Source organism: Schistocerca americana, chromosome 10 (genome assembly GCF_021461395.2).
Source record: "Schistocerca americana isolate TAMUIC-IGC-003095 chromosome 10, iqSchAmer2.1, whole genome shotgun sequence".
Classification (NCBI taxonomy): Eukaryota; Metazoa; Arthropoda; class Insecta; order Orthoptera; family Acrididae; genus Schistocerca; species Schistocerca americana.
The window spans coordinates 136,205,401-136,277,489 of record NC_060128.1 but is presented as its reverse complement, the minus strand read 5'-3'; the positions used below and the strand labels follow the sequence as shown (position 1 = coordinate 136,277,489).

At 43.4% G+C, this 72,089-nt stretch overlaps 1 protein-coding gene across 1 annotated transcript; it reads right to left on the bottom strand.

The window, feature by feature from the left end:
• Window positions 1-27,063: 27,063 nt before the first annotated feature.
• On the bottom strand, window positions 27,064-51,862 carry LOC124552301 (homeobox protein abdominal-A-like). Its single transcript, XM_047126576.1, has 2 exons — window positions 50,809-51,862; window positions 27,064-27,413 (listed from the first exon to the last, which is right to left on the bottom strand). The coding sequence occupies exons 1-2, from the start codon at window positions 51,860-51,862 to the stop codon at window positions 27,064-27,066; spliced, it is 1,404 nt and encodes a 467-aa protein (XP_046982532.1).
• Window positions 51,863-72,089: the final 20,227 nt, after the last annotated feature.

The following is a 72,089-nucleotide window of genomic DNA, read 5'->3' as shown; positions in this document are numbered from 1 at the left end:
CGAACATGAGTAATACGAGGGTTGGAACTTTAATAGTTGCAACTACTTATTTATAGCTCGAACAAAATAGGTACGCGTTTCAAAGTTTTACTGACCTTCAAAGCAGTCACCAGCATCTCGTATAACCCGTTGCCAGCGATGTGGAAGTCGTAGGATACTCTTAGCAGTGCCAGTAGTGTTGACAGTTCGAGCGGCGCGGTCTATTGCCCGACGAATTTGTAGCGGTTCTGAGGCGAATGCCGTGAAGTGTCTCCTTCAGTTTAGAAATCGAGTTGATCTCACGAGGGCTTAAGTCAGAGGAGTGCAGTAGGTGGTATAGCACATAGCAGCCCCATCTGTCAAACAAATCAGTAACAGCTTGCACTGTACGTGCTTGAGCACTGTCCTGCAAAATGATTGTCAGGTCCTCCAGAAAGTGTTATCTCTTCTGTCTCTAAGCTGTTCATTTTTGGAACACAACCTACGACCAGACAGAAGTGATGACACTTTCTGCAGGACCTGACCATCATTTTGCAGGAAAATGCTCAAGCACGTACAGTGCAAGCTGTTACTGATTTGTTTGACTGATGGAGCTGCTAAGTGCTATACCACCTACTACGCTCCTCTGACTTAAGCCCTCATGAGATCAACTCGATTTCTAAACTGAAGGAGACACTTCACGACATTCGCTTCAGAACTGCTACAAATTCGTCGGGCAATAGACCGCGCCGCTCGAACTGCCAACACTACTGGCACTGCTAAGAGTATCCTGTGACTTCCACATCGCTGGCAACGGTTTATACAAAATGCGGGTGACTGCTTTGAAGGTCAGTAAAACTTTGAAACACGTATCTATTTTGTAAGAGCTGTAAATAAATAGTTTCAACTAAAAGAGTTCCAACCCTCGTCTATACTGTTACAAATAAAATGAAGGATAAAAACACGCAGAATGTTCTGGATGAACATTTTGTTGATCACCAAACGAATTTTGCTTTCGCCAGCCCAGCAGTGAACAACGATAAAACTGTTAGAGAAAAATCTGACCGATATCGTCTCCCCCTCTCCCCCCCCCCTTCCTACACTGCCGCCCATATATACCTCGATCCCGACTCTGCAATGTTCAATTAACATGACTGAATTCAGCAACGGCTGCTTAAAAATCCTTGGCTCCCTGTTATATTGTAGGTAGTGCCTAACTGTCACCGTGATATAACCATAGTCAGTATTTCTCCTACCACGCCATCAATACTTCGTGTAATTACTTAATTTCTTTGTTCTGTACTGGAAGATGTCAATATATTTGGAATACCACTTAACTCCTTTAGTGGCTATAGGGTTAATTGTTCAATAGTACGCAAAAAGATCTGAATAACGACTTTGAACGGCATGAGGTTTGAAAATGGACACTGAACTCGAACACTAAGTCGTGTGAAATACAAAGCTATGAAAGATAGACGAGATTCATATATATATATATATATATATATAAATATATATATATATATATATATATATATATATATAATACGCCACATGGGATGTTTCAAGGACAGAAGAGAGTATTGGAAATACTGCCTAATCTGAGCTGGCAGATGCATAAAGAAATACAGCTGATCTCTTTCGACAACACATCCGGGTAATTCCAAGACCCGCTTTTCGGGAAGGAAACTACGGGTGAACATGACGACAAAAAGTAACAGCCCGGGAAAAGGTGTGTAAGCGGCCGTTCCTCCCTCTCTCCGGCAGCTTTGGTGCAATGGAAAGTACCCCATGTCACGAAAGTAAGGAGTAAGACTTTGAGTTCGAACTCCTGTCGACCAGGAAGTCTTTAAAGTCGGAGATCTATCTCATACAGAACAATGATGGTTGAGGAAGTAAACAGGCCATGTCCTTTCTTAAACGAGCCTCGTAATAAATCGTCCTTAATGGAGAAATTATCAGGAAATTTTAGACCGCCAATAAAAGTTGAGAGAGCATTGGTACAAACGTCAGGGTTCAGTAATGACATTTGTGGTCGGAATTAAGAGAGTCGACTTTGCTATATTTTTAGAGACAGAAAAATGCGGATGCGATGTCCCGTTGTGATATATACACCATCCCCATCAATGAGAGTAGTTCTTCCGTTTTGTTTCGCAGCAGATTATGTTGCTCTGCTGCCGTTTTGTTCTTTTGTTTGATTATTCGTAGGCGCGAAAATTATCGAGCCATCAGCTTAATAAGTTATGGTTGCAACATACTAACACGAATTCCTTACAGAGGAATGGAAAAGCTCGTAGAAAACGACCTCGGGGAAGATCAGTTTGGATTCCGGAGAAATGTAGGACCACGCGAAGCTATACTGACCCTACGACTTCTCTTAGGAGATACGTTAATGAAGCCAAATCTCCTTTTGTAGCATTTGTAGACTTAGAGAAATCTTTCGACGATGTTGACTGGAATACTCTCTTTCAAATTCTGAAGGTAGTAGGGGTAAAACAGGGAGTGAATGGATATTTACAAATTGTACAGACACGAGACGGCAGTAATAAGAGTCTAGGGGCACGGAAGGGAAGCAGAGGTTGCGTCAGAGAGTTTTGTAGCCTATTTTCCACTTTATTCAGTTTGTACATTGAGCGAGTAGTGAAGGAAGTGAAAGAAAAATTTGAAGTACGAATTGAAGTCCAGGGAGAAGAAATAAAAGCTTTGAGGCTTGTCGACGACGTTGCAATTGTGTCCGAGACAGCAAAGGACTTGGAAAAGCAGTTGAACGGTAGGTTTGATCATAAATAAATCTTCTACGACCACTCAAGATTTTTCTTTACTTACTTTTCCCATGATGTTTCCCATTTTTAAGTGCGTTTTTTCGTGTGCATTAAGCCATTTCTACTGATGTTGTCAACGTGTGAGAGTCCGCTTCATTTCGTTGACTTTTACTGCAATATATAAGAAACACGCGATTTTTAAGTTGACTGTCGATTCTTTTGGTGAAGTTAGCGGCGAAATTTAGAAGAACTTTTTGTACTTACAGTTTTCTAATGGGCCATTTGTGCAGAGTCTCACACACATTAAACATCGCACACAACTCGTTGCACACTTTACACATCGAAAATTTAGAAAACTGTAAGTACAAAAAATATAGAAAACTGTAAGTACAAAAAATCCTTCTAAATTTCGCCACTAACTTCACCAAAAGAATCGATAACCAACTAAAAAATTGCGTGTTTCTTATATATTGCAGTAAAAGTCAACGAAATTAAGCAGACTCCCAAACACCGACAACATCAATAGAAATGGCTTAATGCACAGAAAAAAAGCACTTGAAAATGCGAATCATTTCCTAAAACGCGTCGTGGGAAAACTAGGTAAAGAAAAATCGTGAGTGGTATTAGAAGATATATTTATAAACAAACCCATTGCTTTCACAGTCACAGGCTTTCAAAAACCATTTAGAATTGATCAAATCAGTTGCACGAAATGGACAGTATCTTGAAAAAAGGATATAAGACAAACATCAACAAAATCAAAACGAGCATAATGGGGTGCAGCCGAATTAAATCAGGTGAATCTGAGGGAATTAGATTAGGAAATGAGACACTTACAGTATTAGATGAGTTTTGCTATTTGAACAGCATAATACATTATTATGTAAACATGTGAAAGATGGCATACCTCTGTTTCGCAATATGTAAAAAAATAATTAAAATTGAAGACTGCATTTTATTGTCGGGACAGAGGAAAGCTCCGTCTTTCCTACGAAAAGCAAAACATTTATGTGGCCCATACTTTAATACTGTTGAGCTGTGTGTGACCCATTCAAGGTTGCACTAATAGAAGACACAGGGTGTACACAAAGAAGGGTGTTGCGAATCGTTCTCATGCTAGTTTCACTGGCGAGAGAATGTACCCGCACAGAAATTTTTCGTTGACCCGCAGACATCTGCATAGAAACTTCGAGAACCTATGTCAGCGCGGAATCTACGAATACTGAAACTGCCTCGGGGAATAAAATTGTGTCCGGCATGAGCGAGCTATGCAAGAACGACTCAGTAGCAGACTTTGTAGCTTTACTTTCGCCAGTACCTCTAGTAAGGCTGTGAGCGTGGTTGTCAGTCGTGCTTGGATAGCTCAATCGGTAGAGCACTTGCACTATCCAGCACACAGTTTAACTTGATAGGTAGTTTCAGATCAGCGCACATTCCGCCTTAGAGGGAAAATTCATTCAGACCACGAATAATCTTCGGCGTCTTACGTTCCTATCCGGCAGAGGTCGCGAAGCGAAAATTAATCACATAGCAATTCACGAGAAGAGGAACGTGTAGAAAACATTGACAAGAAGAAGGGATAGGATAATACACGTGTTAAGACGTCAGTAACTTCCATGGTGCTAGAGGAAGTTGCAGAAGGTAAAACTTTTAGGGTAATCAGAGACTGCAGAGACTGAAGTTGCGTACAATGAGTGGGAAAAAAAGGAGAGATAGATTTAAAAGCGAGATACAGAGAGAGAAAAACAGAAACAGAGGGACGCGTTTAACTGCCACCCTTCCCACGTTCAGTCTGTGAATGGAACGGTTACAATGAAGAGTAACCTCTGGCAAACACATAGTGATTCAAAGGTTATAGATGTAAATGAAGAGGTAGACGTGGAACGACTCACTACAACAGTTGAAATGCGGAGGACAAACCTGCACACGACGTACAAGCGATAGGTGAAAAAAAAATGACATCCTAGTACGTGACGCAAATTTACCTTAGCTCGACACGCCATAGAGTGTGCCCGGTGTCCAGCAGATGAGGAGCGTCGTTTCTCCAGCAGATCTCCAGCCTGACTAGACGGAGCGGAGTCGGCTCTCAGGTCCACACAAGACGCCGGGAGAAAGTCAGCCCCGCCTACACACGCACACACACGCAGCTAACAATGCCCTTGCGCTGTGTACCTGCCGCGCCGTGAAATCGCAGCCACGTCCCATCCCCGGGGTCCAAGTCTCTCTCTACCCCTGCTGCCCGCCGACTCACTACCCGTCCCGTCTGTGCGAAACACTCGACATTCAGAGTCAGAAACGGCGAGCGGGTTAAACCCTCAATACTGACGGACTTCGACCATTCCCATACTCAGGTAATGAGCGTCAGGAGCAGATGTGGGAAATCTCCACCGCGATCGTAGACAGCGTCCTAGTAAGGAGTCAAACTGCAAATCGCCCCCGTAGCCGAGGATACGTTTCTTCATAGATTTCTCTGCTGTGGTCACCTGGCGACCTGGCTCTAGCTGTGTAATCAAATTGCTTTCCTCACCAGGACTTCCGTCACTGCTTACACCACTGACAGTTTCCTGCTGCCGAATTTCTCCTCCTTTCCAAAGCCTAATTCCGCGAGGTGGTTAGTTACTCATTTTGCACATTTTGTTGTTGCTGGTTTAAGGGCAAGAAGGAGTTTTTGACGTTTCAGCAATGCGTGCTTACTGCATTCCGATGCGAAAGAAGCACTCCGTCTTCAGGCCACGAGTGGCCCATCGGGACCATCCGACCGCCGTGTCACCCTCAGATGAGATTGCGGATAGGAGGTGTGTGTGGTCAGCACACCGCTCTCCCGGTCGTTAGAATGGTTTTCTTTGACGGGAGCCGCTACTATTCGGTCGAGTAGCTCCTCAATTGGCACCACGAGACTGAGTGCACCCCGAAAAATGGTAACAGCGCATGGTGGCCTGGATGGTCACCCATCCAAGTGCCGGCCACGCCCGACAGCGCTTAACTTCGGTGACCTATACGGGAACTGGTGTATCCACTGCGGCAAGGCCGTTGATACGAAAGAAGGTACACTAAAATTTTGTGGGCATCAAAGAAAAGAAAGAAGGAAGGAAGGAAGAATGCGGTTTAACGTCCAGTCGACATCGAGGTCATTAGAGACGGAGAACAAGCTCGGAATGATTCAAGCATTGGGTAGGAAATCGACCGTGCCCTTTCGAAGGAAGTGCCTCGGTATTTGCCTGGAGCGATACAGGGAAATCGCGGAAAATCTAAATCTGGATGGCTAGACGTGGATTTGAACCGTAGTCCTCCCGAATCTGAGAACAATGTGCTGTCCACTGCGACACCTCGCTTGCTATGTTAATGGAAACACAAAACCTAATTAACAAGACAGGTTGTGGAATCCCGCCAAAGTCGCAGAAAAGCAAAAACTGAAATAATAAAATGGATCTGAGAGAGGAGTCAAAGCATACCTCAACAAACACAGAAGCATCTCCCTCCTAGAAGAAGAGATTGATGAAATGAATGATGAGATAAAAGAAATCATTCAGATAGTGAAGGGTGACGAAAATTTAATAGTCATGGGTGACTGGAATTCGATAGTAGGAAAAGGAAGAGAAGGAAACTTAGTAGGTGAATATGGAATGGGGTTAAGGAATGAAAGAGGAAGCCGCCTGCTAGAATTTTGCACAGAGCATAACTTAATCATAGTTAACATTTGGTTCAAGAATCATGAAAGATGGTTGTATACGTGGAAGAAGCCTGGAGATACTGGAAGGAGTCAGATAGATTATATAATGGTAAGACAGAGATTTAGGAACCAGATTTTAAATTGTAAGACATTTCCAGGGGCAGATGTGGACTCTGACCACAATCTATTGGTTATGAACTGTAGATTAAAACTGAAAAAACTGCAAAAGGGTGGGAATTTAAGGAGATGGGACCTGGATAACTTGAAAGAACCAGAGGTTGTAGAGAGTTTCAGGGAGAGCACTAGGGAACTATTGACAAGAATCGGGGAAAGAAATCCAGTAGAAGAAGAATTGGTAGCTTTGAGGAATGAAATAGTGAAGGCAGCAGAGGATCAAGTAGGTAAAAAGACGAGGGCTAGTAGAAATCTTTGGGTAACAGAAGAGATACTGAATTTAATTGATGAAAGGAGAAACTACAAAAATGCAGTAAGTGAAGCAGGCAAAAAGGAATATAAAAGTCTCAAAAATGAGATCGACAGGAAGTGCAAAATGGCTAAGCTCCTAGAAATAACGTACAAGACATTCTCTGAATTCCTACTAAACAGGACAGAATTCCTATTAGATCTTCAACTTGGAAAATACCAAACGGGTTTCAGGGAAGAAAGATACTGCCCTGGACAAATCATAAACCTTAAAAACCTCATGGTCTACCAAAAATCAAGAGCAAAATGATATCACTTTCAATGACTTTCAGAAAGCATACGACTCAATAGACCGGGAATCATTCATCGATATACTAAAAGAATTAACCCTTGACAACAAAACCACAAACCTAACCAGAGAAAGCCTTTCGAACATGTATTCCAAAGTCAAATTCATGGGAGAAATATCTGGCCATTTTGAGATAAAAATGGTATATGGCAAGGAGATGGACTCTTCCCACTGCTATTTAACTGCGGCCTAGAAAGACTAACCAGAGAGGGGAACACGAAGAACCGTAGTGGAATCCAGCTAGGAACAAAAAACCAAGGCGTCAATGTCAATTGTCTGCAGACGATATGTCCCTACTAGCAGAGGTCTAGGAAGAAGCCAAAGAACAGACCCTCGAATTACGAAAACAAGCTACAAAAATAAATCTCAAAAGCTCCTTTGAAAAGACGAAGAAACTCACAAACATAAAAAACGCATCAAAATATTTTAAAGTGGGACAACAAAAAATAGAGACCGTCAAAGAATTCAATTATCTTGGAGAATAGATCAGTTGGAATGTTCTCAAGAGAAAGACAATGGAATCTAGAAAAAGTAAAGTTGAACTAGCCTTCCAGCTCACCAAAAAGACATATAAGAAAAAGCCCCTCCCGAGGAATGCAAAAATAAGATAATACAATAATCAAACCGAAAGCCCTGTATGCAGTCGAAACATTGACCGTCACCAAACATCGCCCAATTGAAAGGCTAGAGATCAAATTAATGAAGTTATTAAAAACAATCCTTGCCCCCAAATTCCACAACAACAAACTAATTCACATCAAAAATAAAATCCCTTACCGAACTACCAAAAAACTCCCAGACACAATGAGTAAAAGAAGAATTGACTTTTATGGGCACATCATCAGAATGAACCTAAATAGATTAACGATGAATGTTTTTGACTACTTTCGCAACCAAAACCCCCTATCAAACTGGTTTAAGGAAACAGGAAGCGGAGGAGGACTTAAGAGGACTCCAAATCACAGGACAGACAAGACAAGACAGAGATAGACAAGAAAGAGAGGCTGCAAATCAAAATGAAAACCGAACGATCAATCCAAAATCTTTGAGAAAGAAAGGAAATGAGGGTCAGAAAGAATGAAATTGTACTGGGCTAACAGAAATGCTCAGAAATCTAAAAACTGAGTGATTAGACGTACCCCAAAGTATGGTGCAACGAAAGAAGAAGAAAACAGATCGGTAGAATAAAAGAACACCTAAAGCTAGAGGAATGACAGCTGTTATACCCCTCAGAAATAAATTCAGCAAAAAATTCGTGACTGAATTATTTGCCTGGCAGAAAAACCCTGCTGTGGCCGAGCGGCTCTAGGCACTTCAGTCCGGAACCGTGCTGCTGCTACGGTCGCAGGTTCGAGTCTTGCCTCGGGCATTGCTGTGTGTGTGATGTCCTTAGGTTAGTTAGGTTTAAATACTTCTAAGACTAGGGGACTTAGAGCCATTTGAACAGTTTTTTGAGAAAACTCAAAAAGAGCACAACAACAGTGTGGACAGCGGAAAAGAGCCCATTCGGAGAGAACGAAAATACAATGGTGTGCAACACGTAACGACGAAAGTAACTTTCGCATTATGCGTCACTGCCAGCTAACAGATCGATCAAAGCTGTACCATAAATTGAAAGACCTGCAGTACAATACAAAGAGTAATTTAAAGAAATTCGCAAAGAGACGAACAGAAACGACACTTTTATTCGAAGAAAATAATTACAGGGGTGTTATTGCGATTTATGATGGTTCCCTGGACATTATAAAAGGTAGGACATGATTCTTAGAGGGTGGCTTCAGGTTCACCGTTTAATGCAAAACACTGTTTTTTCTAGTTACCCAGACATGTTTCAGCACCTGTGGGCCATCATCAGTGAATTCTGTTCATTGTAGCTGCGCGTTTAGTGGCCACGCGGTTTGAGGCGCCATGTCACGGATTGCACTGCCCCTCCCGCCGGCGGTTCGAGTCCTCCCTCCGACACGGGTGTGTGTGTTTTTCTTGGCATAAGTTAGTTTAAGTAGTGTGTAAGTATAGGGACCGATGACCTCAGAAATTTGGTCCTTTAGGAATTCACACACATTTGAGCATTTGTTCACTGTACGACTTGATTTTACATTACATGGTTTAACAGGACCGTCTGTATGGTGTCCTCCACTGATGGCTTGTCATTATTTCTGGTGACTGATCTCGTTCCAAGGGCACTCAACATACATATTAAATGTTCTTTGCAAATGTACTTTGCAATAGCATTTTCACTTCGCAAAACGCGAAGTACACGATGTTGTTACGTGGAGGGGGGGGGGGGGGTGGAGGCGGAAAGAGGAGGGGTTTAGGGTTTAGGACACACAACATCGGGTACACCGCGTTTTGCGAAGTGGAAAGGCTACTACAAAACCGAAAATACGCACGGTACATTTAATATGTATATGCAGTGGCCTCTGAACCAGAAAGAAGAAGAATGAGTCAGAACAAAACATGACAAGCTAACAGTGCAGGACACCATACAGATGGTCCTGCAAAACCATATAATGCAAACCTAAGTTGTCCATTAAACAAAACACAGTGATGTAAGATGTGGTCTCCTGACCATTGCTTACATATTCCGCCCTCACATCAAGACGCTTCATTCGAACCCAAACTTGATAAGATAAAGTCAATGTTGTATGAATTCATGTAAACGATATGCAAATAACAAGTAAATCGCAAATGCAACGCTGTCTGTAATTCCTTTGTGTCTTAAAACAAAAGTAGTTGGATAAATTTTATCCATAGTATTGCTGTCGATCTCCGTGACTGTTCCTTTATAGGGTGTAGAAAAATATCCGTTACCAGTCACAATAAAAGGTTATTTATTTGTCATACGGCCGGTTTCGGGCTTGCGCCCATCCTCAGGTGTTTATACATTCATGTACATGTTTATATTGTTGGAGATCACTGTATAAAAACAAAACAAAAAAATATTTGCTAGTGACTAAACAGCTGCAAGTGGGACAATTGTAAGTGGCAGCATTTGACGAAAATATCTGTACTTCCTTAAAGATTAAGCACCATTACTACAGTTACGCTGTGGTGACAGTATTGCTACTTAGTTACACACTATCAGTTTCACGTCCATATTTCAATTTTACCAAGTATAGCTTCATATTTCACTATTACGATGTGCACTCGTGAAACACACTATGTTTACATACAAACATGTGAACTGTGGTCAAAGAACTTAGATGTAGCAGATGGTGGTGGTGGTGGTGGTGGTTAGTGTTTAACGTCACGTCGACAACGAGGTCATTAGAGACGGAGCGCAAGCTCTGATTGGGGAAGGATTGGGAAGGAAATCGGCCGTGCCCTTTCAAAGGAACCATCCCGGCATTTGCCTGAAACGATTTAGGGAAATCACGGAAAACCTAAATCAGGATGGCCGGAGACGGGATTGAACCGTCGTCCTCCCGGGTAGCAGGTGTAAAGAGGTTGCTCATACAGAAGAAAATGAATCTGCTTGAAGAGCTAGAAATTTTTATCCGCAGCTCTAACTCACCAGACGAACAAGTGGAGCTTGCAAACAAATCGTGTCTTCACATATTTCATGAAATATTCAAAAATAGAAACTAATTATCCTCTGATATAATAACATTCTATGGAAATTCAATGTAGCAGTCATACAACAGTCCAAGTGTCATCATCGTAATTTGTAATAGTCATTTTAAGCACAAGCTGTAACTGTCATTGTATAATCTGTAATAGCTTTCAAAATTTGATGTGTGTAACATTACCTCCTAGATCAAAGTTCTCTGACAACAGAGAGGCTCAAAACAGGTCTAGATGCCATTCTTTAAATTTGTAATAGCTTTCAGTAATTTCATATATGTGTATATATATATATATATATATATATATATATATATATATATATATATATATGTGTGTGTGTGTGTGTGTGTGTGTGTGTGTGTGTACTTCATAGATTAAGTCCTCCAACAAAAATGTGAATCATAAAATTTCATAATATGTATAAAAAAACTATAGCTTTTTTAGTTTCTACATATGCAACGCCCTTGCACTTCCTATGGCTAATTGGACTCGCATTCGGGAGGAAGACGGTTCAATCCCGCGTCCGGCCATCCTGATTCAGGTTTTCTGTGATTTCCCTAAATCGCTCCAGGCAAATGCCGGGATGGTTCCTTTCAAAGGGCACGGCCGACTTCCTTCCCCGTCCTTCTCTAATCCAATGAGACCGATGACCTCGCTGTCTGGTCTCCTTCCCCAAACAACCCAACCTATGGCTAAGATCTTTGACCATAACCTACATGTTTCTGTATGAGATACGTCTTTACATGTGCTACGTTTAAGTTCTTTGACCACAGTTCACATATTTGTATGTAAACATAATGTATTTCACGAGTCCACATCGTAATAGTGAAATATGAAACTATACTTGGTAAAACTGAAATATGGACGTGAAAATGATAATAAGTGTGTAACTAAGTGGCAAAACTGTCATCACAGCGTAATTGTAATAATGGTGCTTCATCTTTATATAAGTACAGATATATTTTCGTCAAATGCTGCATTGCCACTTACAATTGTCCCACTTGCATCTGTTTAGTCACCAGAAAATATTTTTTTTTTGTATTTATACACTGATCTCCAAACAGATAAACATGTACATGAATGTATAACACCTGAGGATGGGCGCAATCCCGAAACCGGTCGTGTGACAAATAAATAACCTTTTATTGTGACTGGTAACGGATATTTTTCTACACCCTCAAAAGTAGTTGGCATCCTAACATTTCACAATGGTCATTATGTTTAGCATTTAAACATGCCACTTGCCACATTATTTATACGCTCTAGTTGTTGCACTAGCGCTAGAACATGTGACTGAAGAAGAAACAAATTGGGGAAACGACTACGAGATGCGAGGCTGTTAGCACGTTGGCTACAATTCAGTTACGAGAAGCGGGGAAGGGGGGGGGGGCGGGGGCGTTGCACTGGACTTTCTTACGTGAATCACATGGTGAATCACTGTGTGTCCGAGTGTACATTTTAGGTTCGTATGAGCAGTTGCCAGCGGGCTCGTGCGCATGCGCAGAGCTGAATCCGTGTACGAGCAGCGCCTTCCTCCCGCTTCTGGCTACTTGGAGCGTGGCTGTTTGGTGTATGAGCAGTAGCAGCAAGAAGCCAGAAGCTACCCGGAAAAATTTTTCTGGCGCGTCCAAGCTTCCAGATTCGCGCATGCGCAGAGCAAGCTGGGCTATAGTGAAGGGGTCCTTCCCCACGTGACCCGTGTTCCGTGTATATGTTTCGTGTCTTCGTTTACAGCTCCCACATCAAATGAAAACAAAACAGATTTCTGTGGCCGGGAGCCATCAAGTGATTTAATATACATTCTCATGAAAGACCAAAATATGTTAGTAGTTTCAATTTTCTGATTTTATATTATTTCCACGTTATTAGCAATCAACCATTAATGTCTTAATGAAGCTATTTCTGTCCGTTTTATAGAGAAATTTGCTTCAGTTATTTTTTTTTCCGCAGAGACAGTTTATTTGTAACGAAGTGTTTCATTCCGCACTGTTGGCTACTTTCAACCTTGTTCAAATGAAAGTGCAAATGTTCATTTTCTGGGACGAATGACGTTATACCACAATAAAGAACCAAACATGAGTACTGGACCTCCAAGAAAATTGGTATCACGATAACCACATTAAAAGCTGAATATCAGGTACTTCAGAGTGCATCTGGACATACAAATGTGCAATTAGAACGGAATGAAGCATTTTAGTATGGTTTATGAAATTACGATGCTGCTGGCGTAGTCTCTGATGTCCCGTTCCTTTTATGCCACTGTAAGATGGTTGGTTGGTTGGTTGTTTCGGGGAAGGAGACCAGACAGCGAGGTCATCGGTCTCATCGGATTAGGGAAGGACGGCGAAGGAAGTCGCCCGTGCCCTTTGAAAGGAACCATCCCGGCATTTGCCTGGAGCGATTTAGGGAAATCACGGAAAACCTAAATCAGGATGGCCGGACGCGGGATTGAACCGTCGTCCTCCCGAATGCGAGTTCAGTGTCTAACCACTGCGCCACCTCGCTCGGTTGCCATTGTAAGAGCTCTTAATGCTATATACGTACGAACATACGTAAACATTGACTTGAAGCTGACTACGTACGCAAATTTGGTCAGTAGTTTTGAACTAAATATTTTGTTTCAAATATAATGACAGCTGTAGCAGAATTTTACAAATCTGCCTTCTGTGAAACAGTGTTTTTCGATCACAAGGCACTTGTCTAGCACTTCCTCTAGGCCACAAGTTATTTCTTAATTTGTGTTTACGCCTTAAATTTGTAGAATGCCATTCTATTTTAGACTGGCAGCATACCGTGTTTTATCGTTTTAACTCCCCACATGGCTTCATATTTCTTCCTAGAGAAAAATATAAACTGTCAGTTGTACAGTTTCTTGGCCTCACAGACAACCATGTTGATTTTATTTCACATTTTGAAATAGTCATGAAATTTATTGTCCTTTATTCCGTGTAACCTACACAAGAAACTCGTCTTTTTTTTTTTTCTTTTTTTTTGCAAGAAATTTGTATTCCATCCGACTAGCTTATTGCAGTGCTGTGTAGATGCAAACCTGTTGGTAATGCTACATAACAATATTGCAGAGGACGAATTAACAAAAAAAAAAAAGAAAAATCTGTCAAAGTCACCCCTTAGCAAAATTTTATGGTTATTCGAGCAGTGGAGTGTAATTTTTAAGTGATATTTTGCCAAGAACTGCTTCCTTATTTGCATCCTTTATCTGTGTGGGATATGATGAAACAATTGCTCTAAGTACAACTCAGTATGTCCTCTCAACAACATGCCTCAGGGCTGCACATGACCCACCACGCACGAAATTTCACCAGAAATACGAGTATTTTTAGTATTTTCTGAGCACTACGCGACTTTTCTTCTGTGGACATCAGTCGCCTAGAACTTCGAACTAATTAAACCTAACTAACCTAAGGTCATCACACACACCTATGCCCGAGGCAGAATTCGAACCTGCGACCGGAGCGGTCGCTCGGCTCCAGACTATAGCGCCTAGAACCGCACGGCCACTCCGGCCGCCAGCAATACGACGAAAAGCGTATGAGCAGAGCAAGCACCAAGCACGGGCTGCCTACGTCATCGTAGTTGCGCATACGCAGTACAGCCGGTTTTCTGGCGCTTTCTGGTAACTGCTCAAACGAACCTTTTGTGTCAGACGACATTTCCAACATTCATTCCCCTGCCCGCTGTGATAGCGTTACGCTGTATTGAAGACTTTACAAACTAGGAGAAAATATAAAAATGCAGTAAATGAAGCAGGCAAAAAGGAATATAAACGTCTTAAAAATGGGATCGATAGGAAGTGCAATATGGCTAAGCAGGGATGGCTAGAGGTCAAATGCAAGGATGTAGAGGCTTATCTCACTAGGGGTAAGATAGATACTGTCTACAGGAAAATTAAAGAGGACCTTTGGAGAAAAGAGAGCCATTTATATGAATATCAAGAGCTCAGATGGAAACCCAGTTGTAAGCAAAGAAGGGAAAGCAGAAAGGTAGAAGGAGTATATAAAGGGTCTATACAAGGGCGATGCACTTGAGGACAATATTATGGAAATGGAAGAGGATTTAGATAAAGATAAAATGGGAGATACGATACTGTGAGAAGTTGGACAATGCACTGAAAGACCTAAGTCGAACCAAGGCCCCGGGAGTAGACAACATTCCATTAGAACTACTGACGGGAGAGACAGTCCTGACAAAACTCTACCATCTGGTGAGCAAGATGTATGAGACAGGCGAAATACCCTCAGACTTCAAGAAGAATATAATAATTCCAAACCCAAAGAAAGCAGGTGCTGACAGATGTGAAAATTACCGAACTATCAGTTTAATAAGTCATGGATGCAAAACACTAACGCGAATTCTTTAGAGACGAATGGAAAAACTGGTAGAAGCCGACCTCGGGGAAGATCAGTTTAGACTCCGTAGAAATGTTGGAACACGTGAGGCAATACTGACCTTAAGACTTATCTTAGAAGCTAGATTAAGGAAAGGCAAACCTCAGTTTCTGACATTTGTAGACTTAGAGAAAGCTTTTGACAATGTTAACTGGAATACTCTCTTTCATATTCTAAAGGTGGCAGGGGTAAAATACAGGGAGCGAAAGGCTATTTACCATTTGTACACAAACCAGATGGCAGTTATAAGAGTCGAGGGGCATGAAACGGAAGCAGCCGTTGGGAAGGGAGTGAGACAGGGTTGTAACCTCTCCCCCATGTTATTCAATCTGTATATTGAGCAAGCAGTAAAGGAAACAAAAGAAAAATTCGGAGTAGGTATTAAAATCCATGGAGAAGAAACAAAAACTTTGAGGTTCGCCGATGACATTGTAATTACGTCAGAGACAGCAAAGGACATGGAAGAGCAGTTGAACGGAATGGACAGTGTCTTGAAAGTAGGATATAATATGAATATCAACAAAAGCAAAACGAGGATAATGGAATGTAGACGAATTAAATCAGGTGATGCTGAGGGAATTAGATTAGGAAATGAGATACTTAAAGTAGTAAAGGAGTTTTGCTATTTGGGGAGCAAAATAACTGATGATGGTCGAAGTAGAGAAGATATAAAATGTAGACTGTCAATGGCAAGGAAAGCGTTTCTGAAGAAGAGAGATTTGTTAACATCGAGTATAGATTTAAGTGTCAGGAAGTCGTTTCTGAAAGTATTTGTATGGAGAGTAGCCGTGTATGGAAGTGAACCATGGACGATAACCAGTTTGGACAAGAAGAGAATAGAAGCTTTCGAAATGTGGTGCTACAGAAGAATGCTGAAGATAAGGTGGGTAGATCATATAACTAATGAGGAGGTGTTGAATAGGATTGGGGAGAAGAGTAGTTTGTGGCACTACTTGACTAGGAGAAGGGATCGGTTGGCAGGACTTTTTCTGAGGCATCAAGGGTTCACAAATGTGGCACTGGAGGGCAGCGTGTAGGGTAAAAATCGTAGAGGGAAACCAAGAGACGAACACACTAAGCGGATTGAGAAGGACGTAGGTTGCAGTAAGTACTGGGAGATGAAGAAGCTTGCACAGGATAGAGTAGCAATGAGAGCTGCATCAAACCAGTCTCAGGACTGAATACCACAACAACAACAACATTGTCAATAAATGTTGAACGTGAGCAGGCCCCTCTGTCGAGACACGTGGAGGTTGTCTTTGGAGAGGAGTTGGGTGAGTTGACAGGTGAGATCACAGATGACGGTATCAATAACCTCCGCCACTTGTCGGCTTGTCGCCACCGGCTAAACACCGGAAATCCTGTTTGGGGCCGCCGTCAGCGGCTTTTGTGCGGAGTGGGTTCCAGGAAGGCAACCGGCGCGGCCTCAGACCTCCGGTCAGAGAGTCCCACGCAGATTACCTGGCCCGGCTGGCCGACGGTCCGTTAGCTCCCTAGGGAGTCCTCTGCGGCCAGGACGGCTTCCCTCAGGACGCGCTGCGAGCGTTGTTCCAACATTCCGCTATGTTTTGACGCGAGTCGGTCCTTCCGAGAAAATCTCGTCTCGCAGGGACGTCTTCCCACGGGAGAGGCGGGCCGCACGTGACAGTCGACTGGAACTAGCAGGTTGCCAAAACTCTCTCGCACGCTCCGGCTAACGACTGCATTCTGCGAATCACTGTCAGCTGCGTGGTGAAGGGTATTTTTTATTATACCACATATTAAAGACTATAAAACTGGTAAGAGCCGACCCCCTGTCAGTTTGGATTCCGGAGGAATGTAAGAACAAGCGAGGCAAAACTCTACGACGTATCTTAGAAAATACACTACTGCCCATTAAATCTGCTACACCACGAAGATGACGTGCTACAGGCGCGAAATTTAACCGACAGAAAGAAGATGCTGTGATATGCAAATGATTAGCTTTTCAGAACATTCACACAAGGTTGGCGCCGGTGGCGACACCTACCACGTGCTGAGATGAGGAAAGTTTCCAACCGATTTCTCATACACAAACAGCAGGTGACCGGCGTTGCCAGGTGAAACGTTATTGTGATGCCTCGTGTTAGGAGGAGAAATGCGTACCATCACGTTTCCGGCTTTGATAAAGGTCTGATTGTAGCCTATCGCGATTGCGGTTTATCGTATCGCGACATTGCTGCTCGCGTTGGTCGAGATCCAATGACTGTTAGAAGAATATGGAATCGGTGGGTCCAGGAGGGTAATACGGAACGCCTTGCTGGATCCCAGCGGCCTCGTATCACTAGCAGTCGAGATGACAGGCATCTTACCCGCATGCTTGTAACTGATCGTGCAGCCACGTCTCGATCCCTGAGAAGACAGATGGGGACGTTTGCAAGACAACAACCATCTGCATGAACAGTTCGACGACGTTTGCAGCATCATGGACTATCAGCTCGGAGACCACGGCTGCGGTTACACTTGACGCTGCGTCACAGACAGGGGCGCCTGCAATAGTGTACTCGACGACGAACCTGGGTGCACGAATGGCAAAACGCCGTTTTTTCGGATGAATCCAGGTTCTGTTTACAGCATCATGATGGTCGCATCCGTGTTTGGCGACATCGCGGTGAAAGCACATTGGAAGCGTGTATTCGTCATCGCCATACTGGCGTATCACCTGGCTTGATGGTATGGGGTGCCATTGGTTACACGTCTCGGTCACCTCTTGTTCGCATTGACGGCACTTTGAACAGTGGACCTTACATTTAACACGTGTTACGACCCGTGGCTCTACCCTTCATTCGATCCCGGCGAAACCCTTCATTTCAGCAGGATAAAACAACACCACATGTTGCAGGTCCCGTACGGGCCTTTCTGGATACAGAAAATGTTCGACTGCTGCCCTGGCCAGCACATTCTCCAGATCTCTCACCAATTCAAAACGTCTTGTCAATGGTGGTCGAGCAACTGGCTCGTCACAATACGACAGTCACTACTCTTGATGAACTGTGGTATCGTGTTGAAGCTGCATGGTCAGCTCTACCTGTACGTGCCATCCAAGCTCTGTTTGACTCAATGCCCAGGCGGAGCAAGGCGGTTATCACGGCCAGAGTTGGTTGTTCTGGGTACTGGTTTCTCAGGATCTATGCACCCAAATTGCGTGAAAATGTAACCACATGTCAGTTCTAGTATAATATATTTGTCCAATGAATACCCGTTTATCATCTGTATTTTATCTTAGTGTAGCAATTTTATTGGCCAGTAGTGTAGGTTAAGGAAAGGAATCCTACTTTTATAGCATTTGTAGACCTAGAGAGGGTTTTTGACAACGTTGGCTGGAATGTTCTCTCTGAAATTCTGAAGGTACCCCTCACCACCCGTCGAAACGCGACCTGCGCAACGTAGCTGTATATTTACTGAACCAATTGCGTAACTCTAGATGTAGTCATTAGAATTTCAAGCAAAACCAGTCAAATCACATCACGAAAGACTCGATTTGTGTAATGGTACACAAATAATTAACCTTCCAAAGCAATCATCTTAACACAGAGTATCGTGCAAACCTCGTTTCCGTAATCGGACACACTCTAGCCTTTCCAAGGAAACGTCTTAGCACACGCAAGCTACCTTACCACCGGCGCGACGCTGTTTCCTGAGCACTCTATGTTTTTTTAACATACCCTCACAGAAGCCCGAACTGAAATGGTAACGGCGGGAATAATATTGTTATTAACGACGGGGCTGGTAAGAGATGAAGCCATTATACGGAGTGCACCGCCGAGGAAAGCATATAATTTGGAACGCATTAACTGATGACCGTTGAGCGTAGCGTAGCCCAGGTTTTGTCGTGAGGCGCCGCTGCCACGGCATTGCCTAGCGGGCGTGGTTTGTTTATCTCTCTCTGCTTCACGCACGTCACATATACTCACACATCGATAACACCACTGTACAAAAGTTTCCGACTGCACGAACTATTCCCGACATTCGATCTTTTTTTTTATCTCTATCGATCGGGCTATTACGTCACCTGCATAGTGGACTACTTCGTTAGCACCACAAATTTAAATGTGCCTGTGGGCATAATAGAAGAAGAACGACATTTATAAACGTTACGCTAAAACTAATTACGTTGACAGTTCGATCCAAACTTAAACCTCGCAGGCACAGTAGTTTCGTAGTCAGAGGGCCTTGCAAATGCTATGATCCAATTACTTGTTTTATTAGTTTCCTTTAATTAACGTCTGTGGTCACAAACTTTCTGTTAAAAGATTACCGGTTTCGGTCTATAATGACCATCATCAGATCTGTTTTATAAAAACAAAGTCCTGATGTGCTGTAGGCATAGTGGCATCGTCAAATGTTAAATGCAAAGTCAGCACCAGCATCATCAAATATATATATATATATATATATATATATATATATATATATATATATATATATATATATATGCGTGAGTCATGTTGTCAGTAGCTGTTAAAATTCACGAAACTCTTGGACAAACGTCAGTTTTACATTTGTAAGTGCTCGAATAAGACAGTGGTGCAATAAAGCGAGATAATGACGATAAAAAAGGTGGAATGTAGGAAATAATTCGTACGATCGAAAGGTTTTGTACAGTGGTAGGAAGGAGTGCCACGAACTACATAACGTCTACTGGAAACCCACACTAGTGGGGGATGAGTGTGGGAGTGAGGTTGCGTTTGAAGGTTTCTTTTGTATGTTTTTCTTCAATAACACGAAAACTACGGCCTCTGGCGAACACGTATACCGGTACAAAATGTAACCGCAGTAAATTTCCTACAAAACGACCTGTTCAAATTTACTGTGGGACTGACAGTTTGCGTGTAGCGAACAAGAGAATACGAAAAATCTCTTGCGCTGTTTTTGAAGCCCAGGTATAACACTGCGGATTGCATAAAACGACATCGCTAGGGACAGCGAAATAACCTTGTATAGTCTATTTCCTGCTGTCAAAAGGGTAACATGCCTTTAAGTAGTATCAGTGATTATTAATTTTGTGTAAAAATGCATTAAAAATTTTGTATATTATTTTGCTACAAGAACAGAATAAGGTAAAGCAAATTACAGAAATGTAAAGTACTGATTTTGGATAGTCTTTTATGAACAAAACAACGGTTTACTAACGGGATAAACGTTCAGAAGAAGGCCTTCAAGGCCCCCTGGACGCCCCAGAACATCATCAACCAATGAAAACGCTTGAAAGTGAAACAAATCATTATGTACGATACCCGAATCACACTCAGTCACGCTATAAATTCTCTTCGGCTGTTTCAGGCATGAAACGTGTGGCACCCAAAGTTTGATACAAAACTTGTTGAATTTCGAACGAAAACAGCAGCGAATGCATGTTGATGGGGAGTGACTAGATCAAGTTAACATCTGAAAAGTACTACTGAAATGTGTCATGGTAGGTGATGGAGCTCGGTCTACAAGTATGATGTCGAAACCCAGTCACTGCAGTGGAAGCATTCTGGAACGCCATGATCGAAGAAACCACGACAAGTGCGGTCAGATATGAAGGTTAAGCTCACTGTGTTCTTCGATTTTAACAGCAGAGAGTGCACTGTCAGTTATAATCACGGGGTCAAATGAGCAGTGAATACTAATTTACACGATAGTGAGGGAAGGCATTGGATTAGTGCAGTCTATGCAGCGACATCAGCTTCAGTGCTGGCCAACATGGTAGCTCAGCGTGTTCGGTCAAAGATCCGATCGTTCTCTGTAATAAAGAGACTGACTAAAGGAATCAACGATCAACTTCAACGGACGTGATGTCCGGCCAGACCAAACGAAACGAGCAATACTGAACAAAATTTTAAAAAATAAATTAAAAAATAAACAAAAAATGACGAAAAATGTGCTGTGGTGGCGTAATGGCTAGCTACCTGTCTAGTAAACAAGCAGACCTGGGTTCAAGCCCATAGTGTGGCGCAAATTTTAATTCATGTTTACAGCTTTCATCATTATTGTAGATAAAGATGACTCTCAAATGTCTCGACGAAAATTTAATTATATCAGAAATAGTTTACAAGTTCAATGCCTTCTGCGTTAAACATTTCGGAAAAGGCGCCCGGATTAGTCCCGAAAAAATTCGTAGCTTTCACACTGCGGTAATGCGTCTGCTGACACAACGTTGCTTTCTTGCCCAATTGTGCCCAAAAAACATAATCTAACCGTGTCCCAACCGCCATACTCCCCAGACGTGAAATTTTTCTGTTCCCAAAACAAAACCGTATAGGGTTTCTAAGGTAGAAATAAAGATAAGGACTAGCACAGCATGCAGAAAAGTCAAAACAACCTCTGATGAAATTAAAAAGCAAGATAAAATACTAATAAAACACCAAAATTTTTATTCAATTATCGAGACAAAATTCAGCCCTTGGCACAGAGTGGTGCACATAAAATCACTTGTAAGCGGTGTGAAAAAGTGTATACTGGTTAGTCAGGCAGATAACCACGAAAGAGGACAGTATACTTGGATGATCTGACAACAATAGATATCAAACTGATTACATAATGATACAACAAACATACCAAAACTGCTTAAAGAGTGTCAAAAGCTATCCAGGGGCAGATATTTATTCAGATCATATATTGGTAATAACTGAAGTCGTAGTTAAATTGAAAAGAACCTGGAAAGGACAGAAGAGAGAGCACATTAACTTTGAGAAACTGAAAGACAAAGGCAACTGCGAAAAATTTGAGGATGGATATTGTGAAATCATGATGAAAGGACAGGAAACAGAGTGCACAGAAGGAAGATGGGATCGTTTTAAAAATGGGACCAAAAAGGTAGCTAAGGAAAAGCTTGGAGCCAAGGAGAGGAAAAAAGTAAAGAAAGAATGGGTAACACCAGATATGATAACCAAGATGGATGCAGCAAATGTAAAACTGTAAACACAGAAGAAGGAGGTTAAATAATGAATTAAGAAGGGAGACAAAAAAAGCAATGGAGAAATTGCTGACAGAAAAATTTGACAAGAGAGAGAAGGAAAATATGGTTTGATGTACAAAGAAGCAATGGATTTGACATTCAGGGAACAGAGAAACAACAATGTACTAAAGGAAGTAGACGGTAAAATGGTGAATGGACCCCAAGAAATGGAAAGAATATATAGAATGGCTATACGCTGCAGTCAGCCGACCAAGTGAAGAAGACCTTGCAATAGAAGAAGAAGAAGATAAAGTTGCAGTGATGACAAAGGAAATGCTATACTAACTAGTGAGATTGAAGAATCTGTGAAGGTGATGGAAAGGCAATGGGAATTGTTGAGATTCCTGCAGAACTGTTAAAGTCATTGGAGAAAGAAGAGGAAAGGGAGTTGATTAAAGTGTGTAATCAAATAAACATGACAGGAAAATGGCCAAAAGACTTTACAGAAAGTATCTTAATGCCAAAAAAAAAAAAAAAAAAAAAAACAGAAAAAAATGTGAGGAGCATAGAACAGTGGGCCTGATATCACATGCAGCCAAAGTCTTGCTGAGGACACTCAACAGAAGGCTATATGGAAAGCAGAGGAGATGAACAATTTGGTTTCAGGCGAGGAGTGGGAACTAGAGATGCCATTGGGCTACTGAGAGTGATAGGGGAGAGGTACATGGAGAAGGAAAGGAAGGTGTATGTTGTGTTCATTGATCTTCAGAAGGCTTTTGACTGAGTCAGATGGGATAAACGGATGGAAATCCTATGGAAACATGCAGTTGACTGAAGGGATAGATGGCTAATTATAAATTTATATTTGAACCAGAGAACAAGAGTAAGAATAGGAGGTGTGATGAGTGAAGAAATTGAAGTGGGAAGAGGTGTAAGACAAGGTTGTTGTTTCTCACAAACACTTTCAATATATATCTGGAGGAAATAGTTAGTGAATGTTTGGATGTAAGGAGTGAAGTTTCAATAGGGGGTCAGAGAGTGAAGTGTATAAGATTTGCAGACGACATGATTGTGATGGCAGAGAGTGCAAGAGAGATGGAACAAATGTTAGATGATATGAACACAAAATTAGAAGAATATGGAATGAAGATTAACGAGAAGAAAACGAAAAGCATGATAATTGGAGGAAAGGGGAGAAAATGCTGTATGAAAATAGGGGGTGAGGAAATAGAGCATTTGAATAACTTCAATTACTTGGGAAGTGTAATTGCTCAGCAGAAATCAGGAAAAGAATTGCAATGGCAAAAGAAGGATTCAAGAGGAAACAGAAATTACTTTGTGGACCGCTAAACAAAGATGTAAGGAAAAGACTTGCCAAGTGTTACATCTGGAGCATTGCACTGAATAGTGCAGGGACCTGGACATTGAGGAAGGAGGATGAGAGAATATTGGAGGCACCAGAGATGTGGATATGGAGAAGAATGGAAAAATTGAATTGGGAAGACCGAGTAAGGAATGAAGAAGTATTAAGAAGAGTTGGAGAAGAAAGAAACATGCTGAAAGTCTTCAGAAAGAGAAAACGGAACTGGACTGGACATTGTTTGAGGAGGGACTGTTTACTGAAAGAAGGAATATCTGGAAGTCGAGGGAAAACGAGGAAGAGGAAAAAGACAATATCAAATGCTGGACAATATCGAAGGAGGCAAATATTCGGAAATGGAAAGACTGGCTATGGGCAGACAAAAGTGGAAGAGGCCTAACCCACAATAAGACCTGCCGTAAGGCAGGATACCATACTAATACTACAGGAAGAACTGTGGTAGTTACGTCATGTGAACATGAGAGAACCTGGCGATTAAGGATGAATGATTCTACCTTCGCTCATCATCTTTAAGCAGAAAACCGTTCAAGTGATGCAGAATGCGAAGTTTTACAGTCTGCCAAAAAAAGTAGAGGCTGACCCTGCTAGAAATAATGGAATTCAACTAACGCATGCCACAGCCTAGTACTAAATGATCAGACTTAATTTCCGTTTTCCCCTTTGTTAAATTACTGTTGCGTTAAAAATACTAGATTCAAACTGTAAATTCATCTTATTTCACATCAGTTGTTATAGCCTATGCCTCTGCATAAAAACTTCGTTTACCCCCTCTTTTAGTTAATTATCGTAATTTTCTGTCTAAACACTTCATTTTTGTATCTTGTGTAGAAATAATATCTGTGTAAGTCGCACAACATGTTTATCTGTGCTTGCGACATTCCTTTGTCTACTGAAGATGACCTGAGAAGCCGGAAGCCATTTCGTGACCAAATAAATATAATTTTGCAGAAAATTATGAAGTGTTATATTTTTTAATATTATTGTCATGTTCTGTCGAGCATCAACGGAAAATTCAGTCTTTTTTATTTTTTTAAACTGTTGTTAACCAAATAATTGTTATAACAATAATATTCACTGTACACTACAGAAGATGACCAAGACAAGTAGGTGAGACATGTCTGGTAAAGAAGAACAAAACTTCAGATCTAACACGAGCATGACTACTATTGTTCATTAAATCAAAAGTGCTGCTATGAAAAACTAACGTTATCTGTGCGTAGCAGTAAAAAAAACAAAATGTTCAAAATTAAGCAAATCATTTTTTTACTACTGTAACCACTGCAGGTGCCCAAAAAATTCAGCAAAACATTTTAGTTAAATACAAAACAGAGTTTCACTTGCATAAGACACATAAGAGTAGTAGCAATGAAGCAGCAACTGAGGAAAAATGGCTGAAAATATAACTATATAATATTGTGAATGCTGATCTATGGCAGTAAATGAACGTCTACTAATTTCATAATCCATTTCCAAGGTTATGTGACGATGTTCCCTCGAGAAGGAATCATAGGTGGATCACACTAAACTGTACCATCGTTCTAATCCTAATACTCAATGAGTTACCAAAAAACTGCAGTAAAAACGTTATACTACATATGGGATTAATTGTCGGAACTGCGATAATTTCAAATTGGACCAGTCAGTGTTACAGAAATTTCAATTTCTAGGCAGACCTATGAAAAAGTTTTCACTTCGAAATATGTATATTTCAGTCATATAACATCTATATACTACCTAAGTAATAAATACATTTTGATTTGCACTCAGTAAGGGCTTCACAGCCATGTAAGGACAAATGACCTTTCTTTTAACAGGTCGCGTAACATCATATGAAACATAAATTAAAGATATTATTATAAAAGCAACCGACATATGCCATAATTACGTGAGTACAAGTTACTATCTGCATATTAGCGAAGATACAGTTTTCATAAAATATGTACACTATATTTTAAATCAGGAACTCATATATCTATGTAGCTTAGCAAAAATATATTATCCGAGAAATATTATACTAATCACATTACGAAAACATCATGGAAATATCATGTTCTTAATACCTTGGAGGAGGAGGGGGGGGATGGTATTAAAAAAACTAGCGATCCTGTCCTGGTCATAAATTTTGTAATTCTCTAATTCCAGTGATGGCTTTACACATAGACTCCTCTGTCGCTTTATTGCCTGCTAAGGGGAGTCATATGCGAGATAAACAGCCGCGCACGTACTTTGTTCTTACGTGACAGACATAAAACGGACGAGTCTGGTATTCGGTCTCTAAGAGACTAGAATAGCAATTCTGCAACATAGACGACATTAAATGTTTACCACAGGGAGATAGGGAGGTTACCAACAGATCATTACTGGGCTGGTGGACGTGGGGAGTGGGGGTGGGGGGGAGGGGGACTGAAGCCCAAGGTGTTCTAGAATAATGTTAGAAACTACCTTCCATATACCCACTTATTCCTGAGACTCTTTGTAATCCCTTATGTTGTCTATGTCAGAATTTTGTAATGTTCAGTTTCGACAGTGGAAGTTATATCACGAAACATCTCTTTGTTTCATATGCTAAATGATCTCCTGAGATCAGTGCAGCAAGATGCAATCTGTCTACTCAAGTTGGAACAATTTTGGTATGCTTTATCTACAAGGGAGTCTTATCTTGAGGCAGAGGAGGGCAAAAGTTTGGTACCTCATACGCTGACAACTGTCTATGAAGAGAATCAAACAAGACAATCCATAAAGTGCAAATTTTATGTCATTGTTCCGTATTAGAAAAATATCGGCAGCGAAAACTACAATAATAAAAAACACTTTGTTTCGTAATAGATACGTGAGGAAACATAAATGAGTCTTATTAGAGAAATGATGGAGAATGCTGCCATCATTATAGACACTTGTTCCATACAGACTGATGTTGGGCAAGTGAACATCCCAGAGACATTTAGGAACAGAGAAACTTTCACTAAACATCTTATGCCTTAATGACTAACTCTATAGGTTTTGAGATGAATGAGATTTTGTACTCTTTATAGTAATTGGGTTCCTTAATAGAGATTTGTCCTGATGGGTTGAAGGCATTTGTTTTCTGCTGGTTGATACTGTCTGGCGACACTGGATTTCTTTGATAAGACCTGCTGTTACCTTGGCATCAGCCAAATTCATCGGAGGTCTCCAGTGACAATCACAGCAATGAATCAATGACAGCACTAGAGCCACCAGGTCAGGCATAGCTATCCTCCCAGCCAGGGACTTCCTGCGAGTGATAAGTCCACATCTTTGCAACTGGCGAGGACATTAGGAGTGAAGAAGATAACAACGTCAACGCGAGAGGGTTCTGCATTAGCATGGAGAGACTCCCAACTATGGCTCAGGACCATGGATGAGTACAGCTGGGAGCCAGTGAGGACCTCAGCAGTAAAGATGATGGCAAAGACGTCGACACCAGGGGTTCAGAGCACACTTAGATGCCTTGCCAGACAGGGCCTTCCTCAGGGTTCCGAGTAGTGTGGTCTTGCCAACAGTTCATACCATTGGAGATGATGGCTGACAAATATCTCAGTGGTGAAGACGATGGTGATGACCGCATTGCCAGAGGCCCCAAGGTGGGCACAGCGACCAGTGACTGGGGCAGACTGAAATCTTACCATCAGTCCACACCGTCAGAGCCAGCGTCTGGCGAGGACCTCAGTGGTGAAGACGATGGCGACGATCTCGGCAGCCCCATGGAGAGCATGGGGACGCTCCCAGCCAGGGACTGTCCTAGGCTCACGAGTGGGGCGGGTAGCGTGCCACCATTCTCTTTCTTCAGCTTCATGCGCCGATTCTGGAACCAGATCTTGATCTGGCGCTCTGTGAGGCCCAGCGCCTGCGAGATCTCCACTCGTCGTCGGCGAGTCAGGTAGCGGTTGTAGTGGAACTCCTTTTCCAGCTCCAGCGTCTGGAAGCGAGTGTACGTCTGGCGGGTGCGTTTGGCTGTCTCCCGTCCTGGAATCTCACCTGCAGACACATGAAGGCAAATCGGTTACTGCAGTCGTTAGAGTTAAGGGAATCCTTGATACAGCAACCACTTTACAAAATTGAAAGGAATGGTTTACTAGGTACAAAATGTCGATGACAGCCCAGATGCATACAGTAAACGTTTATCATGCCAAGCCCAACTCTCACTCTTAGCACATGATACCTTGTCATTATATAGTTTAACCAGGTGGGGTCTGTGTGTCTGGACATTTGTAGAGGTACTGGGCTATTACTGCTAATTGTAAGAGAAAATGGGTTGCCATTGGGTATCCAGTAGGACTGGCAACAGCGTTATGGACGGAGAGCTCAGAACATTTTACAAGATGAAGTCACTTTGTGATATTCGCTATTTATGGCTTCATTAAAACAGCAAATAGTTAATACTTTCAGCCAGATGGCAAATACTTGTTTATAAAGAATGATTAATGTATAATGTTTTTTCAAACATTCCCGCTTCGTCTCGTATAGTTTCATTGACTTCCGACAGGTGGCAGCGCTGTACGGAGCTGTTAAAATGGCGTCTGTAACGGATGTGCGTTGCAAACAACGGGCAGTGATCGAGTTTCTTTTGGCGGAAAACCAGGGCATCTCAGATATGCATAGGCGCTTGCAGAATGTCTACGGTGATCTGGCAGTGGACAAAAGCACGGTGAGTCGTTGGGCAAAGCGTGTGTCATCATCGCCGCAAGGTCAAGCAAGACTGTCTGATCTCCCGCGTGCGGGCCGGCCGTGCACAGCTGTGGCTCCTGCAATGGCGGAGCGTGCGAACACACTCGTTTGAGACGATCGACGGATCACCATCAAACAACTCAGTGCTCAACTTGACATCTCTGTTGGTAGTGCCGTCACAATTGTTCACCAGTTGGGATATTCAAAGGTTTGTTCCCGCTGGGTCCCTCGTTGTCTAACCGAACATCATAAAGAGCAAAGGAGAACCATCTGTGCGGAATTGCTTGCTCGTCATGCGGCTGAGGATGACAATTTCTTGTCAAAGATTGTTACAGGCGATGAAACATGGGTTCATCACTTCGAACCTGAAACAAAACGGCAATCAATGGAGTGGCGCCACACCCACTCCCCTACCAAGAAAAAGTTTAAAGCCATACCCTCAGCCGGTAAAGTCATGGTTACAGTCTTCTGGGACGCTGAAGGGGTTATTCTGTTCGATGTCCTTCCCCATGGTCAAACGATCAACTCTGAAGTGTATTGTGCTACTCTTCAGAAATTGAAGAAACGACTTCAGCGTGTTTGTAGGCACAAAAATCTGAACGAACTTCTCCTTCTTCATGACAACGCTAGACCTCAGACAAGTCTTCGCACCCGAGAGGAGCTCACAAAACTTCAGTGGACTGTTCTTCCTCATGCACCCTACAGCCCCGATCTCGCACCGTCGGATTTCCATATGTTTGGCCCAATGAAGGACGCAATCCGTGGGAGGCATTACGCGGATGATGAAGAAGTTATTGATGCAGTACGACGTTGGCTCCGACATCGACCAGTGGAATGGTACCGTGCAGGCATACAGGCCCTCATTTCAAGTTGGCGTAAGGCCGTAGCATTGAATGGAGATTACGTTGAAAAATAGTGTTGTGTAGCTAAAAGATTGGGGAATAACCTGGTGTATTTCAATGCTGAATAAAACAACCCCTGTTTCAGAAAAAAATTGTGTTGCATTACTTATTGAACTGCCCTCGTATAATGCGATGGTGTAATTTCCTAAATAATGTAATTCGTCGTCTTTGGGCGGCAACATAAACAGAAGAATACGGATAGATATGCGATCCTTCACTATTTTGTTCGCTGGAGAACAAATGAAGCCTTGAGCGCTAAACACTTGTACTGTTTTTCTTAAGTAAGACGGACGCAGATTTGTGGCGGTCTGATCTACTTTTTTACTAAATAAATCAAAACGCGTTCCGTCTAAGTTTGAGTGAAGTGTAAAAAGAAGAACTGTTACCACTTATCGTGACGACGCACAAGCGACTCAGGAGGACAATGGCTGTATAAAAGAGCGCTCAATGAACATGGAGGAGGAGGATATTGGTGTTTAACGTCCCGTCGACAAAGAGGTCATTAGAGACGGAGCACAAGCTCGGATTAGGGAAGGATTGGGAAGGAAGTCGGTCGTGCCCTTTCAAAGGAACCATCTCGGCATTTGCCTGGAGTGATCTAGGGAAATGACGGAAAAGCTAAATCAGGATGGCCGGACGCGGAATTGAACCGTCGTCCTCCCGAATGCGAGTCCAGTGTGCTAACCACTGCGCCACCTCGCTCGGTCAATGGACGTGAAACGGACATAAAAATCTACTGTCATTGTAGTACTAAGCTTAAGGTACGATATATGCTTTAGTTATAATAAATATTTGTTCTGGGAATACTGACTCATTTAGCAGTGCTCATTCCTCTCATCTCCTCAGTATTATTTTCATTTTAATTATGCATTTCGCTAAGATTACAGACACCAAGATCAGCAGTCCAATGTGCGTGTTACATTGACAAAAAGAAAACTGTTTTATCGTCTTCTTGCATCAGCTTCAATATTGAATTTCCCTTTTGTGTGATGTTACAGTTGTTTTTGCGCCCTTAAGAACTTTCTGGTCCCTTAGGAAATTGTTTTGTGATAACAATAACTTCACCGCCGGGTATGATCGTATCTACGATCATGAAGTAATTAGAAAGACGATAATCCAATTTCTTAATCAATAGCACGCTAGCTGTGACTGCTTCAAGCCACGCAAAACTGCAATTAAAGACTATTCACATTTCATAATGCAATATTTTATGACAATGGTCAATCCATGATTCTTACGTCAATTGTGATTGATAAAACAGTAAGCGAAATCTCAAATTCCAACTTTTACATCGAATAACAACATCACTTTTGTTTTGTTACATCACAACTTCCAGATGTAGAGTTGATTAGTCTGTGGTAAACGAAGAGGTAGATTTCTGGTTAGGTATTAATGACTTAGTGAGTAATGTTAATTCTAGGCTCTAACGTTTCACATGTGATGTAGCCACCTTTCAGGAATAGTTACACCGAATAAAAATAAACTCAAGTAGTTTTCAGTAGCCGGCCGCTGTGGCCGATTGGTTCTAGGCGCTTCAGTCCGGAACCACGCTGCTGCTACGGTCGCAGGTTCAATCCTGCCTCGAGCATGGATGTGTGTGATGTCCTTAGGTTAGTTAGCTTTAAGTAGTTCTAAGTCCAGGGGACTGATGACCTCAGATGTTAAGTCCCATAGTGATTAGAGCCATTTGAACCACTTTAGTTTTCAGTGACAGCTTGACGCCTAACATACCAAGCCTATGTCGTCAAATTTTGTTTACCAAACTGGGGTCTTTTAAAAAATGGCACAAATCGATTCCGTGTCACAGCAGCAGTAAAAACTGCACAACGAATATTTTTGTCTGTTATCCACATTTTGGAAATTGATTCCTTTCAGCAGCGAAAAGCTCCAGCAGTCAGTAGTTCACCAAAAAAAAGCTATCATTGTGGCAGAATCTTCATCTGTTCTAATTATCATTCTGTCCAAAGCAACAACATTTACATTGTAATGTTTCAGGATTGATGAAGGTGTATGCACGTAGTATTTACAATTTAGTCATCAAAGAACATGTTAGGAAACTTCGGAAATTGTGGTTGCAAGATCATTTGCATTCGTTGGTCTGAGGGATCCTTTGACAACGTTATACTGAAGATAGCGAGTCGGCAGGTACACTGGAGTGGTCCATTTTCGTTCGGACTTTGGAATATAATCATTTCCTTCACCGGGATGCCCATAAGAATTCTCACTGTCAATGTCACTTATTCCCGAATTCACGTCGAGGCTATCTTCCGATTCTGACGTACTTTGTTCTAGAATAAAGGTTCGCTCCAGACATTCACACATCACAGAGATCACATTCATCCAGTATCTGAAGAATGCACGAACAGTTCGGCTACGTTTGCAGCAGCATGGAACATAAGCTCTGAGACCATGGCTGCGGTTACCCTTGACGCTGCATCACAGACAGGAGCGCTTGCGATGGTGTACTCAACGACGAACCTGGGTGCACGAATGGCAAAACGTCATTTTTTCCGATGAATCCAGATTCTGTTTACAGCATCATGATGGTCGCATCCGTGTTTGGAGACATCTCGGTGAACGCACATTGGCAGCCAGTATTCGTCATCGCCATACTGGCGTATCACCCGGCGTGAAGGTATGGGGTGCCATTGGTTACACGTCTCTGTCACCTCTTGTTCGCATTGACGGCACTTTTATCAGTGGACGTTAACCTTGATTCCATCCCTGCGAAACCCTACATTTCAGCAGGACAATGCACGACCGCATGTTGCAGGTCCTGTACGGGCCTTTCTGGATACAGAAAATGTTCGACTGCTGCCCTGGCCAGCACATTCTCCAGATCTCTCATCAATTGAAAAAGTCTGGTCAGTGGTGGGCGAGCAACTGGCTCGTCGCAATACGCCAGTCACTACTCTTGAGGACCGCGCGAGGTGGCGCAGTGGTTAAACACTGGCCTCGCATTCGGGAGGACGACGGTTCAATTCCGCGTCCGGCCATCCTGATTTAGGTTTTCCGCGATTTCCCTAAATCGCTCCAGGCAAATGCCAGGGTGGTTCCTTTCAAAGGGTACGGGCGACTTCCCTCCCCGTCCTTCCCTAACCCGATGAGACCGATGACCTTGCTGTCTGGTCTCCTTCCCCAAAACAACCCAACCCAACTACTCTTGATGAACTGTGGTGTCGTGTTGAAGCTGCATGGGCAACTGTACCTGTACACGCCATCCAAGCTGTGTTTGACTCAATGCCCAGGCGTGTCAAAGCCGTTATTACGGCCAGAGGTGGTTGTTCTGGGTACTGATTTCTCAGATCTATGCACTCAAATTGCTTGAAAATGGAATCACGTGTCAGTTCTAGTATAATATATTTGTCCAATGATTACCCGATTATCATCTGCAATTCTTCTTGGTGTAGCAATTTTATTGGCCAGTAGTGTATGTAGGGTAGTCTCAAGGTTAGGTTCGGTCGGAATGCGACAGTGTAGTTGCGAGTTGACGGAAGCAACGATTGTGAGAGCAAAAAGTTTGGTTCTGGTGACAGATTCAGCCCAAGGTCTAGGTTAGGTTGGAGTGTGACAATGGCTCTGAGCACTATGGGACTCAACTGCTGAGGTCATTACTCCCCTAGAACTTAGAACTAGTTAAACCTAACTAACCTAAGGACATCACAAACATCCATGCCCGAGGCAGGATTCGAACCTGCGACCGTAGCGGTCTTGCGGTTCCAGACTGCAGCGCCTTTAACCGCACGGCCACTTCGGCCGGCTGGAGTGTGAGTTTGATTGTGAATTGGCGGAACCAATGAACGCGAAGCGAAAATACCTGGCTGCCGCACAAAAACTGTATTTTAGTCGGCTGTCATTAGACGATCCTGAAGTAACAGCTGCGATCTTTGAACCACTTTGAAAACTTAACAAGATCTGATAGAATACTTACGCAGATTTTTTTGGGTAGTGCCCCGCTATAATTAACTGCATCATCTGCAAAACCTCTGTGGTTAGTAGTAATATTATCTACCAGACCATCAATACATAATATGAACAGCAAGGATCCCAAGATACTTCCAGGGGTCACACCAATAGTTACCTGTACATCTTTCGTCTCTCTCCAACCAAGATAACCCAATGTGTCCTCCCTACCTACCAATACATTCTGTCGTCCGATCATTGGTGCCTTGTTACTGCCACCAAGATGTGGAATCCAGTTCATTTTGGCCCTGCTGCACACGACTCCACATGCTGGCGTCACATGTTTAATAAGTTATACTATTTCCATTTGAAGATTTTGTTGCTCTTTGTCAGTGTTGCCCGTGCGTTAGTGACAGATTACGCTTGGCGTCTGAAGATGTCGGTTTTTTGGCGTCGAAGCTGGTACCATGTTTTGGGTAAACGACGTTGGAATACAACACAGCTGTTGGTTTCAGTTATCCAAACACTTCATTTCCGGCTGTTGTTTCACTGTCCTCGATGAATTAACAGTGAATAAATCCTTATTCCAGTTACAAAATGGTTCAAATGGCTCTGAGCACTATGCGACTTAACTTCTGAGGTCATCAGTCGCCTAGAACTTAGAACTAATTAAACCTAACTAACCTAAGGACATCACACACATCCATGCCCGAGGCAGGAATCGAACCTGCGACCGTAGCGGTCACGCGGTTCCAGACTGAAGCGCCTTTAACCGCACGGCCACACCGGCCGGCATTCCAGTTACAAATATTATCCGACACAGGTTATTACGGTCCTTTCGTTACGAAGCGTACTAAGTCAAATGGTATTAAAATGACAAAAAAAGACTCCATTGCTCGACTGACTACTTCAACTCAGAATGAGATAAGCACGAATTGTGTTTCGTATGTTCGATTTATTCGGAATCCGTACTGGTTGACATGGACAACGTCATTGTGTTGGAGATATCTTTCTATGTTTGAAAAAAAAAATGGCTCTGAGCACTATGGGACTTAACATCTTAGGTCATCAGTCCCCTAGAACTTACAACTACTTAAACCTAACTAACCTAAGGACACCACACACATCCATGCCCAAGGCAGGATTCGAACCTGCGACCGTAGCGATTGTGCGGTTCCAGACTGTAGCGCCTAGAACCGCTCGGCCACACTCGCCGACTCTATTTTTGAGATTAGATATCTGTTCAAGATAACACTACGTTAGATTGCAGAACGTAGTCTAAAATTTTAGAACAAACATTGGACGATACTTTTGTGCACGACTTCTGCTACCTTTTCTGGTGTGATTAATGTTTTCTTCCAACCCTCGGGCACAGTTATTTGTTGGGCAGAGCTACCGTGTATCATGATTCTATCTGACATAGACGATGTTCATATCGGTCCCTCGAGCAAAGATGGGTACGCAGTGGCTGAAAAAAGGCGAAGGTCTCTGTTTTCACGAGGGGGCCGTTGGACAGATGGACACAATTATAGTTCTATATCGCTTGATGGACGATTTTGCGATCTACTACAGCTCTCAACGGACCAGCCTTCTTGAAAGACGTCTTCAAGGATGTCTCTATCGCCTCCACTCTTGGAGCATCGAAACCGGCTTCCGTTTTTCTCCCAGTAAGACCGTTTGTGTCAATTTTTGACGTCGTACAGAGTTTCTTCCACCCTCCTTACATCTAGGCCCTGTCAACCTTCCGTTCGCGGACGTCGCTAAATTCTTGGGTCTTATATTTGAGAGAAAATTGTGCTGGGCCTCCCACGTTTCCTATCTGTCAGCTCGCTGTCTGCGATTCCTCTACGCCCTCCGTATCCTGAATGATACCTCCTGGGGAGCGGACCGAGTGGTCCTTCTCCGCCTCTATCGCGCCTTAGTGCGCTCGAAATTGGACTATGGAAGCATAGTTTACTCCTCTGCTCGGCCGTCTATTCTTCGGCGTCTCTGTCCACCACCGTGGATTACGTTTAGTGTCTGGAGCTTTTTACAGCAGCTCTGTGGATAGCCTGTATGCTGAGACTGCTGAACCTCCGCTGTCCATTCGGTGAGCTGTCCTTCTGAGTCGCTATGCTAGCCATCTGTCTTCCATGCCTGCTAATCCGGCCCATGACCTTTTTTCCGACGCCTCCTTGGATTTAGGGTATGCAGGCCACCCTTCCTCTCCACTACCACCGGGAGTCCGCTTCCGTCAACTGCTACATTCTCTTTACTTCCACTTTCCTAAAACTTACTTGACAACTTGGGGTACAGCACCGCCTTGGCTCCGCCCCCGGACCTGCCTGCTCCGTGACCTTTGTCAGCTTCCCAAGGATGGTACCCCTTCTCTCGTTTATCGTCGGGCATTTGCAGCTCCATGCGCACAAATGAAGGACATTTATTTACACTGACGACTCAAAAACATCATTTAGTGTTGGGAGTGCCTATATTGTTGGCGACATCCCTAATCGATTTCGGCTTCGGTTTTTACTGCGGAGGTTTACGCTGTTCTCCAGGCTATCCAATACATCCGTCGCCAACAGCGGATACAGCATGTTATCTGCTCAGATTCGCTCAGCTCTCTCCTCAGTCTCCAAGCTCTCTACTCTGTCCACCCTCTGGTCCACCGGATTCAGAACTGCCTCCACTTGATCCACTTGGGGCGTTCCTCTGGATCCCAGGACACGTTGGTATCAGTGGAAACATGGCAGCCGATACAGCGGACAAGTCTGCAGTCTCTCTTCTTCGGCCAGATATTCGCATGATTCCTTTCGCCGATCTACAGGATGTTTTATGTCGTCGTGTTGCTCTTTTATGGCACGCACATCGGTCTACACTTCCCAATAATAAATTGCGGGACGTGAAAGCTCTTCCCTATGCTTGGACCTCTTCCTCCCGAACTCGTCGTCGGGATGAGGTAATTCTAACTAGACTGCGGATAGGGCACTGTCCTTTTAGCCATCGACATCTTTAAAGTGGCGATCCTCCCCCGCTTTGTCCCGATTGCTCTCAACTGTGGACGGTGAGAGACCTTTTACCTGAGTGGCCCTATTTTACTCCGTTACGCGCCCGTTTACAGCTGTCGCCTGATATGTCTTCCATTTTAGCAGATGACACGCGCTCAGCCGATCGAGTTCTAGAGTTTATTAGTATCAGCGAGATGACGTCGGGCATTTGAAGCTCTTTTTGGGGAAAGCAACCCCCCCTTTTCTATAGTGTTTTTCTAAGCTTTCCTTCTGTTTTTTAGTTTTCCCACTTTTTGAGTTTCGCTCCCATTGCTAAGCCACAGACCGGGCGCTAATGACCGTAGCAGTTTTGCGCCCTAAAACCATAACAAAAAAAAATCAACATGGATTCCGCACACGAAGGTCTTAGAAAAGTCAGCTCGCTCGCTTGCTCCACGAGATCCATAGTGCTGTAGACAACGGAGCTCAGGTTGATGCTGCGTTCCTCGACATCAGGAAGGCATTTGACACCATCCTGCAATGCCGTTTAGTGGAGAAAATAGTAGCAACTGGATGCAGTATTTCCTTGTGTATACAACTCAAACATCGCTTTTAACGCAGCGAAATCGGCAGGTGTAAAGGTAAATTTCGGAGTACCCCAAGGAATTCTGACAAGACCATTACTGTTGACCATGTATGTAAATGATCTACCGAGAGGTTCTACGCGCTACAGTCTGGACCCGCGCGACCGCTACGGTCGCAGGTTCGAATCCTGCCTCGGGCATGGATGTGTGTGATGTCCTCAGGTTAGTTAGGTTTAAGTAGTTCTAAGTTCTAGGGGACTCATGACCTTAGAAGTTAAGTCCCATAGTGCTCAGAGGCATTTGAACCATAAATGATCTGGATGAAAACATTGGAAGCTCTTTAAGACTGTTAGCTGATGCAGCGGTTGTCTGTAAAAAAGTGGTAATGTCATAAATTTTTTTGCAGAATGTCCTGCAGAGGACACGTGAATCGTGTAGGTTCAAAAATGACTCTGAGCACTATGGGACTTAACATCTGACGTCATCAGTCCCCTAGACTTAGAAGTACTTAAACCTAACTAACCTAAGGACGTCACACACATCCATGCCCGAGGTAGGATTCGAACCTATGACCGTAGCGGTCCTGCTGTTCGAGATTAAAGTGCGTAGAACCGCTCGGCCTCCACGGCCGGCTTTTTCTTCTTTTTCTTTTTTTTTAATTAATAACGTAAACATGTTCCACTTGCAGTAGCAGCATCTTCAGTGAGCTTTTATTTTATAGCTTTTTACCACATGGTGTGCTTTTCCTGATGTACAGTGACTGTTTTGCTAAAGGCGGACCCTATCCAAAAACATATGTATTGTATATGTAATCTGTAATCCAAGTTTCACATTATACCATTAACGTATGTTATCGGCATTTAATTTCTTTAGTGACTGTAGTTCTCTTCTTACTGTTGCATTAATGTACAGAGCACGGGAGGAATGGCCGTTCATATGCCTCTAAGCGTGCTGTTATTAGCCTAAACTTGTCCTCAACATCTCTATGGTAGCCATACGCGGGGAGCTGTAGTATATTCGTAGAGCAACCACGTGAAGTCGGTTCTTGTTTGTAACTTTGTAGGTACTTCACGGTAAATGATAGCAGCCAGACAGTTGCAGGACAAAGATTTAGTAAAATTCTTGACCACGGTTTCGGTATATTTAAATATGGTGTAGGGTCTGGCAGTTGATCATATATACTAGTAAATGTAATATACTACGCAGACATAGGAAAATAAATCACTACTGTAGAACTACACTGTTGTTGTTGTCGTCTTCAGTCCTGAGACTGGTTTGATGCAGCTCTCCATGCTACTCTATCCTGTGCAAGCTTCTTCATCTCCCAGTACCTACTGCGATCTACATCCATCTGAATCTGCTTAGCGTATTCATCTCTTGGTCTCCCTCTACGATTTTTACCCTCCACGCTGCCATCCAATACTAAATTGGTGATCCCTTGATGCCTCAGAACATGTCCTACCAACCGATCCCTTCTTCTGGTCAAGTTGTGCCACAAACTTCTCTTCTCCCCAATCCTATTCAATACTTCCTCATTAGTTATGTGATCTACCCAGCTAATCTTCAGCATTCTTCTGTAGCACCACATTTCGAAAGCTTCTATTCTCTTCCTGTCCAAACTATTTATTGTCCATGTTTCACTTCCATACAAGGCTACACTCCATACAAATACTTTCAGAAATGACTTCCTGACACTTAAATCTATGCTCGATGTTAACAAATTTCTCTTCTTCAGAAACGCTTTCCTTGCCATTGACAGTCTACATTTTATATCCTCTCTACTTCGACCATCATCAGCTATTTTGCTCCCCAAATAGCAAATCTCCTTTACTACTTTAAGTGTCTCATTTCCTAATCTAATTCCCTCAGCATCACCCGATTTAATTCGACTACATTCCATTATCGTCGTTTTGTTTTTGTTGATGTTCATCTTATATCCTCCTTTCAAGACACTGTCCATTCCATTCACCTGCTCTTCCAAGTCCTTTGCTGTCTCTGGCAGAATTACAATGTCATCGGCGAACCTCAAAGTTTTTATTTCTTCTCCATGGATTTTAATACCTACTCAGAATTTTTCTTTTGTTTCCTTTACTGCTTGCTCAATATACAGATTGAACAACATCGGGGAGAGGCTACAACCGTGTCTCACTCCCTTCCCAATCACTGCTTCCCTTTCATGCCCCTCGACTCTTATAACTGCCATCTGGTATCTGTACAAATTGTAAATAGCCTTTCGCTCCCTGTATTTTACCCCTGCCACCTTTAGAATTTGAAAGAGAGTATTCCAGTCAACATTGTCAAAAGCTTTCTCTAAGTCTACAAATGCTTGAAACGTAGGTTTGCCTTTCCTTAATCTTTCTTCTAAGATAAGTCGTAAGGTCAGTATTGCCTCACGTGTTCCAGTGTTTCTACGGAATCCAAACTGATCTTCCCCGAGGTTGGCTTCTACTAGTTTTTCCATTCGCCTGTAAAGAATTCGTGTTAGTATTTTGCAGCTGTGACTTATTAAACTGATTGTTCGGTAATTTTCACATCTGTCAACGCCTGCTTTCTTTGGGATTAGAACTACACTATTGATAGCAAATTGCTGGAAACAGTATCTAGTGTAAAATACCGACGTGTAACTGTCCAGATCGGCCTTAAGTGGAATGATTGCGCATATTCGAATTGTAGGAAAAGTAAATGCGAGACAGATTCATAGGATGAATCTTAAGGAAATATAACTGTTCCAGTGAAGAAGTAGCTTGCAAAACGCTTTTTCGGGTGATACTTGATTACTGTGTTATCTTTCCAGATAAGACTGATACGAGAGAAAGAGAGAGAGAGAGAGAGAGAGAGAGAGAGAGAGAGAGAGAGAGAGAGAAGACCCAAAGAAGAGCGACGCCTTTCGTCACGGGATCGTTTAGCTGGTGTTAGAGCACTGCAGAGGTGTTCAACAGATGCAGGCGCTATAAGAGGGGCGTTGTGCATCAAGAAGAGGATTGCCATTGACATTTCATTTCAAGAGAGTACTTTCCGGGGAGACGAGGACAGAATGTTAGTTTCTCCGACACACATCTCCCGAAAAGTCCCCGACGAGAAAATTCGAAAAATTGGAGCTAACACAGAGGTTTACCGACAACCATCCTTACCACGCGCCATTCGCGAGTGGAAGAGGCAAGGCTGATCAGTTTAGTGGTACGTGAAGTGCCCTCCCCCACACACATCGTTAAGTGGCTTGGTGCAGGTGAAGATAGAGGCTACCTACAAATTACTTGTGTGATTCACCCTAGAATATTGCTGAAATGTGTATTACCCGTGCCAAATAGCACTAGCAGATGATTCTGAACGTATGCAAAGAATGGTAAGACAAACGGTCACAAGTTTGTTTGAGCCGTGGGGAAGTGTCACAGAAATAGTTAGAGATGACATGATTCAAGACGAGAGAAACTGCAGAAAGTATGGCGGAAACAGCGGTAACATTTGTAAAGCCATTCTGTGACGTATGACAAGTAAGGTATTATGAAATTTCTCTCGGAAAGCAATATTTGGAACAAAATAATACACATATTATAATGTTTAACGTTATTTTATAACTATGCTATTTCTGCATGTTTTAGAATCAAAGAACCCACTGATGATGGGGATATTTGTCACTGAAAGTAGTTTGAGGAATAAATAAACAACAAAAGTGTTTTGTACCGAGGTCGACCCAAAATCGCATATTGTTGTGTGTAAGCCGTAAATTCAACTAAATACTAGGTATTTCAATTAAGAATTAAATTGGAAGGAACAGACGAAAAATCTTGTGGTGAAGGTTAACCAAAGACTGCGTTTTATTGGCAGGACACTTACAAAATGTAACAGAGCTACTAAGGAGACTGCCTACACCACCCTTGTCCGTCCTCTTTTAGAATACTGCTACGCAGTGTGGGATCCTTACGGGACAGGACTGACAGAGTACATCGAAAAAGTTCAAAGAAGGGCAGCACGTTTTGTATTATCGCGAAATATGGGAGAGAGTGTCACAGAAATGATACAGGATTTGGGACGGACATCATTAAAAGAAAGGCGTTTCCCGTTGCAACGGAATCTTCTCACGAAATTCCAGTCACCAACTTTCTCCTCCGAACGCGATATTTTGTTGACACCGACCTACTTAGGGAGGAACGGTCACCAAGATAATATAAGGGAAATCAGAGCACGTACGGAAAGATACAGGTGTTCATTCTTTCCGCGCGCTGTACGAGATTGAAATAATAGAGAATTGTGAAGGTGATTCGACGAACCCTTTGCCAGGCACTTAAATGTGATTTTCAGAGTATCCATGTAGATGTCGATGTAGAAACAGGGACCAGTGGAAGAGTTTCAAAATGAAATTCTGTACTGAAAGAAACTGAACTGGCAAGTATTTGAAATCAGGTGTGAACCATTCCGAGAAAGTCTGCCTGTAAAGTTTCAGCAACTAGATTTAAGTTCAAAGCTTGGGGCTGTCCACTTCGTTCCCGTTTGAAGCTACCATCTAGTGAATTTATCGTTTTCTCATGTCCCCACTACCACCTTTCAGTGGTTCGACGATTTTCTACCAATCATAGTTCTCTTCATTCGGAATGTGTGCTGTATATCTCTTGAATCGGAGAAGAATCTTCTGTGAGCAACATATTATTCTCTTCTAAACTTTCCATCGCTCGCGATACTAATGTCATCACCAAAAGTGGACAATTCAGTAGAAGCAAGCCTTGCATACTGCTAGCCCCGAACGGGGAACAACGCGAACTTCCTTTGATGGTTGATTAAAAGACCGACAAGCAGCGAAAAGCAAGCCACCACGACCGAATGGCATATTTTTTTATTTTATTTATTTTTTTTTATTTTTTTTTTTTTTGCGTTCGCTTTTGTTTACAGTAGAGAGAATTACAACGCTGATGCTCGTCCGATTGTGTTTGCCTCGACGTAAACCAGACTTTAGTATACACACTGCAGTTGCGTTGTAAAGACATAATGCATATTCATTTAACGCTGCAGTGGCATAGAGCTGTGCTTCGGATATTAAGAAACCCAATAATACCACTAATCCAGGTATGATGATGATGTTTGGTTTGTGGGGCGCTCAACTGCTCGGTCATCAGCTCCCGTATAAAGTCCCAATCTTTACACAGTCCAGTCTAGCCACTTCACGAATGATGATGAAATGATGAGGACAATACAAACACCCAGTCCCTTGAGTAGAGAAAATCCCCAACCCGGCGGGGAATCGAACCCAGAACTCCTTGATCCTGAGGCAGCAAAGCTAGCCAATAGACCACGAGCTGCGGCCACCCAGGTAAGAAAAAAGGTGCAAACTGTTTACACATGTTTATCTAAACGCAATGCCAGTCTTTTTTATAAAGGTGGGCATTAGAATATTGTCTGTCATCGGACACGTTTATTCGCACTGGAATCACAACCTGACATTCACATTACCTACTGCTAGAGGAGTACTTTGTGGAATGTTTGTCTTACCGTAGGTAGGAGTAGTGTTTGCTGTCTTGGAATGTGAGGTATTTGAATGGCAACACTGTACCTCTAAAATCTTGGAAATCTGGAATACATTCCCGACATACGACGGACACTCCAAAAGAAATGCACACTGTTTTTTTTAATCCATCTTTTATTCTACATGTTTGAAAGTTGTACAGTGCGTAGATGCATCCTTTAGGAACAATATTTCCATTTCTTCACATAATTTCCATCCCTCTCAACTGCCTTACGCCATCTTGGAACCAGCGCCTGTATACCCGCACAGTAAAATTCTGGACCAACCTGTTGGAGCCACTGTTTGGCAGCGTGCACAAGGGAATCATCATCATCAAACCTTCTTCCATGAAGAGAGTCTTTCAGTTTCCCAAAGAGATGATAGTCACATGGAGCCAGGTCAGGACTGTAAGGCGGGTGCTTCAGTGTCGTCCGTCCGAGTTTTGTGATCGCTTCCATGGTTTTTTGACTGGCAGGTGGCCGTGCATTGTCGTGCAAGAGCCAAACATCTAGCTTTTGCCGATGTGGTTGAAGACGACTCAGTCGAGCTTGAAGTTTGTTCAGTGTCCTCACATATGCATCAGAATTTATGGTGGTTCCACTTGGCACGATGTCCACAAGCAAGAGTCCTTCGGAATCGAAAAACACCGTAGCCATAACTTTTCCAGGACAAGATGTGGTTTTGAATTTTTTTCCTTGGGTGAATTTGCACGATGCCACTCCATTGATTGGCTCTCCGTCTCTGGTGAAAAATGATGGAGCCATGTCACAATTCTTCCGAGGAATTCAACTCCACCATTCTCTACTGTTCCAAAAGTTCGCTGCATACCGTTTTTCTTGTTTCTTTGTGAGCCACTGTCAGCATCCTGGGAACCCACCTGGCACAAACCTTTTTTAACGCCAACACTTTCAGTATTTTGCAAACACTTCCTTCCCCTATCAACGTAGCGTGACAATTCGTTCAGTGTGATGCGTGTGTCAGCAGTCACCAATTCGTTATCTCTCTGCACATTGTCGAGTGCGTACAGTACGAGGCCTGCCGCTGCGAGGACAATCCTCAAAATTGCCGTGCCCGCTTTCATCACGTAACCTGCTTGCTCACCGACTGCGATCGACAGCAGCATCTCCATACACCTTTTTCAACCTCTTGTGGATGTTTCCCACTGTCTCGTTTTCACAGCACAGGAATTCTATGGCAGCACGTTGCTTCTGACGAACGTCAAGTGTAGCAGCCATCTTGAAGACATGCTGTGACGGCGCCACTCGCGGGAACAGGTTGAACTAAGTTTGAAAACAAGCGGGAAGTATGTATCTACACACTGTAAAACTTTCACATATGCAGAATGAAAACTGTATTTACCAAAAATAGTGTGCATTTCTTTTGGAGTGACTCTCGTATAAAGCCCAGCAATTTACTGGGCAAGCGATAATCAACCACAGGAATCGGCGGAGCATCTAAAAATAAGTATACGGAAATCTGCTGGCCTTTTTTGAGTCTACTAAAACCCGTTATGTAGCGCTCCATGTGGTACGGGAAAAGAGGCGCAAGCGTGTTGGTGTGGTGTGAAAGTCGGTGCAGGTAGAGGACACATTAACTACAGCGCACACGGAGGATTTCAGTCAGTCATTCTCCACGTGCTCCATGCGAGACTGGTACGGGAAAAGGCTTAATCATGATACAACAGGAAGTACGAGGTGTGGCTAGAAAAAAACCGGACTAGTACTGGTGAAACAATAAAACGAATGCAATAAGGCTGAAAGTCGCGTGGCCTGTCACGTGACTCTCGCTCCGCCTACTGCTCGAGTTTCATCTGCCTCCTGCACTCAGTCTGCCCGTGGCGTCTGTTTTAAGTAGTTGACGTTTTGTCTGTGCGTCGGAAAATGTTGAGTGTACAGAAAGAGTGTACAGAAAGAACAGCGTGTTAACATCAAATTTGTTTCAAACTAGGAAAATCTGCAAGTGAAACGTTTGTAATGTTACAACAAGTGTACGGCGATGATTGTTTATCGCGAACACAAGTGTTTGAGTCGTTTAAACGATTTAAAGATGGCCGAATGTCAAAATCGAAATTCAAGGCAATGATGATTGTTTTTTTTGACATCAAAGGGATTGTGCACATTGATTGGGTACCAGAGGGACAAACAGTGATTCAGCATTACTACATTAGCGTCCTGGCTACCCTACGTGAGCGAGTACGGAGAAAACGGAACGATTTGTGGAGACAAAAGTCATGGATCCTTCACCAAGACAATGCCCCAGCTCACAGTGCGTTGTCAGTGAAGACGTTTTTGGCAAAACACAACATTCCCATCTTAGATCATCCACCCTACTCACCTGATTTGGCTCCCTGTGACTTTTTTCTTTTCCCTAAAGTCAAGTCAGCTTTGAAAGGAACTAGATTTGAGACTGTTGAAGCAGTAAAAGAAAAAGCGACGGAAGTAATGTATGGACTTACCGAAAATGATGTGCAGCATTGCTATGAACAGTAGAAAATTCGTATGGAGCGGTGTAGAGACCGAGGAGGAGAGTACATTGAAGGAGATAACATGAAATTGTAAATAACTGTAAATAAATGTTTTTTCCAGCATCAGTCCGGTTTTTTTCTAGCCGCACCTCGTATTCCCTGCCATGCACTGCTCTGTGGCTTGCGAAGTGTGGATGTGGATTTAGGCGCACGCCCAACTTGACGCTGCCTGTGGAAACGCTTACTAATGATTGGTCGTATATCGCATCAGATAGGTGGGCGTAATTTTTGTTTACGCGGTTCTGGCTGCGGCTGTAGGATGCACTGAAACGGCCTAGAGTTGTGACAGAGGCCCGAGCGTGCTGGTGTAGTGTGGGGTGGGGTGAAAGTCGGCGCAGGTAGAGGAACACCCTGGGGGAGCGCCATTGTATGTGGCGGCCGGACTCTGCCTGCCGCTGAGGAGGTCACGCGCTTTCTCTTCTACACCTGGAGTCTCCAGCCCTGTCCGTGCCAAGCCAGAATCTTCCAAAATACGTACCGTCTTTGGAATCTAGCTGTCATTCGTAGTATATCACGGCTGACTACTATACAACGAACACATATTAAACATAAGTGGCATTAAAACTTTCACCTGCGACTGACATAAATCAAGATTTCGAGAAACAACTCCAACCAGTTGCTTTAGTGATTCTTCAATTTTCATTTACGGTGATGGGTTTAGAACCACATTCATTGCAGGTTGCGTTGTAGTGGTTGTGTAGCTGTGGCAAGATACAGAAACGAAGCAAGTAAGCACTAAAAGCGGTGAGAATTATTTACGTCTTAAAGTTTTGTTTTGATGTCCGTCGTTGGCCGAAAGGAAGAAAGAGAACAACAATCATACTGCACTATACTATCATAGCTTAATTATTCTTACCGAAAATCTGTTGTTCACGAACTATGGTGGAAGTTTTAACCTTTTCCCGTTTTCCTGATCACAACACCTTTCTCAGGTTGGTGAGGTACTGCCTTCATTGACTCAGGAGGATCGAGGGGACGAGGTCCTAATGCCAGTCGCGCGCGCGCGCGCGCGCGCGCGTTGTGTGTGTGTGTGTGTGTGTGTGTGTGTGTGTGTGTGTTGTAGCGCAGTGTGTTTTTATGTGTATTGTTGCTTTAAATTATATGTTTTTGTGTATGTTCCATAGATCGATAAAAAAATTACTATATACTCGATTATTAACGTTTGCAGACTGTCAGAAGATGAATGGAAAGATTGATAAACACCTACCTGGGGAACTATAAGTAAGGATTCTGCAGACATGTGGTAGTATACGAAGACACATTGCCCTTATGAGATGCGTTGAAGAAAGGTAAACCCGTATTTATACCATAAGTAAATTTGAGGAAAAAAATGGTTTTGACTCTGTTGGGTGGAATACGCATTCCGAAATTCCAGGGTTATCAGGGATAAGATACGAGGGGGCGGGGGAGCGATAGAAGGAGGGAGAGACTGTCTACATCTTGAACAGAGACAAGGCTGAGCAAGCAAAAGAAAAAGAATAATCTGGGAAAGCGTTTAGGAAGAAGAAATAGCAACTTTAAAGACAGATGATAGAATGATTTCACAACTTCGGAAGATACCTGCAAGACCTACTGAACGGAGTGGATAGTGTTAGGAGCATCAATAAAAATGTGGAGTATAGAAGAATTAAGTCGGGCGTTAAAGAGGTAATTACACTAGGAAATGGGAACTGAATGTCCAGGATCAGTTTTTCCGTTTGGAGTGATGAAATAACTGAAAATGACCAGAGTAAATAGGATGTGAGATATAGACTGCGAATAGTAAAAAGGCACTTATCAAAAACAGGAATGAATCCTAAATTTAATGATTTGGGAAACCTGTCTAAAAGTATTTGCTTTGGATGCGGGTGCAGTTTTTGTGCGGAATGAAACATGGGCGATAAACATTACGTATGATAAGAATACTCCTCCTTCCGAACAGGCCATGAAGGCCCAACGGTACCGACCGGCTGCCGTGTCATCCTCACCCACAGGTGTCACTGGATGCGGAAATGGAGGGGCGTGTGGTCAAGACACCGTTCTCCCGGCCGTATGTCAGTTTCTGAGACCGGAGCCGCTAGTTCTCAGTCAAGTAGCTCCTCAGTTTGCTTCACAAGGGCTGAGTGCACCCCGCTTGCCAACGGCGCTCGACAGACCGGATGGTCACCCATCCAAGTGCTAGCCCAGCCCGACGGTGATCTGACGGGAACCGGTGTTACCACTGCGGCAAGGCCGTTGGCAAAATAAGAATACAGTAGCTCTGAAATGTGCTGCAGAAGAATGCTTAAGATTACATGGATAGATATAAGAACTGACGGAAACGTACAGAACCGAACTGGAGAGAAGAGAAAGGGGGGGGGGGGTGGCGCAACTTACGTAAAAGCAAGAATCGGTTGATAAGACACATCAGGGGCGTTAAGGAATTGTCATATTGTCAATGGAGAGTAATAGTCTAAACCCTGTTCTTTACTCCACCTCAATCGTCGCTTACAAGGGAACCTGCCCATCGCACCCCCCTCAGATTTAGTTATAATTTGGCACAGTGAATAGGCCTTGAAAAACTGAACACAGATCAATCGAGAAAACAGGAAGAAGTTGTGTGGAACTATGAAAAAATAAGCAAAATATACAAACTGAGTAGTCCATGCGCAACATAGGCAACATCAAGGAGGTTCTAAGCTCAGGAGCGCCGTGGTCCCGTGGTTAGCGTGAGCAGCTGCGGAACGAGAGGTCCTTGGTTCAAGTCTTCCCGCGAGTGAAAATTTTAATTTTTTATTTTCAGGCAATTATCAGAGTTCAGGCACTCACACATAATCAATATAGCTCTCCAAAATTCCAGGACATGTTCAGATTTGCTTCGACATATGCAGGATTTGACGGTCTACACGCGGAAAAATTAGAAAACTTTAAAAACATATGTTTTGACAGAGCACAGAGAAAACTGTGCGACTGTGAAACTGTTGCATTCATTTGTTACTGTTCATGTGACACGCTCTTACGTTTTCATCACTTTTTTGGAAGTGAGTATCACATCCACAAGAAAACCTAAACCGGGCAAGGTAGAAGAACTTTTTACCCATTCGCCAAGTGTGCAAGTTAGGTGTGTCGAAACATATTCCTGTCATGTGACGCACATGCCGTCACCAGTGTCGTATAGAATATATCAGACGTGCTTTCCCGTGGAGGAATCGGTTGACCTATGACCTTTCGATCAAGTGTTTTACGTTCTCATGGGAGAGGCACGTCCTTTCGTCTACTAATCACACGGTTTTGCGGTGCGGTCGCAACACACAGACACTAAACTTATTACAGTGAACAGAGACGTCAATGAACGAATGGACAGATCATAAGTTTGCAAAAATAAAGTAAGTAAACTTATCGCTCGAGGGAAGGCTTGAACCAAGGACCTTTCGCTCCGCAGCTGCTCACGCTAACCACGAGACCACGGCCCGCTTATGCTCACTCCCTCCTTGATATTGCCTATGTTTCCCATGGACTACTCACTTTGTATATTTTGCTTATTTTTTCATAGTTCCATACAACTTCTTCCTGTTTTCTCGATTGATCTGTGTTTAGTTTTTCAAGACCTATCCACTGTGCCAAATCATAAGAAAATCTGAGGGGGGTGCGATGGGGAGGTTCCCTTGTTAGTATTGACTATAAACATACGTGACCTATGAGCAGTTGCTCGACCATCCTACTCCATTCCTTTTAACTCGTTACGCACTGTCACGTACTAGATGGACTGCTGTAGCACATTGGGACTCACGAGTGATTCGTTTCGCTGAATTCAAATCAAAATGGTTGAAATGGCTCGGAGCACTATGGGACTTAACTTCTGAGGACATCAGTCCCTTAGAACTACTTAAAGCTAACTAACCTGAGGACATCACACACATCCATGTCCGAGGCAGGATTCGAACCTGCGACCGTAGCGGTCGCGTGGTTCCAGACTGTAGTGCCTAGAACCGCTCGGTCACCGTTTCGCTGATTTCATGCAGTTTTTTTCACCGCTCTTCGCAATGCTTGAGATGCCACACGGTGTCACCAAATGTGTTCTTCGTTTGGTTTCCTAAAACCGAACAAGCGAATAATACAGAAACTGGCCATGGGGCGATAGTAAGGATCTAACCCAAGCCAAAGGTGTGCAGTCTCGTGCAGTACCAACTGACACAGATTGTATCTGGCGGGCCGCTTGAATTTGCGCACGCAACGGCCAGATTAGCTGACTTCGTCGCTAATTAACTCGGAAACGCCGGAACTTATCGATTTTTTTTTCTGACTTATCTCTCAGCACAACCAACCCTGCAACATCCTTACGAGGTTCTCAGACTCTTTTCTGACCGCCCTGTATAAATTACGTTATATGACACTCAGATGTGACCAGCCTTGACTGAAACTTCCTGGCGGATTAAAACTGTGTGTCGGTCTGAGACTCGAACTCGCGACCTTTGCCTTTCGCGCGCAAGTGCTTCTAACAACTCTACCACAACAAAGGTCAAAATTAATAATGATTGTGGTGTTGCTCACGCTGCTAAATACTGCACTTTCGGGCAACAACAAAGTTATTATGTGGCAGGTGTCATTAGAGCACAGTTAAGAAACTCATTTCTTGAAATAATGGATAAACTAGGCAGTCATCTTTTCGTGTTTCCCACGCTGGTCTCGTTGTCAACTCATGGCTCAATTGTCGAAAATCTATGTAGTGATGAGTCCAAGCTCGGATACAAAGTGGCCTAGGTGTTATTCTGCGATATTCAAAAGTTTTATAGATGCGATTCATAAACCATTCTTGAAGATTAAACTTTTGCAAGTTAGCACATGGTGGTGTAAAAAAGTAATCAGCACTCCGAATTTAAGTTAACTTCTTTTTTTATTACTTTTGTTGCAATATCAATTCACTTCACAAAATAAAACATACTTGAAAATATCTTCCTCACTGTTAAAGTTGACATTTTATAAACTGACTACAATTTGAGTCTTTCCAACATGACGTCCAAGACTTGACTCTATAATAACCTCTTACGCGCCCAAAAACCAGAGTTACAAGTACGACAAAGATCATAGTGACAGAAGAAAGAATACACATAAGAATAATATCACTGCAACACAAAAATATCGATGTATCAAAGTACCTCTACATTAATGAAATCAGATCTCAATGTTGTCTCAGAAATATGTTAACTACTTTACAGAAACACAGTAGAATATTGCTGGTATTGAGAGGTCGAGGTGAGGTGCCGTAATGGTTACGTAATTCAAGTACCATTACATGCACAACCAACAGAGCTACCCAAGCACGACTCACGCCCCGTTCTCACAGCTTTTCTTTTGCCAGTACTTCATCTCCTACCTTCCAAACTTCACAGAAGCTCTCCTGCGAACCTTGCAGAACTAGCACTCCCGCCGCCTGGGGGATGTTTCCAGAATGAATGGTAGAGCACTTGCCCGAGAAAGGCAAAGGTCCAGAGTTCGAGTCTCGGTCCGGCACACATTTTCAAACTGCCGGGAAGTTTCATATCAGCGCACACTCCGCTGCAGAGTGAAAATCTCATTCAGCCTTGACTGCCCAAATGATATTAATACGCTGAGCGAGATGTTAAGTCCTATATAGGTTGAAAGACGCTATCGACATCCCCCGAAAATCGAACTGAAACCAAAATGCAGAAGCAAGTCCATAGCACCGAATTAACGTTATCGCTGGAGCTCATATGGTGCGATGGAAGCTTGTTCCTGAATTATAATATCAGCTTGATTTTCGGAAGATTTCGATGGCACCATTGATAGTATGCTCACTTGGCGTGATACTGTCATTAGGCTCTTCTATCCATCTCTTACATTTGGGTCACACATGACGTAATTCATATATTCACCTGAAGATGTGGCTTTAATCCATGGAACCGCTTGTAATTATTAAAAAAAAAATGGCTCTGAGCACTATGGGACTTAACTTCTGAGGTCAACAGTCCCCTATAACTTAGAACTACTTAAACCTAACTAACCTAGACAACATACTCATCCATGCCCGAGGCGGGATTCGAACCTGCGACCGTGGCGGTCGCGCGGTTCCAGACTGTAGCGCCTAGAACCGCTCGGCCACCCCAGCCGGCCTTGTGATTCTAAATAACGTGCTTTACATACAGCTGTTTGCGGTTTTCATTCCACAAAAAATAATAGTTAATAAAAATACGCAATCAATGAATACTCGCTTGAAGCAAACTCAGGAAAGTATCGTTATTGCAAGCATAGAAGAATGACGCCGTGATTATAAATCTCTTTCTCGAAGGAATTAAACTGCGTCAGAGGAACTAGACAGAGGATGAGTAACAAACAGGACATATCGTGGTACTTACCGGATTGTGTCTTCATCCACGGGTAGAAAAAAGCGCACTGCGGTCGGACATCCATCTCCACTCTTGGTAAGGGCGGGCAACGGTCTTGAACAGGCGGCGATGGGGTTGACGTCGTATTCGCGCCATCTGGGTAAGAGCTAACTTCGGGATTTGAATTCTTTTCTTCTTTTGGGAACGTCTCTGGACTGTATAGCACCTTCGGGAAAGACGTCGCAAAAGTCGCAGTCGCCGCCGATGGTGGTGAGTTCATGTGGCAGTTGCTGAACCCATCGTCGTCCCTTCTGATAGTTTGAAGATCCGAAAAGGCCTCTCCAAAACGCTGCATGTTGTGGAAGTGGTCCCTAAAAGATGCTTGTCCTACAAGGCGTGGGGGACTAGCGTTCCCACTCACTGATCTCTCTGAAAATGTTGAGGTCTTCATCGCCATTCCAATTGGAGCCTCGGGTATGTCCACTTTATTGCTGACACTCGTTGCTGATTGAGGATAAACATTCGGTCGAGTTTCAGTTGTTGAACAGTTGTTACTTACGTTCTTGAGCTTCTCCGTAGTCCTGTCCTCCAGAGGGGGAAACGGAGCGACTGGTCTTGCCACACATTCACCATTGCTGGCAGCGCCGTAATGCATTTGGGCAAAGAAGTTGGTGGCGTACCTGATGTCGAAGGCGCCAGCGTTATTTGCGTCCCCATTTCTTCCACCAGAGGGAGGCCTCGTCGGAAACTGGGATACATACGTAGAGGGAGCTGGAAGATGTCTCGGTTGTTGGGTCTGTGGCAGATGCTGACTGTCTGAGGCTGATGGGGCGTGGTGATTCTCATAGGTCCCCAAGTCGTGAGATTGGTACATACCCCTGTTTTGTTGATGGTGGGCGATACTGGACAGTTGATGCCCCTGTTGTTGGTCTCCGACTTCTTGCTGGTGGTACCTTTGGGCCTGGTAAGTGTGATACTGTATTGGCCATTGTTGTGACGGAGGTGGGGTACTAATATGGACTCCACTATGCCCTGGCATTGGTGGAGCACCACCAGGGAAATATGAGGTTGCAGATCCGGACATTTTCGTTAATCTGGAGAGGGTGTCAACTCCAAAGTCACAAAGATCTTAAATTATCAAAATTGATTGACGACAGTGTCCATTGACTTAGAAGACTGAGAATCGCAAGTCCCATGCTACAAGCGAAGACATCTGGTGTACCTCGCCATTATTGACACACGACTCTGAGATGCACAAAATACCACATTCACTTCTCGCACAATTTTGGCTGTAATTGACAGCTGTATCTCTCCAGAATACTTTACAATACCCTGTGTTCGAACAGTATCTACAACGAACGGTTTGGCTAGTTCATAGTGTAGCACTTGGCTGCTGTCGCTTTCTTCTGACGGATCTGCACTGTATTAAGTCGATGGCTGAAGTCCTTTGTTACTCCTTCTGACCAAGTCATTCCCTGAAAATGATAGAACAAAAGAAATAGTGTAAAAATTTGGCACGTTAACATCGTCACAATGCACTCAGTTACAGAAAAAGATAAGCACCTAGGTGGAATGGTTTTATATTGACGCATTTCCGTGAGTATGCAAATGATCTGGGTTGCAACCATGTAACACAGCCAGAACGTTTACCCGAGTGCATTTCTGGTGGCATCACATGACTTGTAAAGACTGGTGGTTCTCATAAAGCACTTGCAATGCGTCAGATGTTTAGTGGCGTTGTAAAAGAAGACGGAGAACACAATGTGCTCGCACGAAACCACGTTCTGAGCAGTTGACAGCGGTTGAAAGGGGCATAACTCGGCTCACCTGTGGCTGGATAGGTGAGTAACCAAATAAATTGAACAATATCCAAGAACCTGGGACGTTCACACATGTGACTGACGCGATGTTGGACGATGGGACATTAGGGAAACGACGTACGACCTCAAGCTTCTGGTCGTCTGCGTCCGACAACACGAAGGAGTGATTTCCCTACTGTGAGCCAAGCACGTCCTAATCCCTTCACATCTGTAACTACAGTCAGAGGGCAAGTCATGAATGCACTATAAAACGGTACCACTTTTTCACACTTGGTTGGAAATAATGTGCAAAAGCTGAACTACCGAATCACCATACAAAACAAAGATGGCTGGTTTTGGTTTGGCACTGTAATTTTTGGAACTAGCTACTGTTTGCTAGTGGTGTCTCGTCATTGTCAGCGAAAAAAATGTAATACGAAATAAAAATATCGGCAATCGATATCAGCATTCCGGTGTCGATGTATCGGGAAAAGAAATATCGCCGGTATATATCGGTATTTTTCGGTAAATATATCGAAATATTGATATTTTATCAGCAGCAGTAATTTAGATAACTCTTAACAGGTATTTCGTACGCTCATGCTTTACTTCTTAAGAGGCAGTGTAACGCTGTAATTTTTCAAGAGTATAATTCTCGTCCACAGTTGACACACATCTCTATCAGTTGCCTGCTTGCTAAGGTATTTTATTGATCAGATCTCCCTGTCAGTCCTCAGTAGAATTTGTGTGGAACCGTTTTGGACATAAATTCCAGTCCTACGCCAATTTCCATGATATCGAGGGCCAGTTGCAAGAGGTGTGGATCGGTTTACTTAGGAGAGAATGAATCAGTGCACGCGACTAGGGCCAAGTGTAACATCTTATTGACAATAGACCGTGCTATGTACACGATTTTGTTGTTTATGCAACCCCAGAAATTTGAAGCTTTATTACACTTCCTCCCCATCTTCGTCAAGCTTAAAAGTTTTGTCGGTGAGCATTTATGTGTATACGAATTAGCTAGAGATATCATACGAAACCTAATAAGAATGAAATTACAATGAAATGAATACCCATAGCTGCATATAGGCGTTGATATAAGTCAACAGGGGCAGTTGAAAATGTGTGCCCCGACCGGAACTCGAACCCGGGATGTCTTGCTTACATGGCAGACGCTCTGTCCATCTTTTTGTTGTTGTTCGCTGCGGATGTCCCAAGACAGCCGTTCAAGCTCAATGTTGAGCCGTTGACTCAGTTTTTTTATTACAGAGAGCAGCTAACCCTCTGACAGAACACGCTGAGCTACCGTGCCGGCATCCATCTGAGTCACCGAGCACACAGAGGACAGTGCGACTGCAGAGACGTATCGCTGGCACGCCTCCCGTGAGACCCACATTCGCAACTTATTGTCCCGTACTACATTCTTAGTGGCCCTGCCCATTGTTCTCATTACTCGCGGGTTTTTGCCGATTCCCGCAAGAGTTAGGGCACTATTTGTGCGTCCGCACAGAAGAAGATGGCGTGTGAGGATATATATATATATATATATACCGGGTGATCAAAAAGTCAGTATAAATTTGAAAACGAATAAATCACGGAATAATGTAGATAGAGAGGTTAAAATTGACACACATGTTTGGAATGATATGGGGTTTTATTAGAACCAAAACATACAAAAGTTCAAAAAACGTCCTACAGATGGCGCTTCATCTGATCAGAATAGCGATAATTAGCATAAAAAAGTAAGACAAAGCAAAGATGAAGTTCTTTACAGGAAATGCTCAATATATCCACCATCATTCTTCAACAATAGTTGTAGTCGAGGAATAATGTTGTGAACAGCACTGTAAAGCATATCCGGAGTTATGGTGAGGCATTGGCGTCGGATGTTGTCTTTCAGCATCCCTAGAGATGTCGGTCGATCACGATACACTTGCGACTTCAGGTAACCCCAAAGCCAATAATCGCACGGACTGAGGTCTGGGGACCTGGGAGGACAAGCATGACGAAAGTGGCGGCTGAGCACACGATCATCACCAAACGACGCGCGCAAGAGATCTTTCACGCGTGTAGCAATACTTTTTTTATTTGTTCTTATAAAACCCCATGTCATTCCAAGCATGTGTGTCAATTTTCACCTCTCTATCTATATTATTCCGTGGTTTATTAAGTTTACAAATTTATACTGACTTTTTGATCACCCGGTAAATGAAGATGGTTCAAATGGCTCTGAGCACTATGGGACTTAACATTTGAGGTCATCAGTCCCCTAGAAGTCCATAACTGTCAAACTAATTGAAGGAGTTGTCTCATCTTTAGTAGTGTAATAGTTTGTAGTTCCGGCAGTCGCCACACAAGTGTTGTTTTTTTTTGTCAGATGACAGTCGCCAGATAGTGTTTTGTTCTTAGTGGCACCAAGTTCCTAGGTAAACATGGCTGGCGCAAGGCTTACATTCGATGAAAGGAAGTCAGTTTTGAAGTGGTACTGTAAGTACGAAAACATTAATGAGGTTCAATGGCAATGGCGAAATGAGTATCAAACACGTTTAACGATTCGTCGCATTCGAGACAAATTTGAGGCCGAAGGCTGTGTCAAAGATGTACACAAACAACGATCTGGACGAACTGTAACAGTAACAAGTCCAGCTAACTCCCGTCGTGTGTTACAACAATTCACTCGCTCACCACAGAAGTCTGTGAGACAGTGTGCCCGTGAAACGGGAGTGAGTCGCTCAAGTGTTCGGCGAATTTTGAGGACAGCAAAGTGGAAGTGCTACATCGCACGATTGCTACACGCAATGAACGAGGGCGACCCAGACCGTAGAATGGAGTACTGCGAGTGGTTTACTAATATGGTGCGCAACGAGGAAGAGTTCGCAGAGATGATTGTGTGGTCTGATGAGGCACAGTTCAAACTCAATGGTACAGAAAATCGGCACAACTACATCTACTGGGCCGCCAAAAAGCCGAACGTCGATGTAGACAAAGCCGTGAATTTACCAGGAGTAAATGTGTGGTGTGGGTTGTCTTACCGAAGCTCTTCTTTGACGGCACAGTTACCCGTGAGGTGTACCTTCAGAAGCATCAGACATCAATTTTACCTGCCATCCGAGACTTGTGTGGAGACGGAAGAGTTACTTTCAACAACACCACCACCATAATCGTGCTAGGGCGTATCTCGATGAAAATCTACCAGGAAGATGGATAGACCTTAGAGGTGCTGTGGAGTATCCATCACATTCCCCAGACCTAACTCCTATGGACTTTTGCCTGTGGGGAACACTAAAGGACGTCGTTTATCGACAAAAGCCACGCACATTGGATGAACTTCGAGAATCCATCGTATATTCATGCGCAAATATCCAACTGAACACGTTGCAGTCAGTAGTTCGTGCTGCAGTTCGGTGGCATCGTTTCTGTGTGGATGTTAATGGTGATCGTTTCGAACACCTACAGTGATATCCTTAAGTTGGACTTTAAGCTACACTTTCACCAAAAATGAGACAACTCCGTCAATTAGTTTGCAAGTTATGGCGTTTTGAACAGTGGATACATTTTTTTTGGACTCCTCTGTAGATATGGATCTTGGTTAAGTGGCTTCACAAGTAACCATGCTACAGCGTGTGTAGGATGAATTTGTAAAAGCATCAGAACTGTACGGGCAGTCTGATGCTTGATAGAATTCCTGTTATGCATTATCGTGCAAGTGTTCCGAAGTACGAAAGCTTCAGCTTGTGTACCAAGAATAGGCAGGCTTGTGCAAGCATTCGTCATTTATTTTATTTTTATCTGTTCCTATTAAATTACATTCTGTACAGAGGGTCTACTGCAACGTAGGACATGTCTAAGAAGGCAAAAATATGTAGCGTAATAAAAAAAGAAAAAAGCGAAACAGCGTTGTTGCGATATGGATTCCTTTCTACACAGAGCAGTTAAATGGGAACAATATTTTCGTTTCCTTAGCCACTTGTTGCTCCACATACCCTTTTGTTCTTCTCTAACGCAAACGAAAAGGCATCGTTGTCTGAGCTCGACATTTTCTGGTAAACAAACTGATGTTTGTACAAGTGTACCTGTACCGTAAAATTTGTGTACGCTTGAGCTGGCCCGCTTGCCCAAGAGTGCTTGGCAAGCATACAGCTACGTGTGGCGCCACATTTAGCATTTGACGACCAGGTTCATTATTGATCTCCTCTCGGAAATTTAGGAAAACGGTTCACTTGTTCTATTACGTCCAATGCTTACAATATGTCGTCTATGAATAAAGCGACCAGCCTCTTACACGATCCAAGAGAAAGTGAAACATTGTTTATGTTTTATAAGATCCGAGCAAAGAGAAAGCCTACATTGTGCATACGTAATAAAATAAAAAGATGCCTCGGAAAGCTTTTTCTTATCAGTCCTTCAACAGTGAAACAATCAGCTCCATTATGAGATAAATATACGATCGTTCTGATGTTATTTGGCAACAAGAGTAAACGAAAGTCGCAATACAAAAGGGAAATATGCGACATGTACTGCTTTCCGAATATTATTCTTTTGTTTGTATAAGCATCTGATATCGAGCACAAAACAGAGATGTTTTCAAATGTCTGAACGGCACCTGTTCCTATTCAGTATGTTTCTAACACTGCGTAGATTTTGCCTCAGGGCTCTTGTCAACAACATGTCTCGTTTTATTTTTTTTCTTTGGCAATTAATAAACTCGACAATCATTGGTAGATGGTTCATGTTAACGTTATATTCCTGTTTTTAGTAAGATGTACCAGTTATCACAGCCGCACGTTCGGCGGGTAGTGGGACGCTACGTGGCGCGAAATCTGCACTATTTACGACTGGCGCTTCGTTGAGGTCTAGAGTGAATTTCGCTGAATTCAGTTTGAATAGAGCTAGAAACCGTTAGGTTGAAGGCTTAATGATCGATTAAAAGCACGAAGACACTGGGCCAATACGTGAATGAATATAAAATTCGACACGAAAATGGATGAAACTCATGCGGACTAGGATTCTGTTACAAAAATGTAAAAGAGTGATACACGTAAAGTTCTAACAATACTCGAAAACAAGCAGAGTTTTACTTGCAGCCGGCCGCTGTGACCGAGCGGTTCTAGGCGCTTCAGTCTGGAACCGTGCGACATCTACGGTCGCAGGTTCGAATCCTGCCTCGGGCATGGATGTGTGTGATGTCCTTAGGTTGGTTTGGTTTAAGCAGTTCTAAGTTCTACGGGACTGATGACCTCAGATGTTAAGTCCCATAGTGCACAGAGCCATTTAAAAATTGATACTTGCATTTTGAATGTTTATATACTTTGTACTTGTCAAGTTTACAAGAAACAACATCAGCCTAGAGAGAAGCTCAAGTACGTCATGTCATACGCGCCTTAGTAATTTTTGAACGGAATTACGCGTTTGAGTGTGTTAAATGAATGTGCAAGTAAACAGTGGCTTTTATCGCAAACTGGAGAGGGCTGTATGATCTTAAAAATCAAAGGCAACTTCGCATTGTTGCGAGTGGATTTCAGATCTAGTGATGAAGAGCATGCCTTCTCTCCACACTCATTAAGAAAGCAATACGCAATGTTCTGCCTCAGTAACGACTCTTTTTACTGAATAAAAACAAGTTTCAGACCAACGGTTGGAATAATATTGCTGAGTGACGCTTCTGGGGGAAGACGTTTCTGTGGGGCCTGGGACTCTTACCGGGATAAGCGGGTTTTCGCAGGTTGCCTACAGGCGCGCTAAGAATTTGTTTCCAGTCTCGCAGCTTAACACGGCGGTCTGCAGTCTGCGACTCCTGTTATTTTGTTTTATTTTATTTACATGTCAAGTTCCATAGGACCAAATTGAGGAGCAATTCTCCAGGTTCATGGAACGTGTCAGTACATGAAATTACAAAATAACTAATTTTTGCTACTTCCTACAAAGCGAATCAAAAACCCTCTCTAGCTTGAGCAGAAATGCCCTGAAATCAGAGTTAGACGACCTATAAACAACAACAAATAGAAGTTTAGTTTCACTAAATTCAACTTCCCCTGCACAACATTCAAGCATATGTTCAGTGCAGTGCCGTGATACGTCTATGGACTCAAATGGAATACTGTTTTTTTATGTACATAGCCACTCCCCTACCCCATAGGCTCTCCTTGAAAAACAGCCAGCTAATCTGTACCCTGATAAAGGAGGCCTCTGCATTGCCAAATTATTTAAGTGGTGCTCCAACGCACTAATAATTTCAGAGTCAACATCTGTAAGCAGTTCACTAACTTTATCTCTAATACTTCTCATACTTTGATGAAATACGCTAATTCGGTCTCTACTTTGAAACATGACTTCGTCTAAAAGTGATGATGATGATGATAATTATGATTGGATGCTGGGTCGCTCAACTGCGTGGCTATCAGCGGCTGTACAAGTTCTCTACCTTTGCTCAGACCAATCTCTTTCATGAACGGTGATGAAATGATGAGTACAACACAAACATCCAGTCATCTCGAGGCAGATGAACGGTGAAGGTGAGCCCTTACAGGGACTTCCTTTAAACAGGTATACCTATCAGCTGACTTCAATCTAAAAAAGGTGCAGCTCTAACACCAAGAACTACAGGAATTTTTCCATGAGTGATCCCACCACCACCACCATCTATACTGTCACTCAAAGCGTTGCTAGCCTCCCCTTTCCATACCTACTGAGGTGCAGGCCATGCCTAGTGAAACCCGATCTACTGATAGACCCAACTGGCACCAATGAAATGTGACCCATGCCGCCATCAGCGCCCACCCCAGCTCCATGTTAACATACCAAACGACCGCATTAGGATGCGACCGATCATGACGCTGAAACAGTTGCACTAAATGCACATTAGGGCCACCAGTTTGAGTGCCTATCTTTACCAGATCACCACCTACATCATATTCTCAGTCCCTGTTCCCTGCCCCACCCACTATCACTACCTGATCCTCCTTCGTAAAAGTCCTACGTAACTCCCCTATACTGTCAGTCACCTGAGCGAACTCTGCACCAGGCTTCACAATGCTGGTGACCTGGTACTCATTCCCCAACACCTCCTGCAACTGCTGGCCCACACCTCTACCGTGCGAAATACCTAGCAGCAGGACCTTCTTCTTTCTGTTAGACTTTATAAGTAACCTAGGCCTCCTAACTGTTCTCTACATCTACAGCTACACGAGGCTCCTCCCCACTCAACTCTGACAGTTGGTCAAATCTATTGCATATAAGTAAAGTAAAACTGAATACCTCCTCCTCCCAGCTGCCTTCTTGCCAACTGCCAGTTCCCATTCCCCACCACCCTTCACCCTCCTCAACCTATCTAGTTCCTCCTTTGCGCATTGTAACTGCACCTGAAGGGCACAAATCTTACGCTCCTGCTCCTCTATCAACTTATTTTTACTACAGAGTCTACATTCCCAGGAGATTATCTCGCTAGGATGCCCATTGGCTTCCCCATTGCATTCTCCCCAATGAAAATACTTTTAACAAATCCCAAACCGTAACCCACTACTCACAAACCTACGATTCACGGTAAAATTTTACAGTTACTGAAAAATATCTACGTCAACGTTACCTGAGTTCAATTACACCAGTAGAACTATTTATAGAACTAACAACAGCGGTCTCGAAATTCTCTGTCTACTAGGAAAGCAAGTACTTGTATTATTACTACCACACCACTGCTAATACCAATACCAACAAGACTTCACAAAATTATTTGCTAAAACCAAAAATTAACGTGGCCATTGTAACACTCAACGAAGTTAAAACACTGAATGAGAAGTTTACTGAAATATTTCACAAACAGTAAGAAACGTCAGCTGGAAATTAAAGCACGCAGTTTACTAAACGACTTCAACGCACAGAAAACTAAAAAGCACAGCGAGCGAACGTTTCCAAATGTTTATTAAATCGTTATATCGCCACAAACACCATGAAACACCGCTGAAAACTATTAAATTTAATGACTGTTTAACAGTGCACAAATAACTCTGTCAGTACTTAGCTTTATAACCGCTTCAGCTGCAACTGCACGCCGCCAAATGTAAACACACTACTGAGATGCGAGGCTTGGACGAACGGCGTAAGCACACTCTCAAATAACAGACCACTCCAGTCAATAACAGGAAGAAAGACTGAGATAATCAAAATCGACTAATAAGTTACTTTTACAGCAAATATTAACACAAATAAACTTTAAAAAAGCAACTGAAGACTAAAACTTTATAAAATTTCAACAGCAGTCCAGCACACGTGACATCACACCAAAGAAGTAGGAAGTTAGTAGAAAGTAGTTTCAATTCGTGTTGAAAAGCCGAAAAAAAACTGGTTGCGATGACAGACGTATCTGTTACTTAGGCCGATGTCTAGGTTATGTTGGAATGTGACAGTCTGGTTCTGAGTTGGCGAAGCCGACGATTGTGGATGAAAAATTTACCTGGAGTGACTGTCGAGAAATGTTATACATTCCATCTCTGCACAAGTGTCACTCCGTACAACAGTCGGAATCTCGAGCAACAAGTTTATTTTCGCGTGGTACCTTGAAGAAAGTACACATGCGAACTGTAGCGAAAACAAAGTCAGTACGACAACCACTTACCGAAAATACCACAACAATATTTGATTTACAATAAAATACAGTCAAATAATCCAAACTGTGAAACTTCCTGGCAGATTGAATCTGTGTACCGGACCGAGACTCGAATTCGGGACCTTTCGTTTCGCGGGAAAGTGCTCTACCTTTTTTTTTTTTTTTTTTTTTTTAATCTCATTTTGTTAGTTTTCGATCGTTTCATCTGCTCGGAGCGGACGTCGCAAGACACCCGTTTCAGTTCGTCGTTGATCCATTAACTCAGTTTTTTTATTACAGAGGGCAGCTACTCCTCTGACCGAACACGCTGAGGTACCGTACCGGCTGCAAAGAAGAACCATCTGAGCTACCCAAGCACGACTCACGCCCCGTCGTCACAGCTTTACTTCTTCATATCTTGTCTGCTACCTTCCAAACTTTTACACAAGCTCTCCTGCGAACCGTGCACAACTAGCACTCCTGAAAGAAAGGATATTGCGGAGACATGGCTTAGCGACAGCCTGGAGGATGTTTCCAGAATGGAATCCACACAGTGTCCAATACTGACGAAGAACCAATCATACTGATATTCTTACTAGACGCTATTGGACGCATTGTGTTATGTTACCGTGTTTTATTTTAAACCAAGTATACTGACGGTGTTTTCAATTAGGTGAATGGTTCCGGTAGTTACTTCAAATACCAACTGAAAACTGAATTTTAGGTCTGAAACCGGTCGGTGTACAATAAAAGACGTACAATAAGGAGGGACATTACGTACTGTGTTCACGGCACGGCACAAAATTATAGGCCTCTATTTCGCCGGAGGAAACGTTAATGGTAAGAAGTACACCACATTCCTGCAAGAAACATTATGTCTGTTATTGGAAGAAATACCTTTAGGACCAAGGAACTGAATGTGGTACCATCACCATGGGTGTCCGGCACATTTTTCGCTGATGGTTAGAGATGAGTTGCAGAGACAATTCCCAAATCGTTGGATTGGAGGCGGAGGAGATGTGTCATGGCCGGATCGTTCGCAAGACTTGACGCCTCTGGATTTTTTCTTGTGGAGATTCATGAAAGGCACTGTATATAAAGACGTTCCAACTGCACCTGAAGATATGCAACAGAGAATTATCAGAGCATGTGTTTCGATAAGTGCTGAAGTGAAAAGGAATACCACTTAATCCATGATAAGAAGATTGCAGCACTGCGTTGATACCAATGGTCATCACTTTCCAACAGCTTCTGTAACCGGACGTTCATGCCACCTTTGTGACCTTCGTTGACCTTCAAAGACTTACTGTTACACATCACTGGATTCGTCTCCATAGTCGCTATCAGTAAATGAGTACCAAACTATAGCATCCCATTTAAATAAACAAAGCTAACCATATCTCTGAAACCAACCCACCTAGCAACAAAAAACCAACCTCATATTATGGCCCTTGTTGTCCCATGCAACTTTTGTGCCACAAACTTTCCAGCTCCTATCATACATTCGTAGTTATTCTTGGTGGCAATAGCTAGTGACTCACCCTGTATACTGAGGTCAAAGTCATAGGATAGCAATAAGCATTTATACAGATAGCTCCAGCCGTGGGGCTGCTCAGATCGTACAAATTTCTGAGCATAACAATTTGTACGGATATCGAAGTAAACGATCACATAGTTTCACCTGCAGATAAAGAAAGTGGCACACTACAGTTCTCTGGTAAAGTACTAGGGAAATGCAGTCACATTTGATTCAAAATACTCGTGCGACACGTCCTTGAATACTGCTATTGCACGTAGAACCTGTACTAAATAGGACTGACAGGGGCTACTGAACGGATGCAAAGAAATATAGCCAGAATGGTCACGGGATTGTTAGGCTCGTAGGAGAGCGTCACGAAGATGAAATAAACTGGCAACTGCTGGAAGACAGGCGCAAAACTATCCCCTGAAAGCCTACTTTCAGGGTGATAAATATATACTTCCGTACAAATTACAAAAAGGGATGTTCGTGTAGATGTACACTGAGGCGACGAAGCTCATGGGATAGCGATATGCACATATACAGATGGCAGTAGTATCGCATACACAACATGTGAGAGGGCAGTGCACTTGCAGAGGTATCGCTTGTACTCTACTGATTCATGTGAAAGGGTTTCCGACGTGATTACGGCCGCACGATGGCAATTAAAAGGCTTTGAACGTGGAACAGTAGTCTCGGCTAGACGAATGGAACATTTATTTTCGGAAATCTTTAGGGAATTCAATATCCACAGGTAAACGGTGGCAACAGTGTGCGGAGAATACGAAATTTCGTGCATAACCTCTGACCACGAACAGCTCAGTGGTCGATGGCCTTCACTTACGACCGAGAGCAAAGGCGTTCGGGTGAAGTTGTCATTGGCCACAGACAAGTAGCACTAGGTGAGGTAGAAGCATGCCAAATTCAGAAGAACGCAAAATCCCCAAGAAAGGCTAAGTTTCACGGAATCTCGAAATTTAGTGCGCACATCAATGCGAAATGCTTTTATTAGTTTCCACAAAGAAATATTGTCTCAAAACGTGGAAGAAAACCCAAAGTGATTCTGTTCGTATGTAAAGTACACCAGTGGCAGAAAAAAAAAGGTCGTCACTGCGCGATAGCGACGGAAATGTTAGCGATGATGGTGCTTCTAAAGCGGAGTTACTAAATACAGTTTTCCGTAGTTCCTTCACGGAAGAAGACGAAGTGAATATTCCAGAATTCGAAACCAGAACAGCTGTTAGCATGAGTGACATGAAAGTAGATATCTTAGGAGTTGCGAGACAACTCAAATCACTTAAGAAAGGCAAATCTTCCGGTTCAGATGGTATACCAGTCAGGTTCCTTTCAGAGTATGCAGACACAATAGCGAATTTCTTAGCAATCGTATACAACCGCTCGTTGTCGAAAGGTCTGCTCCTAAAGTCTGGAAAGTAGCACAGGTCACAACAATATTCAAGAAAGGAAATAGGAGTAACCCGTTGAATTACAGACCCATATCACTGACTTCAATCTGCAGTAGCATTTTGGGGCATATACTGTACTCGAACATTATGAATCACCTTGAAGAAAATGACTTACTGATACATAACCAACACGGATTCAGAAAATATCGTTCTTGTGCAACACAGCTAGCTCTTTATTCTCATGAAGTAATCAGTGCAGTCGACAAGGGATCTCAGATCGATTCCATATTCCTAGATTTCCAGAAGGCTTTTGATACCGTTCCTCACAAGCGACTATTAATCAAATTGTGTGAAAATGGAGTATCGTCTCAGTTGTGTGACTGGATTTGTAATTCCTCTCAGAGAGGTCACAGTTCGTAGTGATAGACGGTAAATCATCGAGTAGAACAGAAGTGATATCTGGCGTTCCGCATGGTAGTGTCATAGGCCCTCTGTTGTTCCTGATTTACATAAATGATCTAGGTGATAATCTGAGCAGCCCCCTTACACTGTTTGCAGATGACGCTGTAATTTACCGTCTAGTAAAATCATCAGACGATCAATTCCAATTACAAAATGATATAGAGAGAATTTCTCTATGGTGCGAATTAGCGCCGGCCAGGGTAGCCGAGCGGTTCTAGGCGCTACAGTCTGGAACCACGCGACCGCTACGATCGCAGGTTCGAATCCTGCCTCGGGCATGGATGCGTGTGATGTCCTTATGTTAGTTAGGTTTACGTAGTTCTAAGTTCTAGGGGACTGATGACCTGACTGTTAAGTCCCATAGTGCTCAGAGCCATTTGAACCATTATGGCGAATTAGCAATTAGCACTAAACAAAGAAAAGTTCGAGGTCATCCACATGGGTACTAAAAGAAATCCAATAAATTTTGGGTATACGATAAATCTAAGGGCTATCAGTTTGACTAAAGTCCTAGGAATTACAATTACGAGCAACTTAAATTGGAAAGGCCACATAGATAATATTGTGGGGAAGGCGAAACAAAGACTGCGCTTTGTTGGCAGAACACTTAGAACATGCGACAAACCCACCAAAGAGACAGCCTACATTACATTTGTCCGTCCTCTGCTGGAATACTGCTGCGCGGTGTGGGATCCTTACCAGGTAGGATTGACGGAGGACATCGGAAAAGTGCAAAGAAGGGCAGCTCGTTTCGTGTTATCGCGCAGTAGGGGTGAGAGTGTCACTGATATGATACGCGAGTTGGGGTGGCAGTCACTGAAACAAAGGCGGGTTTGTTTGCGGCGAGATCTATTTACGAAATTTTAATCAGCAACTTTCTCTACGGAATGCGTAAATATTTTGTTGACACCCACCTACGTAGGGAGAAATGATTATCATAATAACTTAAGACAAATTAGAGTTCGAACGGAAAGATTTAGGTGTTCCTTTTTCCCACGCGCCATTTGAGAGTGGAATGGTAAAGTAGTATGAAAATGGTTCGATGAACCCTCTGCCAGGCACTTAAGAGTGAATTGCAGAGTAACCATGTAGATGTAGATGTAGAACTGCAGAGCCGCGCGGGTTTAGCCGAGCGGTCTTGGGCGCTTGAGTCATGGACTGTGCGGCTGATCCCGGCGGAGGTTACTCCCTCGGGCATGGGTGTGTGTGTTTGTCCTTACAAGGAAATCTCCTCATCGCACCATCCTCAGATTTTGTTATAAGTTGGCACAGTGGATAGGCCTTGAAAAACTGAACACAGATCAACCGAGAAAACAGGAAGAAGTTGAGTGGAACTATGAAAAAATAAGCAAAATATACAAACTGAGTAGTCCATGCCAAGATAAGCAACATCAAGTATATTCTGAGCTCAGGAGCGTCGTAGTCCCGTGGTTAGCGTGAGCTGCTGCGGAGCGAGAGGTCCTTGGTTCAAGTCCTCCCTCGTGTGAAAATTTTAATTTCTTTATTTTCGCAAAGTTACGATCTGTCCATTCGTTCATTGACGTCTCTGTTCACTGTAATAAGTTTAGTGTCTGCGTTTTGCGACCGCACCGCAAAACCGTGCGATTAGTAGACGAAAGGACGTGCCTGTCCAATGGGAACCGAAAACATTTGATCGCAAGGTCATAGGTCAACTGATTCCTCCACAGGAAAACACGTCTGATATATTCTATACGACACTGGTGACGGCATGTGCGTCACATGACAGGAATATGTTGTCGACCCACCTAACTTGTACACTTGGCGAATGGGTAAAAAGATTCTTCTACACTCCTGGAAATGGAAAAAAGAACACATTGACACCGGTGTGTCAGACCTACCATACTTGCTCCGGACACTGCGAGAGGGCTGTACAAGCAATGATCACACGCACGGCACAGCGGACACACCAGGAACCGCGGTGTTGGCCGTCGAATGGCGCTAGCTGCGCAGCATTTGTGCACCGCCGCCGTCAGTGTCAGCCAGTTTGCAGTGGCATACGGAGCTCCATCGCAGTCTTTAACACTGGTAGCATGCCGCGACAGCGTGGACGTGAACCGTATGTGCAGTTGACGGACTTTGAGCGAGGGCGTATAGTGGGCATGCGGGAGGCCGGGTGGACGTACCGCCGAATTGCTCAACACGTGGGGCGTGAGGTCTCCACAGTACATCGATGTTGTCGCCAGTGGTCGGCGGAAGGTGCACGTGCCCGTCGACCTGGGACCGGACCGCAGCGACGCACGGATGCACGCCAAGACCGTAGGATCCTACGCAGTGCCGTAGGGGACCGCACCGCCACTTCCCAGCAAGTTAGGGACACTGTTGCTCCTGGGGTATCGGCGAGGACCATTCGCAACCGTCTCCATGAAGCTGGGCTACGGTCCCGCACACCGTTAGGCCGTCTTCCGCTAACGCCCCAACATCGTGCAGCCCGCCTCCAGTGGTGTCGCGACAGGCGTGAATGGAGGGACAAATGGAGACGTGTCGTCTTCAGCGATGAGAGTCGCTTCTGCCTTGGTGCCAATGATGGTCGTATGCGTGTTTGGCGCCGTGCAGGTGAGCGCCACAATCAGGACTGCATACGACCGAGGCACACAGGGCCAACACCCGGCATCATGGTGTGGGGAGCGATCTCCTACACTGGCCGTACACCACTGGTGATCGTCGAGGGGACACTGAATAGTGCACGGTACATCCAAACCGTCATCGAACCCATCGTTCTACCATTCCTAGACCGGCAAGGGAACTTGCTGTTCCAACAGGACAATGCACGTCCGCATGTATCCCGCGCCACCCAACGTGCTCTAGAAGGTGTAAGTCAACTACCCTGGCCAGCAAGATCTCCGGATCTGTCCCCCATTGAGCATGTTTGGGACTGGATGAAGCGTCGTCTCACGCGGTCTGCACGTCCAGCACGAACGCTGGTCCAACTGAGGCGCCAGGTGGAAATGGCATGGCAAGCCGTTCCACAGGACTACATCCAGCATCTCTACGATCGTCTCCATGGGAGAATAGCAGCCTGCATTGCTGCGAAAGGTGGATATACGCTGTACTAGTGCCGACATTGTGCATGCTCTGTTGCCTGTGTCTATGTGCCTGTGGTTCTGTCAGTGTGATCATGTGATGTATCTGACCCCAGGAATGTGTCAATAAAGTTTCCCCTTCCTGGGACAATGAATTCACGGTGTTCTTATTTCAATTTCCAGGAGTGTACGTTGCCCAATTTAGGTTTTCTTGTGGATGTGATAATTACTCCCAAAAAAGAGATGGAAACATAAGAGTTTGTCAAATAAACTGCAACAAATGAATCCAACAGTTTCACAGTCGCACACTTTTCCCTGTGCTCTGTCAAAACATATGTTTCTAACGTTTTGAAATTTTTCCATGTGTAAACCGTCAAATCCTGCATATGTCCAAGCAAATATGAACATGTCCTGGAATTTTGGAGAGCTAAGTTGATTATGTGAGAGTGTCTGAACTTTGATAATTGACTGAAAATAAAAATTAAACTTTTCGCTCGAAGAAAGACTTGAACCAAGGACCTCTCGTTCCGCAGCTGCTCACGCTAACCACGGGACCACGGCGCTCTTGAGTTCAGTCTGCCCTTGATGTTGCGTATCTTGCGCATGGACTACTCAGTTTGCATATTTTGCTTATTTTTTCATAGTTCCACACAACTTCTTCCTGTTTTCTCGATTGATCAGTTTTTCAAGGCCTATCCACTGTGCAACTTATAACTGAGGGTGGTGCGATGGGGAGGTTCCCTTGTTAGAATAATTTAGGTTAAGTAGAGTGTAAGCTTAGAGACTGATGATCTTAACAGTTAACTCCCATAAGATTTCAAACACATTTGAACATTTAGAACTGCAGAAATCAATGTAGGACGTACGACGAGCGTGTCCGTTAGCACAGTGCGGTGAAATCTGACGTTAATGGGCTATGGCAGCAGACGACAGACGCGAGTGCCTTTGCTAACAGCACGACATGGCATGCAGCGCCTCTCCTGGGCTCCTGACCATACCAGTTGAACCCTAGGCGACTGCAAAACCTGCTGGGTTCCGATTTCAATTGGTAAGAGCCGATGGTAGGGTTCGAGTTTGCCACAGACCACATGAGGCCACGGTGCTAAGTTGTAAACAAAGCACTGTGCAAGCTGGTCGTGGCTCTACAATGGCGTGGGCTGTGTTTACACGGAATGGACAGGGTCATCTGGTGCAACTGAACCCATCATTGACCATATGCAGCCATTCATGGACTGCCAAACAATGATGGAATTTTTGTGGATGACAATGTGCCATGTCATTGGGCCACAATTGTTCGCGACTGGTTTGAAGGACATTCTACAGAATTCGAGCGAATGATTCATCCTTCACCAGCGACACTTTTGCAGGTATGGGCGGCAACAGAGTCAGGATGGTACCGTATTTCTCCAGGGGACTTCCAACCACTTGTTGAGTCCATGCCACGTCGAATTACTGCATTACGCCAGGCAAAAAGAGGTTCGGAACGATATTAAGATGTATCCCATAACTTGGCTCTGATCACTATGGGACTTAACGTCTGAGGTCATCATTTCCCTAGAACTTAACTAACCTAAGGACATCACACACATCCATGCCCGAGGCAGGATTCGAACCTGCGACCGTAACAGCAGCGCGGCTCCGGACTGAAGCGCCTAGAACCACTCGGCCACCGCGGCCGGCTATCTCACAACTTGTCACCTCAGAGCACGTGCCATCGTATAACGATCGTAATTACTGGAGGCATGTAACACTCTCTCACAAGTCTGTATAACAACTAATGAACGTCAACTGACTTTCACTTTACAACGATTGTATGGCACCTTATCACATTTGCATACGCGCCCACGGAACGATACAGCAGTCGACTGAAGAGCTTTCAGCATCTGTAGGTTCAACAAAATTTAAAAACATTCTTGCGGTGGTGTTATACTGTGTGCGTCTATTGAGATTTGACAGAATATTTACGAATATTTACAAATATATCATCTCCCACACACAACCCTTGGCAAGCAATCGACTCATCATAACTAACGCACGATTCACGTTACAAGCTCACTGCATACTTTACGAGTCACGAACTAGAAATATAAACTTTATTTCTACTATAGCAAATTTCATTTGTTGTCTTCTTTTCCCGAATACATCGTTAAAATTGGCCCACAACTGGCTCTGTAATATATTACGATCGTTGCAGCATGGTATGTTAGAATGGAGAGCCTAGGAACCCGACTGTTTTTATTTATTTATTTATCTTCTACATCTTATCTATCTGTGTCCATAGAAGATTACTACATGAATGTTTTTCATTAGATTAGGGGACGCAAAAGCGTTATATTAATCGTAAAATTACGACTGGGTTTCGCAATTAGTGTCACACATTTATTATAATACAACTATGTATGTATGGCATTTTCGGTGGCCACAATCTTGTTAAGTTCTCATATTCTTATATTAATTATTACGTTTTACTCTTCTTTATTGTTCAGGGAAGTTTGGTGCAGTCCATTGGATGATAGAAATCGTACAAACGCTCGAAGCCGCCCGCTGTGGCCGAGCGGTCCTAGGCGCTTCAGTCCGGAACCGCGCAGCTGCTACGGTCCCAGGTTCGAATTCTGCCGCGGGCATGGGTGTGTGTGATGTCCTCGGGTTAGTTAGATTTAAGTAGTTCTAAGTCTAGGGGACTGATGACCTCAGATGTTTAGTCCCATAGTGCTTAAAGCCATTTGAACAAACGCTCGAAACAGAAATTCCGAGCCGCGCGGGATTAGCCGAGCGGTCTGGGGCACTGCAGTCATGGACTGTACGGCTGGTACCGGCGGAGGTTCGAGTCCTCCCTCGGGCATGGGTGTGTGTGTTGGTCCTTAGCATAATTTAGGTTAAGTAGTGTGTAAGCTTAGGGACTGATGACCTTAGCAGTTAAGTCCCATAAGATTTCACACACATTTTGAACAGAAATTCCGAACACCGTGAACATTGCGTGAAGTCTAGTTCACCACAGCGACTTTTCTTCGCATGAATCTCACTCGGGAAAGAAACGCCGTTAACACTGCTGTTGATTTCACGCATTGGCAATAATTTTGCTTTAAAGCACGCATAACGGATCACTTACGGTAGCTGGCCCTTAGAACAGACTATGATACACGACAGGAATTTCAAATTTCATCGAAAGCAATTTCAAATAATTTTGTTATTTTATTCCTTGCCATGTCAGCGGGGGGGGGGGGGGGGGGGGGGGGGCGGAGGGGTTAAAACATGTATGAATAAAAATCCTACGTCAATATGCAAATTTTCTTTACTTGATTACAGGTTTCGGCTCATTACCGAGCCATCTTCAGATCAATCTAAAGTGTTGTTGAGTGTGTGACACACACACACATCGCCGTATTTTTTTAGAGATACGCTGCTCTAGTTAAATAAAAAAATCTAAAGGGAATATCTTAAGTTTGTTACGTAAACTGACGACGTTAATCAATAAGCGAATGCTGTTATAGTGCCCATTTGTCAGATTGCGTAACAACTTAGATTTTCACTTCAGGATTTTTTTGTTTAATTACGGCGACTTAGCTGTATAAAATACAACTATGTGTAACGGTGTAGCGAGTGTCACACGCTGAGCAACATTTTAGATTACTCTGAGGATCGCCGGCTGGTATGGCCGAGTGGTTCTAGGCGCTTCAGTTTGGAACCGCGCGACCGCTGCGGTCACAGTTTCGAATCCTGCCTCGGACATGGATGTGTGTGATGTTCTTAGGTTAGTTAGGTTTAAGTAGTTCTAAGTTCTAGGGGACTGATGACCTCAGATGTTAAGTTCCATAGTGCTCAGAGCCATTTGAACCATTTTTTCTCTGAGGATGGCTGGAAAATGAGTCGAAACCGTTAATCACTAAAGATAATTTGCAGCCTGACGTAGGATTTTTATCCACACATGTTTTAATTTTCTAATTTTTTAATTAATTCAAGAGAAAGACAATTTGACGAGGAGGAGGAGGAGGAGGAGGAGATAAATGTTTAACGTCCCGCCGACAACGAGGTCATCGGAGCTCAAGCACAGGTTAGGGATGGACGGGGAAGGAAATCGTCCGAGCGATTTACAGAGGGTCCATCCCAGAATTTGCCTTAAGCGATTTAAGGAAGCAACGGAAAACCAAATCAGGACAGCCGGACACGGATTTGACGAATAAGGACAACGTTGTTTCAACATACATGTGAAGACATTCATTTAGTAATCTTCTCCGCACGTGGTAGATAAATGAAAAGCAAAAATAAACACAATAATCGGACTCTGAACACGGGACGTTATCCCATGTGCCACCGCTTTCGTTAAACTCAGTCCGCGCCAACAGGGACGACCGTCTTTTTCTCAGAAACGGTCGTGTAACTACGAATAAATACTAATAAAACATTTCCTGAGTCAGTCACTTGTTTACTTTGCCATTACGCGTTCCGATCGTTCATTCCACCATCTTCAGGTGGAGAAACATCGAAACGCTTAGTGACAAAAGTAAA

Coding starts and splice junctions, on each gene's coding strand:
- LOC124552301 (XM_047126576.1), bottom strand. CDS start 51,862: ATGTCCGGATCTGCAACCTCATATTTCCCTGGTGGTGCTCCACCAATG. Junction 27,414..50,808: donor GTGGATGAAGACACAATCCG/GTAAGTACCACG, acceptor ATGTGTCTGCAG/GTGAGATTCCAGGACGGGAG.